Genomic DNA, 72,089 nt, shown 5'->3' with positions numbered 1-72,089 from the left:
CAATTGCTTTAAGTCTATGCCCCCTGGATGTTGATGCTTCCGGCAAGGGAAACAGGTCCATCCTATCCACTCTATCCAGGCCCCTCATAATTTTATACACCTCAATGAGGTCTCCCCTCAGCCTCCTCTTTTCATGGCTAAAGCGGTGAAAGAATAAGGATGGCATGCCGGGGTGATCGGCAGACATGAGCACCAGACTGACCACACTTACCAATACAGCACCAACCATATCTGTAGGCCTTGACGGACCTACATGGCAGTGATTGAGGACCACTGGTTGAGCCATGTCTGGGTCACAAGGGAGCCAGGTGTCGAGCTGTATTATCTTCTGCATGCACTTTGACCCCCAATTTTTGTGGCCGATTGACCTGGGCTGGGGTGCAGAGTTTCATGTATGTAGACCACGTATACTAACTGTATTGTCACATAAGGTGTCCACCAGAGGTCACTGCGGTGGGAGACCTGGGGGTCACCTGCATAGGTGTACAGGGCCCAGTATAAAAGGCTCACTGTGGAGTTACAATAAATGGGACTAAGGTCACAACAGCTCAAGTACAATACTAGACCTCGTGGAGTCATTCATAAAGGTATTAAAGACATAACACAGAGGACCAGTCTCAATGGATATTACTCCCCCTCCCCCTGTTAATTTTAATAGTTTCCCTGTCTATAGGGAGATGAAAGCACACAATTAGTCGATGGATTAAAAACCTGACAAGAAAGCAATTCTTAAAGTCTTGCTGCTTGCTTTTAAAGGGGAGGGGACTTTTTTTCATGTGGCCAAATTTGTGTTTTTACTAACAGGACATCCTACCTGCAAAGAGTGTCTGGGAGCATAGATGTGGGGATGTGTTGGAGCTGAAGGGCGCACGCCTGTTAAATTCGCACAGCAAGCTGCTTAAGTCCAGGTGGCAAACAGAGTTTATATTACGGACCTGGAAACAACTGCACAAGAAGTTCTCATATATCTGGAGGAGTGACGAGATAAATACGCTCACATCTTATAGAATCATGCGGCTGGATTTTCAATCATTGAGCCCTACCACTGGTTTTCCGGTGCTATTTTGGTGTTATTTAAAAATCGCATTTTGTTTTTACCACCGAAATACCACTTTCACTCAAGGCCGCTATTTCCATCAAATATGACCGGTGGTAGGGCTAACTATATTTCGTTCTTATTTTTGATCGTGCAACACTCAAATTAAATGGGTGGTATTTTTGCGGCTGTTAAAAATGGTGATATTGATGAACTTACCTCTGGTGGTAATTTTCGGTGGTAAATGATCAAAAAAATGATGAAAATCAAGCCCATAGAATCATAGAATGGTTACAGTATGGACGAACCCATTCAGCCCATTGAGCCCATGCCGGCTCTCTGCAAGAGCACTTCAGCCAGTCCCACTCCCCCGCCCTTTCCCTGTCGCTCTGCAATTTCTTTTTCCTCTAGGTACTTATCCAACTCCCTTTTGAAAGCCACGATTGAGTCTGCCTCCACCACCCTTTCAGGCCGTGCATTTCAGATCATAGCCACTCGCTGCGTAAAAATGTTTTTCCTCATGTTGCCTTTGGTTCTTTTGTCAATCACCTTAAACCTGTGACCTCTGGTTCTTGACCCTTCCGCCAATGGGAGCAGCTTCTCTCTATCTACTGTGTCCAGATCCCTCATGGTTTTGGACGTTGAGTGTCCCAGACACTCTTTGTAGGCAGGATGTCTTGTCAGTCGAAACAAAAAATTGGCCAAATAAAAAAAGTCCCCTTTAAAAGCAAACAGCAACACTTTAAGAATTGCTTCCTTGCCAGATTTCTTGTCCATCAGCTAATTATGTGCTTTCATCTCCCCATAGACAGGGAAACCCAACGTTCAAATCCCAATTGAATATTAGAAAGACCAAAACCATTGTTTTCGGTCCCCGCCACAAACTCCATTCCCTAGCCACTGACTCCATCCCTCTCCCCAACTTCTGCCTGAGGCTGAACCAGACTGTTTGCAACCTCGGTGTCACATTTGACCCTGAAATGAACTTTCGACCACACATCCGCAGCATAACTAAGACCGCCTATTTCCACCTCCGTAACATTGCCCGTCTCTGCCCTTACCTCAGCTCATCCGCTGCTGAAACCCTTATCCATGCCTTTGTTACCTCTAGACTTGACTATGCCAACACACTCCTGGCTGGCCTCCCACATTCTACCCTACATAAACTAGAGGTGATCCAAAACTTGGCTACTCGTGTCCTAACTCGCACCAAGTCCCGTTCACCCATCACCCCTGTGCTCACTGACCTACATTGGCTTCCGGTTAAGCAACGTCTCGATTTCAAAATTTACATCGTTATTTTAAAATCCATCCATGGCCTCGCCCCTCCCTAACTCTGTAATCTGCTTCAGTCTCTCAACCCCCAAGATGTCTGCTCCTCTAATTCTGCCCTTTTGAGCATCCCTGATTATAATCGTTCAACCATTGGTGGCCGTGCCTTCTGTTGCCTGGGCCCCAAGCTCTGGAACTCCCTCCCTAAACCCCTTCACCTCTCTACCTCTCTCCTTCTTCAAGACGCACCTTAAAACCTACCTCTTTGACCGAGCTTTTGGTCACCTGCGCTAATTTCTACTTATGTGGCTCAGTGTCACATTTTTTTATCTCATAACACTCCTGTGAAACGCCTTGGGACGGTTCACGATGTTAAAGGCGCTATATAAATACAAATTATTGTTGTTACTGTGTTGAACACCTCTATCTAATCTCCTCTGAACCTTCTCTGCTCTAAGGAGAACAAATCCAGCTTCTCCAGCCTATCCATATAACTGAAGTCACTCATCCCTGGAATCATTCTCGTAAATCTTTTCTGCACCCTCTCTAAGGCCTTCTCATGCTTCCTAAAGTGCGGTGCCCAGAATTGGACATAATACTCCAGTTGGGGCCGAGCCAGTGTTTTATACAGGTTCATTATAACTTCCTTGCTTTTGTACTCTATGCCTCTGTTTATGAAGCCCAGGATCCCGTAAGCTTTTTTAACCACTTTCTCAATCTGCCCTGCCACCTTCAACGATTTGTGCCTATATACCCCCAGGTCTCTCTGTTCATGCACCCCCTTTAGGATTGTACCCTTTAGTGTATATTGCCTCTCCTTGTTCTTCCTACCAAAATGTATCACTTCGCACTTTTCTGTGTTAAATTTCATCTGCCACATGTCCGCCCAAATCGCCAGCCTGTCTCTGTCCTCTTGAAGTCAGTCACTGTCCTCCTCACTGTGCACTATACATTCAGGTTTTGACAATTACTGCTGGTGTTATTGCATGCAGTGGCAGAAATAGAAGTTCTAACCCGTTCCCTCAGAAATGCAAGGTGCGAAGCATAGCAACACCATTTGAACTGTTCCACATCTGATTTCATGCAATCAAATCGCAGGTGCACTTTGAGGCACGCTAAGCTGTGTGGATGGAAGGGGCACTTTATAGAGAGACATCGACAGACTAAGTGAGTGGGAAAAACTGCGGCAGCTGGAGTTCAATGTGGGGAAGTGTGAGCCCAGTCACTTTGGATCCGAGAGAGACAAATCACAATATTTTCCTAATATCAATCTCCGTTTCCTGACTCCATATTTACTTTGAATTCTTTTGTTTTTTAGCTGACAGGCTGCTTGCCCCACGAGGCTGAGAACTATATGAATGAGCCTCCCTTTGTGCTGCTGGCAGTGAGTTAGTGGATGCAGTGCTTTCGAAGGACGGAAACCTTGTACCATCTGAATTAGACTACAGGCGCGTATCCCTAAGGCTTGGTGTAATTGCTCTGCTTTCTCGAAATGCACACTGGTTTCACGAGAGGTCAGGTTGGTGAGAACTTTTGCATTGATTGACAGTTCAATTGCAAAGTTGGGCACTTGTGGAGCCAGTATGGACGAGGGAGCTAAAACAGTAGCAGTTTAATATTGCTTTGCATCTCTAAGAACGGGAGCTGAGTGCAAGAGGTGAAACCTGTGAATTATTCTAATCACAAGAATCGTGGTTCAAACTCTCCTAACTTAGAGCATACTTTTAACTTTGCTGCAACTATTTTAGTTGCATCTGTAAATCAAATGCCCCCTTATTACAGGGGTAAATTAGATGGCAAACTTTAATACAAGTGCCCCCTGGCTAAAGGGGGCGGGGGAGCAATAAACCGACAAACTTAAACAAATTAAACTTTAGACATGGTTCAAATTAAAATTTGGTTGCGGGGGTGATGATGCACTCCAGTCCCTCCGGTGCCCACCTCTCGTGGAAGGCCGCGAGCGTACCGGTGGACACCACGTGCTCCATCTCCAGGGACGCCCTGGCTCAGATGTAACAGCAGAAGAGAGGCAGGCAGTCAGGCTGAACGACCCCCTCGACCGCCCGCTGCCTGGACCGGCTGATGGCACCCTTGGCCGTACCCAGGAGCAGTCCTACAAGGAGGCCTTCCGACCTGCCCGCTCCTCTCCGCACAGGGTGCCCAAAGATCAGGAGTGTGGGACTGAAGTGCAACCAGAATTTGAGGAGCAGCCCCTTCAAATATTGAAAGCAAGGTTGCATCAACTGATTTCTCGGTGACCAGCTGCAGCCCTTGCAAAGAGTGGAGAGCTAATCACCTGGGCAGAATGGCACAATTTGGTGTTGTTAAATTAATTTGCTTCGGTTAGAATACATTTGGGCTGATTATAATAAATGTGATTACTGTTACATCTTGGATAAAGAGTCAGACCAGATAATGCAAGCTCAAGGTGACTGCAGTCTTTTATTACAGATCTCAGAGTGCCTCTGCAGCCTGTGAGGCCTCCTTATGTACAGGTGCTCCCAAGGGATTGTGGGATCCCATGCGACTCCAGGGGATGAGCCCTCTGATGGTTAGAAATGGTATTTACAGGTTTACATACATAACAACACTCCCTCCCCCAAAGTCAACAGTGTAACTATTTACAATGTGAGTCGATCTGGGGCCTTCATTTCCCTGGTTGATCGTCTCGGTGCAAATGCTGGTTTTGATGAGTCGTTTGTTGGGCCCTCGCTGGGCTGCTGCGCAGCTGGCCTTGCTGGGCTGCTGGGGGTGGTGAGTCCTGCTGGGCTGTTGTGGGTGATGGGTTCTGCTTCGTGGTCAACCGCTGGGTCGGTTGCCACTGTGTGTGTGTTGGAGGGCCGAAAAAGGTAGAGTCTATTGTGGGTTGTTCTGGATAGTCCGTAAATCTGAGTTTGGTTTGGTCCAAATGTTTCCTGCAGGTGAGTCCATTTGCGAGTTTGACCACAAACACTCTACTGCCCTCTTTGGCCAAAAGAGTGCCAGGAAGCCACTTGGGACCTTGTCCATAGTTCAACACAAATACAGGATCATTTATGTCATCTATTCAACTGTCATTGTAACCCATGTATAAGCTGACCTAAGTTATATACCTTGAGAACACTGACCACAGGGGGCGAACTTGTGGGAGACATTCCTAACCTGGACTTTCCAGTATAAAAGGGGAAGCTCCACCCACCATCTGCTTCTTGAGGTCTTGGTAATAAAGGTAACTGGTCACACAGTGATCTTTTCTCAAGTATGGGCCTCTTGTGCATTTATACTGTATAGTAAGGACATATTATTGGCGACGAGAAACTGCGATTTAAACCACGCGAGCATGGCCACAAGCAGCACAGAAGAGAGCTACTGTGCTGGTGATGATTGGGATGACTTTATTGAGAGACTACAGCAAAGTTTTGTCACTAAGGAATGGTTGGGACAGGATTCGGCCGACAAACGCAGAGCTCAACTCCTGACGGTTTGTGGATCCAGAACGCATTCCCTGATGAAGGGCCTTCTAGTGCCAGAGAAGCCGGCGGACAAGACGTTCAAAGAGCTCAGTAAGTTGATGGGGAACACCTTAAACCAGTGAGCAGCATGCACATGGCGAGACACTGGTTTTACACGCACTGGCGGCGAGAAGGGAAAAGTGTTCCAGACTTCGTGGCAGATCTCAGGTGACTGGCGAGCCTATGTAAGTTCCCAGATGCATGCAGAGCGGAGATGCTGCGAGACTTTTTTATTGAGGGCATCGGGCACGCTGGGGTTTTCAGGAAACTGATTGAGACCAAAGACTGGACCTTGGAAGCGGTGGCTATGATTGCCCAGACAATTATCTCAGGGGAGGAAGAGACCAGAATGATTTATGGCAAAAGTCTTGGCTCAAATGTGGCAAACAACCAGGGAGTCAACATTATTAATGCAGCACACAGTTATCTAGGCAGACAAGGGCATGCAGTCGAACCCAAAGGGGGAATTCAACAGAGACAATGGCTAGCTGAACGGCGATTCATGCCATCGCAAGGGACACTAATGGGGCCATCAACATCTGTTAATGGTGCGCTTAAGGAAAGTTACAGAGACAGTCAGAGACGATCGACTGGTAATGGACCTTTTGTTTTCAACAATGGGGCCTCCAGCTCATTCTGGAGGTGTGGAGGCAAACACCCAGCCAGAGCTTGCAGGTATCAGCAATATACCTGCAGAAACTGCAATGTCAGCGGTCACTTGGCGCATATGTGCAGGAAGCCTGCAGCCAGGTTGATGTACGAGGAGGATGTGCCTGATGTAAGCCCTACGAGGCCAAATGAATACTGGGGGAAATCGCTGGAAGCTGAAGTTCAGCGAGTTCATGTGGAGCACATATACAGTTCATATACCAGGACACCACCAATAATGATGAAAGTGCTCCTCAATGGCATCCAAGTATCAATGCAGCTAGACACGGGGGCCAGCCAGCCCCTGATGAGTATCAAACAGTTCAAAAGGTTGTGGGTGTCCAAGGCCAGGAGGCCAAAATTATTGCCAATTGATGCACTGCTACGGACATATACAAAGAAGATCATTCCGGTGCTAGGCAGCGCCACGGTAGTCGTGACCCACAAAGATTCGGAGAACAGGTTGCCACTCTGGATTGTCCTGCGGGCGGTCCCGCATTACTGGGGAGGATTTGGCTTGCTGTCATGAACTGGAAATGGGGCGATGTCAATGCAATTTCTTCTGTGGAGCGTGTATCATGCTCACAGGTCCTGGACAAATTTGACTCATTATTTCAACCCGGCATCGGCACTTTCATGGGGACCAAGGTAGTTATTCACATAAACCCGGATGCCAGGCCAGTACACCACAAGGCCAGAACGGTGCCGTACATGATGCGGGAAAAGATAGAATGCGTATTGGACCGCCTGCTGAGGGAAGGCATCATCTCGCAAGTCGAATTCAGTGACTGGGCGAGCCCGATCGTGCCGGTGCTCAAGGCGGATGGGTCGGTCAGGATATGTGGCGATTACAAGGCCACCATCAATCGGGTGTCACTCCAAGACCAGTACCCGCTACCGAGAGCGAAGGACCTCTTTGCGACGCTATCCAGTGGCAAACTTTTTTCAAAATTGGACCTGACCTCAGCTTACATGACCCAGGAGCTGGCGAGTGAGTCGAAGAAGCTGACCACCATCATGACACACAAGGGGTTGTTTGAGGATAACAGATGTCCGTTCGGGATTCGTTCGGCCGCCGCGATCTTTCAGCGAAATATGGAAAGCCTCCTCAAGTCGATTCCAAGGATGGTGGTTTTTCAAGACGACATCCTCATCACGAGTCGCGATACTAAAGAACACCTCCACAACCTGGAGGAGGTGCTACGCAGACTGGACCGTGTAGGGCTGCGACTGAAAAAGGCGAAATGCATCTTATTAGCTCCAGAGGTAGAATTCTTGGGGATGAGGGTAGCAGCAGACAGGATCAGACCCACTGCGTCCAAAACGGAAGCAATCCAGAGAGCACCCAGACCCCGTAACACGACGGAGCTGCATTCGTTCCTGGGGCTCCTGAACTATTTTGGCAACTTTCTTCCCAAATTGAGCACGCTGTTAGAGCCGCTACACATGCTGCTACGCAAAGGTCGTGATTGGGTCTGGGAGGACAGCCAGGAAAGGGCTTTTGATAGAGTATGAAATTTGTTATGCTCCAACAAACTGTTAACGTTTTATGACCCATGTAAGAAACTAGTTTTAACGTGTGATGCGTCGTCCTACGGGGTCGGTTGTGTATTGCAGCATGTGAATACCAAAGGTCAGATACAGCCAATAGCTTATACCTCCAGAAGTCTGTCGCGGGCAGAAAGGGACTACAGGATGGTAGAAAAGGAAGCGCTAACATGTGTATATGCAGTAAAAAAATGCACCAGTACCTGTTTGGCAGGAAATTTGAGCCGGAGACAGATCACAAACCCCTAACGTCCCTTTTGACCGACAACAAGGCCATAAATGCGAATGAATCGGCCCACATACAGAGGTGGGCACTTAAGTTAGCCACCTATGACTACACAATTCGGCACAGACCGGGCACTGAAAACTGTGCCGATGCACTCAGCAGGCTACCACTAGCCACCAGTGAGGGGGCAACTGAGCATGATGCTGAGATGGTCATGGCTGTTGAAGTTTTCGAAAGCGAAGGCTCACTTGTGACAGCCCATCAGGTTAAAGTCTGGACAAATAAAGACCCGCTACTGTCTTTAGTTAAGAAATGTGTCCTGAATGTGGACTGGGTAGCCATGTACAGGGCATGCCCTGAGGAGTTTAAACCGTTTCATCGGTGCAAGGATGAACTCTCGATTCAGGCCGATTGTCTACTGTGGGGAAACCGTGTAGTCATGCCCCAGAAGGGCAGAGAGGTGTTTATTAGAGAACTTCACAATGAGCACCCGGGCATTGTCATGATGAAGGCAATTGCCAGGTCACACATTTGGTGGCCAGGGATAGATGTAGACCTGGAACTTTGTGTTCGCAGGTGCAACACGTGTGCTCAGCTGGGCAACGCACCCAGGGAAGCCTTCCCTTAGCCTCTGGTCCTGGCCCGCCAAGCCATTGTCAAGCATCCATGTGGACTACGCAGGTCCTTTCATGGGGAAAATGTTTTTGGTTGTAGTAGACGCCTACTCCAAATGGATTGAGTGTGTCATTTTAAATTCAAGCACATCTTCTGCCACGGTAGAAATTCTACGGGCAATGTGCACCGCCCATGGTCTAGCGGATGTCTTGGTCAGCGACAATGGCCCATGCTTCACAAGCACTAAATTCCAGGACTTCATGGCAGGCAATGGAATCAACCATGTCAGAACAGCACCGTTCAAGCCAGCCTCAAACGGCCAGGCAGGACGAGCAGTGCAGATAATCAAACAGGGGATGCTCAGAATCCAAGGGGGTTCCCTACAAAGCCGCTTATCACGCCACCTGTTGGCCAATAGATCCCGACCACACTCGCTCACAGGGGTTCCACCCGCAGAGCTGCTAATGAAAAGACGCTCAAAACCAGGTTATCCCTTATACACCCGACTAAGTAAGAAATTGTTGAGAGCAGGCGTCAGTCACAATGTGACTACCATGACAGGAATGCGAAGGCGCGATGTATTGATGTCAATGACCCTGTTTATGTCCTTAATTACGCTGCAGGGCCTAAATGGCTTGCAGGCACTGTGATTGCCAAAGAGGGGAATAGGATTTTGATAGTTAAACTTACCAATGGACAAATCTGCCGCAAACACGTGGATCAGACAAAAAGGAGGTTCAGCAACCCCATAGAAGAAGCAGAGGAAGAACATGACATAGCGTTTACTCCACCACAGGTGACCGAACACCGGAAGCAAGTTGAGGAGAGCCCAGTCACTGTGGGCAGTCCGGACAGGCCTGAGGCACCGCAAACAGCAGACACTCAGGCCAGCGCCCAACAACCGGAGCCCCAACTCAGAAGCTCTACAAGGGAGCGTAAACCACCAGAGAGACTTAACCTGTGATCTCAACAAGACTTTGGGGGGCGAGGTGATGTCATGTATTCAACTGTCATTGTAACCCATGTATAAGCTGACCTAAGTTGTATACCTTGAGAACACTGACCACAGGGGGCGAACTTGTGGGAGATACTCCTAACCTGGACTTTCCGGTATATAAGGAAAAGCTCCACCCACCGTCTGCCTCTTGAGGTCTTGGTAATAAAGGAACTAGTCACAGAGTGATCTTTTTTCAAGTATGGGCCTCGTGTGCATTTATACTGTATAGTGAGGACATATTAATTTATCTCAATCTCGCGTGACACATTTGCGCGATCATGATATGTATTCGTTGAAGCCGCTTGCTCTCTACCTATTCGTGTAGATCAGGGTGGACTAACAAGGGCCTTGTCTTGAGTGCCCTTTTCATGAGCAGTGCAGTGGGAGGGACCTCAGAGAGCGAGTGGGGTCTTGTGCGGTAACTAAGCAGGACTTGGGATAAGCGAGTCGGCAGTGAGCTCTGCTTGATTGTTTGAACTGCTCGTTCTGCCTGACCGTTGGATGCTGGCTTACACGGGGCAGACGTGACACATTTGATCACATTGCGGGTCATGAATTCCTGAATTCGGCACTAGTAAAGCACGGCCCATTGTCACTTACAAGAACATCAGGCAGGCCGTGCATGGCAAACATGGCCCGTAGGCTTTCAATGGTGGCAGCGGACGTGCTTGCCGACATTATCACACATTCAATCCATTTGGAGAACGCATCTAAACCACTAAAAACATTTTTCCCAAGAATAGAATTTTCCCTGCATAGTCGACATGAACCTTAGACCACGGTTTGGAGGGCCAAAACCATAAACTTAGTGGCGCCTCCCTGGGTGCATTGCTTAACTGGGAACATGTATTACATTTGTGCACACAGGACTCTAAGTCTGCATCGATACCGGGCCACCACATGTGGGATCTGGCTATCGCTTTCATCATTACAATGCCTTGGTGGGTACTGTGGCGATCACTAATGAAAGTGTCCCTGCCCTTTTTTGGCACAACTACCCGATTGCCCCATAGGAGGCAGTCTGCCTGTATAGACCTTTCATCTTTGCGCCGCTGGTATGGCTTTATTTCTTCCTACATTTCTAACGGGACACAGTTTTTTACTAAGGACAGTAAGGGGTCCTGGCTCGTCCAGGTCCTAATCTGTCGGGCAGTAACAGGTGATTGCTCACTCTCGAATGCTTCCATTACCATAACTAGATTTGCAGGCTGTGCCATCTCCACCCCGGTGGTGGGCAATGGCAGCCTACTGAGAGCATCGGCACAGTTTTCTGTGCCTGGCCTGTGGCGGATGGCGTAGTTGTATGCGCAATGTGAGCGCCCATCTCTGGATGTGGGCCGATGCATTCGTATTTATCCCCTTATTTTCAGTAAAGAGGGATATAAGCGGCTTATGGTCGGTTTCAAATTAAAATTTGAGCCCGAACAAATATTGATACATTTTCTTTACCACATAGACACATGCTAATGCTTCTTTTTCAATCATGCTCTAGGCCCTCTCGGCTTTAGTCAGACTTCTGGTTGCAATTTCCCAAATTCATTAGCTTGTTGCAATACACACCCGACCCCGTATGACGATGCATCACATGCTAGTCCCAAACGTTTACATGGATCGTACAACACAAGCAATTTGTTTGAACATAACAGCTTCCTAGCTTTCTCAAAGGCATTTTCTTGGCTTTTACCCCATACCCATTCATCTCCTTTATGCAGTAAAGAATGCAATGGTTCTAACAATGTGCTAATACCCGGTAAGAAGTTACCAAAGTACTTCAGGTGTCCGAGAAATAACCGCAGCTCCGTCACGTTCTGTGGTCTTGGTGCTTTTTTGATTGCCTCCGTCTTCGAATCGGTGGGCCTGATGCCATCAGCCGCGATTCTTCTCCCCAGGAACTCCACTTCAGGCGCCAGGAAAACGCACTTTGAGCGTTTTAGCTTGAGCCCCACACGATTAAGCCAACTAAGAACCTCCTCCAGATTCTGCAGGTGCTCGACGGTGTCCCGACCTGTAACCAAGATGTCATCCTGGAAGACCACGGTGCGCAGGACTGACTTCAGCAAGCTTTCCATGTTCCTCTGGAATATCGCCGCGGCCGATCGAATCCCAAACGGGCATCTGTTGTAAACAAAAAGACCTTTGTGCGTGTTGATGCAGGTGAGGCCTTTCGAAGATTCCTCCAGCTCCTGTGTCATGTAGGCCGAAGTCAAGTCCAGCTTCGTGAATGTTTTCCCTCCTGCCAGCGTCGCAAATAGATCGCCTGCCTTTGGTAGCTGGTATTGATCCTGCAGTGAGAAACGATTGATAGTTACTTTGTAATTACCACAGATTCTGACGGTGCCGTCTCCCTTGAGGACTGGAACAATCGGACTGGCCCACTCGTTGAACTCGATGGACGGACAAAAGTGCTTGGATGTCGTCCCAGTTCCAGCGTATCTTTCCCAGCCAGCTCCTGCCGAACAGCGTGGAGCCATCGCCCGGTACCACCCAGAGTGGTAACTCGTGCACCGCTCCATCGTAGGAGACTTTTACAGTAGCACTGCCAATTACGGGAATCAGTTCCTTTGTGTATGTTCTAAGTTTGGAACAAATGGGAGTCAGGACAGGCCTTGAAGCCTTGTTGCACCACAACTTATCAAAAGTATTTTTACTCATTATGGACTGGCTTGCGCCCGTGTCCAGCTCCATGGGCACCAGGAGTCCATTTAACTCAACGTTCAGCATTATCGGGGGACACTTTGTGATAAATGTGTGCACTCCATATACCTCTGCCTCCTCGGTCTGAGGCTCTGGTTCATCATGATCCACCGTGGATCCGTCCTCCTCTGATACATGGTGGTTTGCAGGATTAGCAGGGTTTGCAGCTCACCTGCACATGCGTTGGAGGTGTCCCATTGTTCCACAGCACTTGCAAACGTATCTTTTGAAGCAGCATGAATGGAATCGATGATCATCCCCGCAGCGCCAACAAGGTGTTAATTGCCTTGTATTCACCACCCTTGATGGCGGACTCTGAGTCATCTGCGGATGTGCAGCTACAGGCGTGTAAGTCCTGCCATGTACATTTCGATTCGAAAATAACGTTAGTTTGTTCACAGTACTTGCAGCAGCACTAGTGTGCTTAAATTTGTTTGGTATTGTCACTGGTGGAGATAAACGCCTGGGCTATCGCTATGGCTTTACTCAAGGTTGGGTCTCTACAGTCAAAAGTTTGTGAAGTATTACTTCATGGCCAATGCCAAGTACAAAGAAGTCCCTGAGCATATGCTCCAAGTGTCCTTCAAATTCGCAATGTCCTGCAAGGTGCCTTAGCTCGGTGACGTAGCTTGCCACTTCCTGGCCTTCAGACCTCTTTTACATGTAGAACCGATACCTCACCATCAGAACGCTTTCCTTCAGGTTTAGATGCTCCCGGACCAGTGTGCACAACTCATCAGATGACTTGTCTGTGGGTTTTGCTGGAGCAAGCAGGTTTTTCATGAGGCCATACGTTGGTGCCCCACAAACGGTGAGGAGGATCGCCCTCTTTTTGGTAGCGTTCCCTTCTCCTTCCAGCTCGTTGGCCACGAAGTATTGGTCAAGTTGCTCCACGAAGGTTTCCCAATCATCTCCCTCCGAAAACTTCTCCAGGATGCCCACAGTTCTCTGTATTGTTGCGGTGGGGTTCGTCATTTGTATCTCGTCGCCAGTTGTTATGTCTTGAATAAAGAGTCGGACTAGATACTGCAAGCTCAAAGTAAGGTGTGTCTATAGTCCTTTATTACAGATCTCAGAGTGCCTATCCAGCCTGTGAGGCCTCCTTATATATAGGTGCTCCCAAGGGATTGTGGGATCCCTTGGGACTCCAGGGGTTAAGCCCTCTGGTGGTTAGACATGGTAATTACAGGTTTATATACATACAGACACGATGGGCCGAAATGGCCTCCTTCTGTGCTGTAAATTTTTATGATTCTAGAACAGTAACTGAAATGTGAAAGAGTTACAGGAAGTGCATATTCTGGATTAGAAAAGCGGACATAAATTATGCCAATATATGCAGGCACTTACCTTTAAGTAGCTGCATCGTTTAAATCTTTGCAGCAAGTAGCCTCTGAGGGCTACTTACCCCGCCGCTCCTGCTTATAAGGATAAAGTAGGCCGTGAGTGTAAATGGCCAGAGCTTGTCATACAGAGCGAGGCTGAGTTTGTTAGGCGTGGAATGCAATATGTTCACAGCACTGAATCCAATGCATTAATTCACCTTTCTCCAAACTCTTCTTCTCTCCTTCCGAATGGAAGTAATTATTAGTAATCCCTCCAGGCTAATACCTTCACATTACAATAACCTGACTAGCGTGTAGTACAAGATTCACCTTTCTCCCCTGCCTTACATAGAATCCAAACAGTTCTCCTGATTAGCATAGCGTGGCATACCTATTATTGCTGTGAAGGAGAGAACCTCAGGCACAGTGTAGGCCCTTTTAAGAAAGTTCTCAGAACTCTAAAACATATGATGTTAAATAAGTGCTTTGTACTTGATCAGAAGAGGAATGTGTGTGTGGAACAAATGTTGTTACATCCCTGGTGCTCTGTAGCCATGCTCAGTGATGAACAGTACCACTGAACCATCACATTGGAGAGCCAGTATTGCAAGTGAGCAACACAGCATAACAGGGATTGCAACTGTGTTCTATGTTCAAGCAAGTCAGCTGTGTCAGAACTAACCTTTTAACTGTCTGTGAAGCAGAAATTACAAGCTGCAGGAACTTTAGATGGAGACAGATGATCTCTCAATTGCTGGTTCCACACACACACACACGCACACACACAGGCAGACTGAGAGACAGAGTCTGGGGAGGGAGGGGATGAATTAATCAGCGGGCATTGTACAGGTGAGGAGCTCCTACAGGTCTGTCCAACCTCCTGACTCACCCACTGTTCAGGATTTTAAAAATTATCGTTTGTGAATTATTTCAATCCTTTCCCACTGCTGTTGAGATGTCTTCAGATTCCGCAAAACAATGAAAGCAAATGTCACCAAGAAAGAAAGACTTGCATTTATATAGCGCCTTTCACAACCACCAGATGTCTCAAAGCGCTTTACAGCCAATGAAGAGCTTTAGGAATGTGGTCACTGTTATAATGTGGGAAACGCAACAGCCATCTTGCGCACAGCAAGCTCCCACAAACAACATTGTGATAATGACCAGATAATCTGGTTTTTTGTTATGTTGATTGAGGGATAAATATTGGCCAGGGCACTGGGGATAACTCCCCTGCTCTTCTTCAAAATAGTGCCGTGGGATCTTTTACGTCCACCTGAGAGAGCAGACAGGGCCTCAGTTTAATGTCTCATCCAAAAGACAGCACCGCCGACAGTGCAGCGCTCACTCAGCACTGCACTGGGAGTGTCAGCCTAAATTTATGTGGTCAACTTCCTGGAGTAGGACTTGAACCCACAACCTTCTGATTTCAAGGTGAGTGTGCTGCCCACTGAGCCACGGCTGACACTGGCTCCAAAGATAGGTTCAATTCCTGAAACAACATGCAGCATCCCATTTTTTGCAGAATTTTCCATTTTTTAATGAGGCCGTAACAGCTCATTCCCCAATTAATTTTTGAACTCCTCTTGCTTGTTACCAGAATATCTCCCAGTCTCCCTTCCATATGTTTTACACCTCTTTGAACCCATGGTAGGATTGGGCTGCATTGAGCTGTTTGACGAATGCATCATTGTGCTGTGACGCAATTATTTTGATTCTTGAAAAGGTTAGGGAGATTAGCAGAGGCAGATTTAGGATTAGTACTTGAAGCGTGAAGAGAAGGTTAGAAAAAAATCTTTTCATCTAAAGCCTTATTAGGATCTAGACTGCATTGCTATGTGCGGCTATTGAAGCTCAGTCAATCACAACGTGTCACAGGAATTAGATCGATACCAGGAGAAAAATAGTAAAGGTTGCCTGGGAGAAACAGGCGAATAGGATGAGAGTGGATGGATCTCATGTGGAGATAGCTCTAGCACAGGCACCAGGGGCCAAATGGCCTCCTCTTGTTGTGACATTTCTGTGATTTAAACTTCTTCTACTTCAATGTAGGGGGCATGATTAAGAAGTACGCAGATGTTATAAAAACTGGCCATATGTTTGATAGTGAGGAAGAAAGCTGTAGACTGCAGGGAGATATCAATCAACTGGTCAGGTGGGCAGAACAGTGGCAAATGGAATTCAATCCAGAGAAGTGTGAGATAATGCATTTAGGAAGGGACAACAAGGTAACGGAATACACATTAAATGATAGGACACTGAAAAGAGTAGAGGAACAGAGGGACCTTGGAGTGCAGGTCCACAGATCCCTGAAGGTAGCAGGCCAGGTGGATAAGGTGGTTAAGAAGGCACTCAGGATACTTGCCTTTATTAGCTGAGGCATAGAATATGAGCAGAGAGGTTATGCTTGAACTGTATAAAACACTAGATAGGCCACAGCTGGAGTACTGCGTGTAGTTCTGATCACCACATTGCAGAAAAGATGTGATTGCAGGGGAGAGGGAACAGAGGAGATTTACAAGGATGTTGCCAGGATTCGAGAATTTTAGCTATGAGGAAAGATTGGATAGGCTGGGATGGTTTTCTTTGGAACAGAGGAAGCTGAGGGGAGACATGATTGAGGTGTATAAAATGATGACTGGCCTAGATAGAGTAGATAGGACGGACCTCTTTCCTCTAGCAAAGAAGTCAATAACAAGGGGCATAGATTTAAAGTAAGTGGTAGAAGGTTGAGAGGGGATTTGAGGGGATACTTCTTCACCCAGAGGGTGGTGGGGGTCTGGAACTCACAGCCTGAAAGGATGGTACAGAAAGAAATGCTCATCGCATTTAAAAAGTACTTTAATGTGCACTTGAGATGCTGCAACCTACAAGACTATGGACCAAGAGCTTGAAAGTGGTTTAGGCTGGATAGCTGCTTTTAACATTAGCTGTTTGTGGGAGCTTGCTGTGGCTGCTGCATTTCCTACATTACATCAGTAACTATACTTAAAAGATAAAGTTACTTCATTGGCTGTAAAGCTCTTTGAGACATCCAGTAGTCGTGAAGGGCACTATATGAATGCAAGTCTTTCTTTTACTGCACTGAGGTATCAGCCTAGATTGTGTGCTCATGTCCCTGGAGTGGGGCTTGAACTTACAACATTCTGACTCAGCAACAAGAATGCTACTGAGCCAACTGACTGAAAAAGCCCCTAGATGTGTGGAGCATTGTTGTGTGCATTACAATCACTCCAGTTGGATGGCGGAACTATTGGAGTGCTGTGTTCTTGCGTTCTTGTGCTCGCGTACCATAGGGCGGGAAGTGACAGTATAAGAACATAAGAAATAGGAACAGGAGTAGACCATACGGCCCCTCGAGCCTGCTCCGCCATTCAATAAGATCATGGCTGATCTGATCATGGACTCAGCTCCACTTCCCTGCCCGCTCCCCATAACCCCTTATCCCCTTATCGTTTAAGAAATTTTGTCTATTTCTGTCTTAAATGTATTCAATGACCCAGCTTCCACAGTTCTCTGAGGCAGCGAATTCCACAGATGTACAACCCTCTGAGAGAAGAAATTCCTCCTCATCTCTGTTTTAAATGGGCGGCCCCTTAATCTAAGATTGTGCCCTCTAGTTCTAGTCTCCCCCATCAGTGGAAACATCCTCTCTGCATCCACCTTGTCAAGCCCCCTCATAATCTTATACATTTTGATAAGATCGCTTCTCATTCTTCTGAATTCCAATGAGTAGAGGCCCAACCTACTCAACCTTTCCTGTGATTTAAACTTCTTCTACTTCAATGTAGGGGGCATGATTAAGAAGTACGCAGATGTTATAAAAACTGACCGTATGTTTGATAGTGAGGAAGAAAGCTGTAGACTGCAGGGAGATATCAATGTACTGGTCAGGTGGGCAGAACAGTGGCAAATGGAATTCAATCCGGAGAAGTGTGAGATAATGCATTTAGGGAGGGACAACAAGGTAACGGAATACACATTAAATGATAGGACACTGAAAAGAGTAGAGGAACAGAGGGACCTTGGAGTGCAACCCCCTCATCACCGGAACCAACCTAGTGAACCTTCTCTGAACTGCCTCCAAAGCAAGTATATCCTTTCGGAAATATGGAAACCAAAACTGCACGCAGTACTCCAGGTGTGGCCTCACCAATACCTTATATAGCTGTAGCAAGACCTCCCTGCTTTTATACTCCATCCCCTTTGCAATAAAGGTCAAGATACCATTGGCCTTCCTGATCACTTGCTGTACCTGCATACTATCCTTTTGTGTTTCATGCACAAGTACCCCCAGGTCCAGCTGTACTGCAGCACTTTGCAATCTTTCTCCATTTAAATAATAACTTGCTCTTTGATTTTTCTGCCAAAGTGCATCACCTCACACTTTCCAACATTATACTCCATCTGCCAAATTTTTGCCCACTCATTTAGCCTATGTCCTTTTACAATTTTTTTGTGTCCTCCTCACACATTGCTTTTCCTCCCATATTTGTACCGTAAGCAAACTTGGCTACGTTACACTCAGTCCCTTCTTCCAAGTTGTTAATATAGATTGTTAAATAGTTGGGGTCCCAGCAATGATTCCTGTGCTGTGGCAGAATTAACTCAGTGGGCCAATCCCAATCAGCTGGAATGCCCAGACATGATGGAATTACTCGACCGGCTCCAGCGGACTGGAGCAGCACACTGTTGCTGCCACCGTGGAACCTCCCATGATACACAACTTTTGATCATTTAATGCCAATCAAAGGGCGCACAGTGAGCAGCACTACGCACATACCATAGTTGTAAAGAGAAAAGAGAAAACAACTCTGTCTGTTTGCTTTTACTGTGACTGACGGGTAAACTTTAAATCAATCCCAGTAGCTTTATGTGTGACTAAAACAACCCTCTTGAGCTACGAATCAAGTTGATGTACCTGTAGCTGTTCTGAATGGGAGAGCGAGCGCAGCATAGCATGGCAATTGAGAACTTGTTGCAATCCAGAAGGAAAGCTGAAAGAGCCCATAACAGCTGCTCCTGCTATCCCAAATGTAGAAACCAGCTGTCGTCAACTAAACTCTATCAGCTCGGGCAAGGGAGCAATTAGGGATCTTAAAACACTCTTTTGTGGTGTGTTTCACCTCATTCTTTCCTGCGGCTTCTGACTGGTGCTGGGTTGTACTTCTGTAATGTATACACCTGCGAGTATGCTCACAAGTTTGTAGAGCTGTTGACCTGGCCAAGGGGGCCATTAACCGGTCCAGGCAGCGGGCGGTCGAGGGGGTCATTCAGCCTGACTGCCTGCTTCTCTTCCACGGTTACATCCGAGCCAGGGTGTCCCTGGAGATGGAGCACGCGGTGTCCACCGGTACGCTCGCGGCCTTCCGTGAGAGGTGGGCGCCGGAGGGACTGGAGTGCATCATCACCCCCGGGAGCAGAATTTTATTTTATCTAAGTTTTCGTTAAAGTTTTATTTGGAAATTTGTGGGTTCTAGTGCCCTTGCCAAAAGGGGGCATTTGTTTTAAAGTTCTACTTAAAATAGTTGTCGAGCTGTTGAATTGGAGTGGATTTGCCAGTCACATGATGTTCACAAGACTCAATAAAACCCTAGCCAGTTGGGTTCAGGGGATCCACGATGTGGCAGGTGATTGTGAGCCTGGTGGATGAACTGGTAATGTGTAGTGTGATTGTTAAACCTTTGCTAATAAACCAACTAGTTCTTAATAGCAATGTGTTGCTATGAATTCTTAAACAAAGAACCCTTGAAACGGATACATTACAACTTCCATCAAGTGCACAAATACCTCACCCATGTGATTGTTCTTTGTATCTAATCTTGCACAGTGGGTGAGAGAAGCTGTTTCACCAGGAGGTGCATCACAGCTATCTTTGATCCCCTGTTTGTCTGATGCCCACCCGTAAACAGTACAGCAAGGGCCATTGAATAATAATCATGATCAGGTACAGCAAGGAGGGTATTGGAAACATTGGCCCAGAAATGCCAGCCTCCCCGGGTCCGTATGAAGTTTCTACGGACCTGGGAAGGCATCGGAAAAGTCGGTTGTCAGCACACAACACGCATGCACTGAAAACCGGCTTTTCCAATCTGTCAAGTTTCTGGCTTGACAGATCCTCCGCATCTCGGGAGAGAGGACATTTGCCAGGGTAAGATTGCGGGATTTACCCATATCTTGCCCAGCAAATGTCCTGAAAACTCTTGTGCCTGATAAAAGCAGCCGCATAGCCTACTGTTATAGGCGTAAGGGTTTTTAAAACATAGAAAAATATAATTAAATTAAATTAAAAAAACACATATTATTTTTAAAAACCCTGCCCACTTCGTTACAATTATTTGTAACCATAATTAAAACTTTTTTTAAAAATCGGCAAATATTTTTTCTTTAAAAATCATTTCTATCAACTTAATTTCTATAGTGTATTTATGTGAGGTGTTTTTTTTAATGTTTTATGTAGTGTTTGTGTGTTTGGGTGTTTGGGGGTGTTTCTCATTCATAGTAATAGGAGTTTCGGATTTACGAAACTCCTATTACTATGAATGAGAAAATACTTTACCGTGACTGGGTGTCCAGACCCACGTGACTCCTACGGACGTCCCAACGTGAACGCGCTCCGCTGTGCAAGAAGAGAAGGCCTCGAGTCCGGGATCTTTGGCGGGCATTCGACCAAAAGGTAAGTGCCATCTTTTCTCTTACTTTTAGTCGAACGCCCGCGGGAAGAAGAAAAATGGATTTCTGGGCCATTGAGTCCGGAGATAACAAAAGTGTGGATAAGGGTCTCAGCTGTGATGGGGTCATGTAAGGGTGGAGGCAGTTGTATTTGCAGAGATGGAGCTAAGCTGTTTTCATGGTGGATGAAACATGCAGGTTTGAAGCTCAACTCAGGATTGAGCAGGACAGCAAGCTTGTGTGTTAATTAATATTGCCAGAGAGACCAGCTTGGAGTTGTTGTCTGAGCCAAGAACTAAGGTTGTAAATGCAGAATGTTCGTTGAGTGATTTTATTTGAGGGAATGATAGAAAACACACAATGATGCAAAGGCTGTGGAAGACCTTACATTACAGTTGCTGAAATCAGTCACAGCATGATTAGTGTTGTGCCTTGAATAAAGAGTCAGACTGGATACTGCAAGCTCAAAGTAAGGTGTGACCGCAGTCTTTTATTACAGATCTCAGAGTGCCTCTCCAGCCTGTGAGATCTCCTTATATACAGGTGCTCCCAAGGGATTGTGGAATCTCTTGGAACTCCAGGGGATGAGCCTTCTGGTGGTTAGACATGGTATTTAAAAGTTTACATACATAACAACACTCCCCCCCCCCAAAAGTCAATGGTGTAACTATTTACAATGTGAGTCGATCTGGGGCCTTCCTTTCCCTGGTTGATCGTCTTGGTACAAATGCTGGTGTCGGTGAGTCGTTTGTTGGGCCTTCGCTGGTCAGCTGGCCTTGCTGGGCTGCTGGGGGTGGTGAGTCCTGCTGGGCTGCTGCGGGTGATGGGTTCTGCTTCATGGTAAACCGCTGGGTCGGTTGCCACTTGTGTGTGTGTTGGAGGGTCGAAAAAGGTGGAGTCTATTGTGGGTTGTTCTGGATAGTCTGTATACCGGAGTTTGGCTTGGTCCAAGTGTTTCCTGCAGGTGAGTCCATTTGCGAGTTTGACCACAAACACCCTACTCCCCTCTTTGGCCAAAACAGTATCAGGAAGCCACTTGGGACCTTGTCCATAGTTCAACACAAATACAGGATCATTTATCTCAATTTCGCATGATACATTTGCGCCATCATGATATGTATTCTGTTGAAGCCGCCTGCTCTCTACCTGTTTGTGTAGATCAGGGTGGACTAACGAAAGCCTTGTCTTAAGTGCCCTTTTCATGAGCAGTTCAGTGGAAAAGATCCCAGTGCAGTGAGCGAGTGGGGTCTTGTGCAGTAACTGAGCAGGACTCGGGATAAGCGAGTCTGCAGTGAGCCTTCAGTTACCCTTTTCAAGCTCTGCTTGATTGTTTGAACTGCTCGTTCTGCCTGACCGTTGGACGCTGCTTTAAACGGGGCATATGTGATACGTTTGATCCCATTACGGGTCATGAACACCTTGAACTCGGCACTGGTAAAGCACGGCCCATTGTCACTTACAAGGACATCAGGCAGGCCGTGCATGGCAAACATGGCCCGTAGGCTTTCAATGGTGGCAGCGGATGTGCTTAACGCCATTATCATACATTCAATCCATTTGGAGTACGCATTTACAAACACTAAGAACATTTTTCCCAAGAATGGGCCTGCATAGTCGACATGGACCCTGGACCACGGTTTGGAGCCAGGACCATAAACTTAGTGGCGCCTCCCTAGGTGCATTGCTTAACTGGGAACATGTATTACATTTGTGCATGCAGGACTCTAAGTCTGCAACGATACCGGGCCACCACACGTGGGATCTGGCTATCGCTTTCATCATTACAATGCCTGGGTGGGTACTGTGGAGATCACCAATGAAAGTGTCCCTGCCTTTTTTTGGCACCACTACCCGATTACCTCATAGGAGGCAGTCTGCCTGTATAGACATTTCATCCTTGCGCCGCTGGTACGGTTTTAATTCTTCCTGCAACGGGACACGAGACTAACTCCTGTGGAGCACACAGTTTTTTTACTAAGGACAGTAAGGGGTCCTAGCTCGTCCAGGTTCTAATCTGTCAGGTGGTATCAGGTGATTGCTCACTCTCGAATGCTTCCATTACCATGACTAAATCTGCGGGCTGTGCCATCTCCACCGCTGTGGTGGGCAATCGCAGCCTGCTGAGAGCATCGGCACAGTTTTCTGTGCCTGGCCTATGGCGTAGTTGTATGTGGACAACGTGAGCGCCCACCTCTGGATGTGAGCCAATGCATTCGTATTTATCCTCTTGCTTTCATAAAAGAGGGATATAAGTGGCTTATGGTCGGTTTCCAATTCAAATTTGAGACCGGACAGATATTGATGCATTTTCTTTACCCTGTAAACACACGCTAACGCTTCTTTTTTGATCCCTCTCGGCCTTAGACAGACTTCTGGATGCATAAGCAACCGGTTGCAATTTCCCAAATTCATTAGCTTGCTGCAATACACAACCGACCCCGTACGATGACGCATCGCATGCTAGTACCAAATGCTTACATGGATCGTACAACACAAGCAATTTGTTTGAACATAACAGCTTCCTAGCTTTCTTAAAGGCATTTTCTTGGCTTTTACCCCATACTCATTCATCTCCTTTATGCAGTAAAGAGTGCAGGGGTTCTAACAATGTGCTAAGACTCAGTAAGAAGTTACCAAAATAGTTCAGGAGACCGCAGCTCCATCACATTCTGTGATCTCGGGGTGTTCTTGATTGCCTCCGTCTTCGAATCGGTGGGCCTGATGCCGTCCGCTGTGATTCTTCTCCCCAGGAACTCCACTTCGGCGCCAAGAAAACGCATTTCGAGCGTTTTAGCCTGAGCCCCACACGATTAAGCCGACTAAGAACCTCCTCCAGGTTCTGCAGGTGCTCGACAGTGTCCCGACCTGCAACCAAGATGTCGTCCTGGAAGACCACGGTGCACGGGACCGACTTCAGCAAGCTTGCCACATTCCTCTGGAATATCGCCGCGGCCAATCGAATCCCAAACGGGCATCTGTTGTAAATGAAGAGACCTTTGTGCATGTTGATGCAGGTGAGGTCTTTCAATGATTCCTCCAGCTCCTGCGTCATGTAGGCTGAGGTCAAGTCCAGCTTCGTGAACATTTTCCCTCCTGCCAGCATTGCAACTAGGTCGTCTGCCTTTGGTAGTGGGTATTGATCTTGCAGTGAGAAACTTTGTAATCACCACATATTCTGACGGTGCCGTCTCCCTTGAGGACTGGAACAATCGGACAGGCTCATTCATTGGATTCGATTGGCGAAATGATGCCCTCTCATTGCAGCCTGTCCAGCTCGATCTCCACCCTCTCTCTCATTATGTAAGCTATCGCTCTCGCCTTGTGATGGATGGGTCGCGCCTCCAGAATCAAATGGATCTGCACTTTTGCTCCTTGGAACTTCCCAATGTCTGGTTTGAACAGCGCAGGGAACTTGTTTAAGACCTGGGCACATGAGGTATCATCGACGGACGAAAGCGCTCGAACGTCGTCCCAGTTACCACTTTCCCAGCCAGCTCCTGCCGAACAGCGTGGGGCCATCGCCCGGTACCACGCAGAGTGGTAACTCGTGCACCGCTCCATCGTAGGAGACCTTTACGGTAGCACTGCCAATTACGGGAATCAGTTTCTTTGTGTATGTTCTCAGTTTAATACGAATGGGAGTCAGGACTGGCCTTGAGGCCTTGCTGCACCATAATTTACCGAAAGTCTTTTTGCTCATTATGGACTGGCTTGCGCCCGTGTTCAGTTCCATGGACACTGGGCGTACATTTAATTCGACCTTCAGCATTTTCGGGGGACACTTTGTGGTAAATGTGTGCACCCCATATACCTCTGCCTCCTCGGTCTGAGGCTTTGGTTCATCGTGATCCACCGTGGATCTGTCTTCCTCTGCAACATGGTGGTTTGCAGGATTAGCAGGGTTTGCAGCTCGCCTGCACATACATTGGAGATGTCCCATTGTTCCACAGCCCTTGCAAACGTATCCTTTGAAGCGGCATGAATGGAAATGATGATCATCCCCGCAATGCCAACAAGTTGTTAATTGCCTTGTATTCACCACCCTTGATGGTGGACTCTGAATCATTTGCGGACATGCAGCTACAGGGAGTGTAAGTTCTGCCCTGTACATTTCAATTCGAAAACAACGTTACTTTGTTCACAGTACTTGCAGCAGCACTCGTGTGCTGATAAATTTGTTTGGTATTGTCACTGGTGGCGATAAACGTCTGGGCTATCGCTATGGCTTTACTCAAGGTTGCGGTCTCTACAGTCAAAGTTTGCGAAGTATTACTTCATGGCCAATGCCAAGTACAAAGAAGTCCTGAGCATGTGCTCCAAGTGTCCTTCAAATTTGCAATGTCCTGCAAGGCGCCTTAGCTCAGCGATGTAACTCGCCACTTCCTGGCCTTCAGACCTCTTGTACGTGTGGAACTGTTACCTCGCCATCAGAATGCTTTCCTTCGGGTTTAGATGCTCCCGGACCAATGTGCACAACTCATTGTACATGGGTTTCGCTGGAGCGAACAGATTTTTCACGAGGCCATAAGTTGGTGCCCCGCAAACGGTGAGGAGGATCGCTCTTCGTTTGGCAGCGTTCGCTTCCTCTTCCAGCTTGTTGGCCACGAAGTATTGGTCGATTTGCTCCACGAAGGTTTCCCAATCATCTCCCTCAGAAAATTTCTCCAGGATGCCCACGGTTCTCTGCATTGTTGCAGTGGGGTTCATCATTTGTATCTCGTCGCCAGTTGTTGTGTCTTGAATAAAGATTCAGACTGGATACTGCAAGCTCAAAGTAAAGGTAGTCCTTTATTACAGATCTCAGAGTGCCTCTCCAGCCTGTGAGGCCTCCTTATATACAGGTGCTCCCAAGGGATTGTGGGATCCCTTGGGTCTCCAGGGGATAAGCCCTCTGGTGATTTGACATGGTATTTACAGGTTTACTTACATAACAATTAGCCTCCACCCTAGTTCTTACCTAACTTCAGTGATAATGGTCTCATTTATTTCCTCAGCTAAAAGGCCATCATATCATATCTCCTTCCTCACCTTTGCTCTTGGGTTACACTAACTTATACAAACATCAGCTCAGCATTCCAGAGAGTGGGTCTCACAACAAAAGCTATCAGCATATGTTCAGAAAAGGTCATCATAGAAGATTGAAACCACACAGGACTATCTGAATTGGTGGCAGTTGCTAAAGCCTTGGCGAGTTCAGCTGTCTTGGGACATTTGCCAGAGATCACCTGTTTCAACAGATTCTGCAAAAACTGTCTTTTAACATCAAAATAGAGTCCTGGACGTAAAGTGGCTTCTTTGATACAACCTTCCCTGCTAGCATTCCTAACATTGTACACCATCTGCTTCAGTCTGACTGAGCAGCTGAAGAGAGGGATGGAGTTGGGGGCAAGGGTATTTGGAGGCTGCTAACTAGGACAGATTTTGTCTTCCCATTATTCAATGGGACGGAATTTTTGACATTTCTACAACTTGACCATGAATTTGAATGTGATGGCGGAGTGGTAAAATTGGGTGTCGTTTGCATGCATGTGGAAATTGACCCAATGCTTGAAGATAACATCACCAAGGGGTAGCATGTAAACAAGGAATAGGTGGGTGCCAAGGATAGAGGCAAAGTAACCATGCGGGGATAGGAAGAGAAGCCATTGCTGGAGACGTGGTTGGTATGTTGGGACAAGTAAGAGGGAAATCATGCAAGAGTAGTTCCATCGAGGTGAACAATGGACGAGAGACATTGGAGGAGGATGGTGTGGTTGACCTTGTCAAGCATTGTGGAGAGATAAAGCAGGGATAATGGGCCGAGATCCATTTATTCTGCACCGACAAAGTGCTATCATTCTGCCTGAACAGTTTGAAACCCTCCATGTGCACAGCAAACCCGGCATTCTGAGGAGTGCAGTAAACCAAGTAACACTGCTATACAGCCCCATAAGGAATATCCTCGGGAACTTACTGCAAGTTTTCTAATGATGTTAATTTTGTGTTCCCCGACGTGAGGGACTTTCCTGTTGGAGAATGGACCACTTCCCCTTTCTGCAGCCCAATGGGTAAACTTTCCCAATGTGCGTGCCCGTGTGAAGCCTGCCCACGATATGTTGTCCACAATGGATGGAGAATTATGGAATTTCCCAATATGCATCTGGAATGCACATTTGTTAAAAAAAAATAAAAAAAAAATAAAGGTCTCACAGGGCAGGCATAGCACTCTTTAAATGCAAAGTAATACATTCTCTACTCCACTCTGCTAAACCATTACCTCAGCCCCAACTTCAATTTTTTTTTGAATTGTTTTTTCGATGTGGTGATTCTGGCAAAACCTGCATTTATTGTCAATTCCTAGTTGCCCTTGAGAACGTAGTGGTGGGCCTTCTTCTTGAACATCTGCTGTCCATGTACTCCCACAATGCTTGTAGGTAGGTGTGATATCTTCACAGAGCACAGCACACACAGCTTCCTAACATGGCAGGCAGCTCTCTCGGAAGTCTCCGGAAATCTGCCCAGTTCTGTTTATTATTAACCCTGCACTTGCAGTACACAATATGTCCACATCCACAGCTACAAACATTACAAGCTTATAGACATTACACTTCTCCCTCCTTAATGAAGAAGCTATCATAACAAACATCATACATAACTTTCATGTTTATACACAACACAGGATATAAACTTATTTTTTTTCCATATTTACAAATTTAACTTTACCACTTGTTTTCTGTTTCGAAGAGGATACCTTTGCTCTCGAACAGAACCTTCCAAATATGGTGTTGATTTCACACTCATTCGAGGCTCATCCTGAGGAAGGTTTTCCTCCACAGAATTTCCTTGATTTTCATTTGAGCTCACTCTAACTTCAGGCTCTTTGTTTTCCTGACTCGGACTCAGATTTTCACTCTGATTCTCTCCTGGATTTGTTTCCAGTACATTGGATTTAGGATTTGCTACTGGTGTATCAAAACTATCTGAAGAGTCAGAAATAATTGAATCATTCCCACCTTCAACTCCTTCCATGTCTGTAGGTAAAATGTGATCAATGTGAACAAACCTAACCTGTCCATTATCAAACATCTTTACCAAATATGTGCGAGGACCACATATCTTCACCACTCTTCCTGGTAACCACTTTAACCATTTATGGTGATGGTTCTTCACTCTCACCTTCTGGTTTAATTTCACACTTATCTCTTTTACTTTACCTTTATCATGATTCTCTTTCTATCTAATTGTGTCTCTTCTATGGACTGTGCCAAATTTGGCTTTAACAACGAGAATCTGGTTCGAGGCTGTCATTTGAGAAACAACTTTGCTGGTGTTCTACCAATAGTTGTATGAGGAGTATTTCAATATGTAATCAAAAAATTGGCCAATTTGTGATCCAATGACAACTGTCGTTTCTTTGGATTTGGATCTAACATTTGATTTCTGAGGGCAATTTGTACAGTTCGCTCTGCTGCACCATTCGAAGCAGGATGGTATGGTGGAACCTTGGTATGTTTCACACCATTTTTGCTCGTGAATTGTGCAAATTCTGCTGAACGAAATTGTGGTCCATTATCCAAAACAATTTCTTCAGGGAGGCCAAATGAAGAAAATAATTTTCGTAAAATGTCCAATGTTTTACTTGTTGTTCTTTTCCACATTAGAAACACCTCAACCCAATTCGAATGGTTATCAATCACAATGAACAATTGTTGTCCTTCTAGCTCAGCAAAATCAATATGTAGCCTTTGCCACACCCTGGGAGGCCATTTCCATGGCTGTAATGGTACTGATGGCGGTTACTTGCTTACCGATTGACATGTCGTACACTGACTCACGATGTACTCTATATCTTTATCAAGACCTGGCCACCATAAATAACTGCGTGCAAAACTCTTGGTCAAGCACATTCCCAGGTGCTGGTCATGGAGATCTCCTAATGATTTGGACCTGAATTTATTTGTTATAACCACTCTTGCACCCCACATGATACAATCTTTATCGACTGATAAGTCATTCCTACGAATGAAGAATGGATGAATATCTTTGTCTGTTACCTGGTTTGGCCATCCATTTGCAATATAATCATACACCTTTGACATCACTGGGTCACATTTGGTTGCTATATGAATCTCTTCAGCTGTGACTGGCAGTTCATCAATGTATGAAAAATAAAACACTTCTTCCCTATCGGGTGTAACTTGTGATGGGGAAGGCAATCTCGACATTGCATCAGCATAACTGTGATCAGCTGATCATCTGTATTCAATACCATATGTATATGCTGACAAAATCAAAGCCCAACTCTGCATTCGGGCTGCAGCTAATGTTGGAACTGGGGACTTTGGATGCAGGATTGCTGTTAGGGGCTTATGGTCTGTAACGATGGTAAACTTATGACCATACAAGTATTTGTGAAACTTCTTGACCCCAAAAATGAATGCCAAAGCTTTCCTTTCAATTTGCGCATAATTACTCGCTCTGGCACTGAGTGCGTGAAGCAAAAGCAAATGGTCTCTCCTCCCCACTACTTAATACATGAGAGATTACTGCCCCAACTCCATAAGGAGAGGCATCACATGCTAGCTTAATCTCCTTAGATATGTCATAGCGAACTAACATGGTGCTCTCTACCAATTTGCTTTTACACTCCTTGAATGCTGTATCGCATTCTTTTGACCATTTCCAATGGACCTGTTTTTTCAAAAGTTAATTCAGTGGATGTAATACTGTAGCCAAATTTGGTAGGAACTTCCCATAACAGTTCAAAAGACCCAAGAATGAACTAAGTTCAGTGACATTCCTGGGAGTGGGTGCATTTCTAATTGCATCCAATTGCATCCAATGGTTGGATATAAACCATCTTTGTCTACTCTGTAACCTAAGTACTCCACTGAGTTTTTAAATAACTCACACTTACGAGCAGACACTCATACTCTGTGCTTCTCTAGCCATTTAAGGACTTTATTCAATATCTTATTATGAATTTGCCTATTTGGTGCTGAAATTAGTATGTCATCCAAATAACATACTACCCCTTCAATACCTTGCAAAATCTGGTTCATCACCCCTTGGAATATGGCAGGGGCGGAAGACACTCCAAACGGTAACCTATTAAATTGATATAGGCCGAGATGAGTATTTATAGTCAAACATGACTTGGACTCCTCATCTAGTTCAAGCTGTAAGTAGGCATTCGTAAGATCCAGTTTGAGAAGATCTGACCACCCATCAGTGTTGTGAACAAATCTTCTATATTCGGCAATGTATTTGGAGCATTACCCTCTGGAACCTGGTTTACGGTTACTTTATAATCACCACACAATATTACCTTACCATGAGACTTAGGTACAACAACAATGGGTGTAGCCCAATCACATCGATCTATCTTACAAATAATGTTCTCAGTCTCGTCTTTTGAGTTCTTGATCAACTTTCTCCTTGAATGCATATGGTACGGAACGTGGCTTGTAGATCTAGCGTCCTTCTGTACCCTGACACTCGCCTTGAAGCCTTGGATCGGACTGCCCGTTTCGCAGAACACCTTCGGATACTTCTTAATAACATCATCCGTTGATGAAAATCTCGTTTCCACACAGAAAGTCTTACCCCAATCCAGCTTCAGTGAGCTCAACCAATTTCTTCCTAGTAAGGCAGACTTGTCTCCTTTCACTACTATTAGAGGCAAGTTCTGAAATTGATCTTTATATTTCACCGGTACGGTGATACGACCTACCACAGGAATTTTCTTTCCCGAGTAGCCTCGCAGCTCTATCTTGGATTTCTCCAGTTGGAAATCACGCAATTTGTCGAGGTACAGTGACTCCGGTATTACACTCATGGATGCACCCGTGTCAATTTCCATTGGTATCTTGAATCCCGCAACATTTAAGTGGATTTTGATGCTTTCCGAATCGCTGTCCGTTAACCTCGTGCTCCTGATGACGTGTAACTCTAACATTTCCTCATCCTGTTGTTGTTCTTCCATGCAATGTAGTCTCTTGGGATTTCTACTCATAGCTTTGAACGCTGGACTCATAGCTTTAAAAGCTGGTTTACCCTTCAGTTGGCATGCCTTCACAAGATGCCCAGTCTTCCTGCAGAAGAAACACTCTGCCTTCACGTATGGACAACTTTGAGCAATGTGTTGTCCCAGGCACCTATAGCATGACTTCGATGCTCTGGTAGAATTTCCAGTTTCTGAGACTTTCGGCCATGCCCGTCTTTTACTTTGAACCTGCAGGTGGTTTACCTCAGTTGACTGATGACCATAATCATTACTTAATTCTCGGGAATATTTTTTGGCCATGCTCATCGACCATGCTCGTTTGACAAGCAATCTCAAAAGTCAAGTCATCCGTCATCAATAACTTCCTTCTGATCGCATAATTTTTCACCCCACAAACAAAACGATCCCGTAATGCTCGGTTTTGAAAGTTTCCAAAATTATAGTGCATCGATAACGTTTTTAATGCTACGATGTAATCATTGATACTTTCATCAGCCTTTTGATTCCAAATCCCGAAACGATAGCTTTCAGCAATTTCTAACGGTTTGGGGTTATAGTGCTGCTCCAGCTTCATTAAAACCTCTTTAAGCATTGTGTCCTTTGGCTCGTCAGGCACAAGTAGATTTACAAGGGTCTCGTATAATGCTGGACCTGCCTCCGATAAGAAGATTGCTTTCTTATTTTCCAACACAGCCCAGTTCTGGACTGCATTGCTGGAACTTCGATTATGTTATTTGCAATGAAATACATTTCTAGCCGATCCACATACACTTTAAAACGTGTCTATATTCTCCCAAATATCCCAATACACCTGCTATTTTAATCTCTAGCTATTCACACCGTGTGCTGTATTTTATCTCGGATTTTGTAGCTTTTTTCCAAAGACAGAAACTTCCAAAGTCTCTCTGTCGGCTGGCTGAATCCTTCACCAACAAAATTTAAGCTTTAAATCATCTGAAAAATGCCATCTTCCGTCGCCAAATGTGATATCTTCACTGAGCACAGCACACACAGCTTCCTAACATGGCAGGCAGCTCTCTCAGAAGTCTCCGGAAATCTGCCTAGTTCTGTTTATTATTAACCCTGCACTTGCAGTACACAATATGTCCGCATCCACAGTGTGGAGCTACAAACATTACAAACTTACAGACATTACAGTAGGGTCTTCCAGGATATTGACCCAGCGATGATGAAGGAACGGCATTATATGTCCAGGTCAGGATGGAGTGTGACTTGCAGGGGAACTTGCAAGCGATGGTGTTCCTATGACATTACTGTTCTTGTCCTTCATGCTGGTTGAGGTCACTGGGGAATGCTGAATATTTAACAAAACTCTTGACTTGAGTTCTGTTGATGGAGGAGAGATGTTGAGGTGGCCAGGAAGTGAGCCATGTGATATATTCTTTACGACATCACAAACACACACACTACAAGATAGCTCGACAGGAACTTGTCATCATGTGACTTGTCACATGATGTCTTTATTGTATTTTCATCAACAGTTGCATTATGACAGTAGTCCACTAGGTGGAGCAGTAGTCAACTAGGTGGAGCTATATTACACTTCTCCCTCCTTAATGAGGAAGTAATCATAACAAATAATCAGCATACATAACTTGCATGGTATACACAACAAAGGATATGGACTTATTTTGCCATATTTACAAATCAAACTTAACCACTTGTTTTCTGTTTTGAAGAAGATACCTTCGCTCTTGAACAGAACCTTCCAAATGGTGTCGAACTTGGTCTCCTTCTAGGCTGATCCTGAGAAGAGTTTTTCTCCAAGGGTAACCCTTGATCTACATTTTGACTCTTTACAACTTCAGACTATTTGTTTGCCTGACTCAGACTCAGACTCAAGTTCTGAGTTTCTCTTGGACTTGTTTCTAGTACATTTGATGTAGGTACTGTACTTGAAACAAGACTATCTGACTCGTCAGAAATAATCGAATCATTCCAACTTTCAACTCCTTCCACAGTAGTCCACTAGGTGGATCTCTATATTACAAGCCACGTTACAAAGTCTCTGCTCTGCTCTTGTAGCACTGCTGTTGATATGGTTGGTGAATGAAGACCCCTCCCCTCACCTCCCAAGATGCTGATGGTGGGGAACTTGGCAATGATGGTGCTGTTGACGGTTGCGGGTGGTGGTTGGGCTTTCTCTTGGTGGAGATGGTCATTACCTGACAGTTTTTCAGGGCAAATCTTACCTGCCACTTGTCAGCCCAAGCCTGGGGGTTAACCAAGTCCTGCTATTGGCTGGTCTGGGCAGCTTCATTATTAGACCGTTGTGTTCTAACAGGATTCTGTCGCTCAAGGTGAGGCAGCTCTTTTTGAAGCTATCAGCCCCACTCCAGCCTGCAAGCCTTCCAACACCCTTGTGTACTTATCCACAGGTTCTCAAGGCAAAAGGACAAAAAGACACTTAGCAGAAGCCGTTGCCATGGCTTCCATTTTAACAAATCCCAGTGTCGGGACCTCACCACAATCAAAGGATATATAATAGAAAGATTTGAAACAGAGTGGATCCCACTTCTCTCACACCAAATAACACAAATCCGAAAGGCTTGGGAGACTGGAACACATCACACAGCTCCCAGCTGTCTCTTTCTTGTAAAAGAAAGCTTGCTTGCATTGTCTGAGGATTTTTTTTCAATTTGTTCTTTGGATGTGCGCGTTGCTGGCAAGGCCGGCATTTATTGCCCATCCCTGGTTGGCCTGAGAGCTGGTGGTGGGCCTTTTCTTTGAACTGTTGTAGTCCGTGTGCTGAAGGTGCTCCCACAAAGGTGCTAGGTAGGGAATCCCAGGATAGTGATCCAGTGACGCTGAAGGAACGGCGATAAATATTCCAGTTAGGATGGTTTGTGACTTGAGGGGAACCTGGAGATGATGGAGTTTTCACGATATTGTAACTCTTGTTCTTCAGTAGTAGCTGCCACAGGAGAGGGAGATGTTGTTGAGGTAACCTTGGTGAGTTTCTGAAAGCACCCTGAAAGATCATACATACGACAACCACTGTGCGCTGGAGGAGGAGGGGTGGATATTGAGTCCAGTGGAATACTTTGCCCTGGGCGGTGTCGAACTTCTCAAGTGTTATTGTAGTCATGCAGGTGAGTGGTGAGAATTTGTTCACTCTCCTAACCTCAGCCTTGCAGCTGGTGGTGATGGGGCCAGGAGGTGAGCCACTTGGAGTGTCCAGCCTCTATCCTGCATATGTAGCCACAATGTTAACGTGACTAGTTTAATTCAGTGGCTGGTCAATGGTGACCCCCAAAACGTTGATGCTGGGGGGATTTGGTGATAGTGGTCAAGGGGACCTGTCTGGCTTTCTCTTGTTGGCGATGGTCACTGCCTGGCATTTGCGTGGGGTGAATCTTGCCTGGCCCAAGCCTGACCAACATCACTCAGACACCATTGTGATGGCTGGTGTGCGAAAGTTCACGTGGGTAAACTTGGGCTACAGTTAGGAAATGGATATTGAGGTACGTTGCTGGGGCAAAAGTTGAAGTGCTTGGTACGCAAAATGGAATTTGTTTGGTTGAGAACAAAAATTCACTTAAAAATGGAAAATACGAACCTAAAGGAGAACCGACACCGGGAACTTTGGGTTCACCTTCTCAGTAATAGTGCATTGGCAAAGCTCAGTGCCTGATCCAGATTGGTCGACACATCCTCCTGTGTCAGTGGCAACAAATAATACCATAGAATCATAAAAATTTACAGCATGGAAGGAGGCTATTCGGCCCATAGTGTCCACGCCAGCCGACTAGTGACTGTCCAGATTAATCCCACTTTCCAGCTCTTGGTCCGTAGCCTTGTAGGTTACGACACTTCAAGTGCAAATCCAAATACTTTTGAAATGTGGTGAGGATTTCAGGCAGTGAGTTCCAGACCCCCACCATCCTCTGGGTGAATAAATTTCTGCTCAAATCCCCTCTAAACCTCCTACCAATTACTTTAAATCTATGCCCCCTGGTTGTTGACCACTCTGCTAAGGGAAATAGGTCCTTCCTATCCACTCTATCTAGGCCCCTCATAATTTTATACACCTCAATAAAGTCTCCCCTCAGCCTCCTCTGTTCCAAAGAAAACAACCCCAGCCTAGCCAATCTTTCCTCATAGCTAAAATTCTCCACTCCCAGCAACATCCTTGTAAATCTCCTCTGTACCCACTCTAGTGCAATCACATCTTTTCAGTAATGTGGCAACCAGAACTGCATGCAGTATTCCAGCTGTGGTCTAACTAGTGTTTTATACAGTTCAAGCATAACCTCCCTGCTCTTGTATTCTATGCCTCGGCTAATAAAGGCAAGTATTTCGTATGCCTTCTGAACCATTCTTCACCACCTGCTACTTTGTTGACATGCACTCCAAGGTCCCTTTGTTCCTCTACACTTCTCAGTGTCCTACCATTTAATGTGTATTCCTTTGCCTTGTTAGCCCTCCCCAAATGCGTTATCTCACACGTCTCCAGATTGAATTCCATTTGCCACTGTCCTGCCCACCTGACCAGTTGATCGATATCTTCCTGCAGATTGCAGCTTTCTTCTTCATTATCAAACACACAGCCAATTTTTGCATCGTCTGCAAACTTCTTAATTACACCCCCTACATTCAAGTCAAAATCATTGATATATACCACAAAAAACAAGGGACCTAGTACTGAGCCCTGCGGAACCCCACTGGAAACATCCTTCCTGTCACAAAAACACCCATCGACCATTACCCTTTGCTTCCTGCCTCTGAGACAATCTTGGATCCAACTTGCCACTTTGCCCTGGATCCCATGGGCTTTTACTTTTATGACCAGTCTGATATGTGGGACCTTATCAAAAGCCTTGCTGAAATCCATATACACGACATCAAACCTCCTTGTTACCTCCTCAAAAAATGCAATCAAGTTAGTCAAACTCGAGCCTCCCTTAACAAATCCATGCTGACTGTCCTTGATTATTCTGGGTCTTTCTAAATGAAGATTTATCCTGTCCCTCAGAATTTTATCCAATAATTTTCCCACCACGAGGTTAGGCTGACTGGCCTGTAATTACTCGGTCTATCGCTTCCTCCCTTTTTAAACAAAGGTACCACGTTAGCAGTCTTCCAGTCCTCCGGTACCACACCTGTAGCCAGAGAGGATTGGACCCCTCCTTTTTTATCCCCCTCTCTATCCCATCTGAAAACCCTGTAACCAGGAATGTTTGATTGCCACTGTGGTGTATGAAATCCTACAATGAACTCTGTACTGTGAGCCAGTGACCAAGTGTAATCTGGTCAGTCTTTAATGGCTTCCAGAAGTGAAGATACAAAGGTGAAGTTCAGTTTATATACCGGGCCCAGCACGAATGTACCTATGAACCTAGGACCTCTGACAGTAGTTCCCCCTGTTGGTGGGCAGACCTTATGTACATACATTACATCATTCCCTCCCCCCCCACCAGTTCTTGGCACAAGTCCATATCACATTCAGACGGTCTGGAGCCCTTCGCTCCCTGGTTGACCGTCTCAGTACAATCCCAGTGCTTTCCGAGTCTCTCACGACTTGGGGCTGGGTGTTGACCACAGTTGGTTCTTCTGATGGCTGGACGTGAGTTGGTTGGTCGTCTAAGCTCGCAGTGTCTTTTTCCAACTGTTCCGGTTTGTCACTGCGTCTTAGCTTGATTTGATCAATGTGTTTCCTGCACGTCTTCCCATTCTTGAGCTTAACCATATACACCCGGTTACCTTCCTTATCCGTAACTTTGCCTGGGAGCCACTTGGGCCCTTAACCATGGTTAAGTACATACACTGGGTCATTTACAGATATGTCGTGTGACACTGCGGCGCGATCGTGAAACCACTGCTGGCGTTGACGTCGGGTTTCGACATGATCGTTAAGGTCAGGATGGACTAGAGAGAACTTGGTTTTGAGGCCTCTCTTCATCAATAGTTCCGCAGGTGGCATCTCGGTGAGCGTGTGTGGCCTTCTCCTGTAACAGAGCAGTATGCATGACAGGTGTGTTATGTATGGAGAAAGAGTCAGACTGAACACTGAGCTCAAAGTAAAGTGTGACCTTAGTCTTTTATTGCAGGTCTCCAGAGTGCCTCTCCAACCTGTGAAGCCTCCTTAAATACCTGTGCTCCCAAGGAATTATGGGATCCCTTGAGTCTCCAGGGGATGAGCCCTCTGGTGGCTGTACAGAGTAAATACAAGTCCACATACATAACAACACTCCCCGCAAAGTCAATAGTGTAACTATTTACAGTGTGAGTCAATCGGGGGCCTTCTTGTCCTGGTTGATCGTCTCGGTGTGAAAGCTGGTGTTGTTGAATCATTTGTTGGGCCCTCGCTGAGCTGCTGTGCAGCTGGCCTTGCTGGGCTGCCTGGTGCGTTGGGCCCTGAAGGGCTGCTGTGGATGATGGGTTCTGCTTCGTGGTTAACCATGGTGTCGGTTGCCACTGGTGTGTATGTTGGGGGATCAAAAAAGGTAGGGTCCAAGGTGGGTTGCTCAGGATAGTCCGTGAATCTGAGTTTGATTTGGTCCAAGTGTTTCCGGTGAATGAGTCCATTTGAAAGTTTGACCCGAAACACTCTGCTCCCCTCTTTGGCCACGACAGTGCCGGGAAGCCACTTGGGACCTTGTCCATAATTTAAAACAAATACAGGATAATTGATTTCAATCTCGCGTGACACATTTGCGCTATCATGGTATGCACTTTGTTGAAGCCGCCTGCTCTCTACCTGTTCATATAGATCAGGGTGAACTAACAAGAGCCTTATCTTAAGTGCTCTTTTCATGAGCAGTTCAGCAGGTGTCATCCCAGTGAGTGAGTGGGGTCTCGTGCAGTAGCTAAGCAGGACTCGGGATAGGTGAGTCTGCAGTGAGCCTTCAGTTACCCTCTTCAAGCCTTGTTTGATGGTTTGCACTGCTCTCCCTGCCTGACCATTGGGAGCTGGTTTAAACGGGGCAGATGTGACATGTTTGATCCCGTTACGGGTCATCAATTCTTTGAAATCAAAACTGGTAAAACATGGCCCGTTATCGCTCACCAAGACAGCGGGTAAGCCGTGTGTGGCAAACACGGCCTGCAGGTTTTCAGTAGTGGCAGCGGACGCGCTAGCCGACATTATCTCACATTCAATCCACTTGGAGTACACGTCTACAACCAGAAGGAATATTTTACCCAAGAACAGTCCTGCATAGTTGACGTGTACCCTAGACCACGGTTTGGAGGGCCAAGACCTTAAACTTAGCGGCGCCTCCCTGAGTACATTGCTTAACTGCGAGCATGCATTACATCTGTGAATGCAGGACCCTAAGTCCGCATCGATACCGGGACACCACACGTGGGATCTGGCTATCGCTTTCATCATTACAATGCCTGGGTGGGTACTGTGGAGGTCATTGATGAAGGCGTCTCTGCCCTTCTTGGGGACCACTACTCGATTGCCCCACAGAAGGCAGTCTGCCTGTATAGACATTTCATCTTTGCACCGCTGGAACGGCTTTATCTCTTCCTGCATTTCCACTGGGACACTGGACCAGCTCCCGTGAAGCACACAGCTTTTGACTAGAGATAATGAGGGGTCCTGGCTTGTCCAGGTTTTGATCTGCCGGGCAGTGACGGGTGATTGCTCACTCTCAAATGCTTCCATAACCATGGCTAAATCTGCGGGCTGTGCCATTTCCACCCCCGTGGTGGGCAATGGCAGCCTACTGAGAGCATCGGCGCAGTTTTCTGTACCTGGCTTGTGGCGGATGGTGTAGTTGTATGCGGACAACGTGAGTGCCCATCTCTGGATGCGGGCCGATGCGTTGGTATTTATCCCTTTACTCTCGGAAAACAGGAATATAAGTGGCTTATGGTCAGTTTCCAATTCGAATTTTAACCCAACAGGTATTGATGTATTTTCTTTACCCCATAGACACACGTTAACGCTTCTTTTTCAATCATGCTGTAGGCTCCTGGATGCATAAGCAACCGGTTGCAGTTTCCCGAAATCATCAGTTTGTTGCAATAGATACACGATGCCATATGACGATGCATCACATGCTAGTACCAAACACTTACATGGATCATACAACACAAACAATTTGTTTGAGCATAACAATTTTATCGCTTTTACAAAGGCATTTTCTTGGCTTTTGCCCCAAACCCATTCGCCTCCTTTTCGTAGTAAGACATGTAGTGGTCCTAGCAGTGTGCTGAGACCCGGTAAGAAGTTACCAAAGTAGTTCAAGAGTCCCAGAAACGACCGCAATTCTGTCACGTTCTGTGGCCTCGGTGTGTTCTCAATTGCCTCCGTCTTCACATTGGTGGGCCTGATGCCGTCCGCCGCAATACTCCTTCGCAAGAACTCCACTTCAGGCGCCAGGAAAACGCACTTCAAGCATTTTAACCTGAGCCCCACGCGGTTGAGTTGACTAAGAACCTCCTCCAGGTTCTGCAGGTACTCGACTGTGTTCCAACCTGTGACCAAGGCCAAGATGAAGACCACGGTATGTGGGACCAACTTCAGTAAACTTTCTATGTTTCTCTGGAATATTGCCGCCACTGATCGGATTCCAAACGGGCATCTGTTGTAAACAAAAAGCCCCTTATACGTGTTGATGCAGATGAGGGCCTTCGATGATTCCTCCAGTTCCTGCGTCATGTAGGCTGAAGTCAGATCCAGCTTCGTGAATGTTTTTCCTCCCGCCAGCGTTACAAAAAGGTCATTGGTCTTTGGTAGTGGGTATTGGTCCTGCAGGGAGAAACGATTGACAGTTACTTTGTAATTGCCACAGATTCTGATGGTGCCGTCTCCTTTGAGGACTGGAACAATTGGACTGGCCCACTCGCTGAACTCGATCGGTGAAATTATGCCCTCTCGTTGCAGCTGGTCTAGCTCGATCTCTACCCTTTCTCTCATCATGTACGGTACTGCTCTCGCCTTGTGATCGATGGGTCGTGCCCTCGGAATTAGGTGGATCTGCACTTTTGCTCCTTGGAATTTCCCGATGCCTGGTTCGAAAAGGGAAGGAAATTTGTTTAGGATCTGAGCACACGAAGTGTCGTCAGCAGGCGATAGCGCTCGGACATCGTCCCAGTTCCAGCGTATCTTTCCCAGCCAGCTCCTGCCGAGCAGCATGGGACCATCACCCGGTACCACCCAGAGTGGTAGCTTATGCACCGCTCCATCGTAGGAGACCTTTATGGTGGCACTGCCGATTACAGGATTCAGTTCTTTCATGTAAGTTCTTAGTTTCATGCGAACTGGAGTTAAGACTGGCTTTGAGGCCTTGTTACACCACAACCTTTCGAAAGTCTTTTTGCCCAGGATGGACTGGCTCGCACCCGTGTCCAGCTCCATTAGTTCAACATTCAGCATTATCGGAGGACAATTCGTGGTGAATGTGTGCACCCTATGCATCTCTGCCTCCTCTATCTGAGGCTCTGGTTCGTCGTGATCCTCCATGGATCTGTCCTCCTCTGCAACATGGTGGTTTGCAGATTCAACAGGCTTAGCAGCTCACCTGCACACTCGTTGGAGATGCCCCATTGTACCACAGCCCTTGCAAACGTACTCTTTGAATTGGCATGAATGGAAACGATGATCACCCCCGCAGCACCAACAATGTGTTAATGGCCTTGCATTCATCACCCTTGATGGTGGACTCTGAATCATCTGCGGACATGCAGCTGCAGGTATGTGTGACCTGCCCTGTATGTTACGATTCGAAAACAACATCACTTTGTTCACAGTACTTGTACCAGCACTTGTGTGCTGAGAGATTTGCTTCGTATTGTCACTGGTGGCAATGAATGCCTGGGCTATCGCTATGGCCTTACTCCAGGTTGGGGTCTCTACAGTCAAAGGTTTGCGAAGTATGGTTTTGTGGCCAATGTCAAGTACGGAAAAGTCTCTGAGCATGTGCTCCAAATGTCCTTCAAATTCACAATGTCCTGCAAGGCGTCTTAGCTCGGCGACATAACTCGCCACTTCCTGGCCTTCAGACCTTTTATAGGTGTAGAACCGGTACCTTGCCATCAGAACGCTTTCCTTTGGGTTCAAATGCTCTCGGACCAGTGTGCACAAATTGTCGTACAATTTCTCCGTGGGTTTCGCTGGAGTGAGCAGATTCTTCATGAGGCCATACCTTGGTGCCCCACAGACGGTGAGGAGGATCGCTCTACGTTTGGCAGCGCTCTATTCCCCATTTAGCTCGTTGGCCACGAAGTATTACATAGAAACATAGAAACATAGAAAATAGGTGCAGGAGTAGGCCATTCGGCCCTTCTAGCCTGCACCGCCATTCAATGAGTTCATGGCTGAACATTCAACTTCAGTACCCCATTCCTGCTTTCTCGCCATACGCCTTGATCCCCCTAGTAGTAAGGACCTCATCTAACTCCTTTTTGAATATATTTAGTGAATTGGCCTCAACAACTTTCTGTGGTAGAGAATTCCACAGGTTCACCACTCTCTGGGTGAAGAAGTTCCTCCGCATCTTGGTCCTAAATGGCTTACCCCTTATCCTTAGACTGTGACCTCTGGTTCTGGACTTCCCCAACATTGGGAACATTCTTCCTGCATCTAACCTGTCTAACCCTGTCAGAATTTTAAATGTTTCTATGAGGTCCCCTCTCATTCTTCTGAACTCCAGTGAATACAAGCCCAGTTGATCCAGTCTTTCTTGATAGGTCAGTCCCGCCATCCCGGGAATCAGTCTGGTGAACCTTCGCTGCACTCCCTCAATAGCAAGAATGTCCTTCCTCAGGTTAGGAGACCAAAACTGTACACAATACTCCAGGTGTGGCCTCACCAATGCCCTGTACAACTGTAGCAACACCTCCCTGCCCCTGTACTCAAATCCCCTTGCTATGAAGGCCAACATGCCATTTGCTTTCTTAACCGCCTGCTGCACCTGCATGCCAACCTTCAATGACTGATGTACCATGACACCCAGGTCTCTTTGCACCTCCCCTTTTCCTAATCTGTCACCATTCAGATAATAGTCTGTCTCTCTGTTTTTACCACCAAAGTGGATAACTTCACATTTATCCACATTATACTTCATCTGCCATGCATTTGCCCACTCACCTAACCTATCCAAGTCGCTCTGCAGCCTCACAGCATCCTCCTCGCAGCTCACACTGCCACCCAACTTAGTGTCATCCGCAAATTTGGAGATACTACATTTAATCCCCTCATCTAAATCATTAATGTACAGTGTAAACAGCTGGGGCCCCAGCACAGAACCTTGCGGTACCCCACTAGTCACTGCCTGCCATTCTGAAAAGTACCCATTTACTCCTACTCTTTGCTTCCTGTCTGACAACCAGTTCTCAATCCATGTCAGTACACTACCCCCAATCCCATGTGCTCTAACTTTGCACATCAATCTCTTGTGTGGGACCTTGTCGAACGCCTTCTCAAAGTCCAAATATACCACATCAACTAGTTCTCCCTTATCCACTCTACTGGAAACATCCTCAAAAAATTCCAGAAGATTTGTCAAGCATGATTTCCCTTTCACAAATCCATGCTGACTTGGACCTATCATGTCACCTCTTTCCAAATGCACTGCTATGACATCCTTAATAATTGATTCCATCATTTTACCCACTACCGATGTCAGGCTGACCGGTCTATAATTCCCTGTTTTCCCTCTCCCTCCTTTTTTAAAAAGTGGGGTTACATTGGCTACCCTCCACTCCATAGGAACTGATCCAGAGTCAATGGAATGTTGGAAAATGACTGTCAACGCATCCACTATTTCCAAGGCCACCTCCTTAAGTACTCTGGGATGCAGTCCATCAGGCCCTGGGGATTTATCGGCCTTCAATCCCATCAATTTCCCCAACACAATTTCCCGACTAATAAGGATTTCCCTCAGTTCCTCCTCCTTACTAGACCCCCCGACCCCTTTTATAACCGGAAGGTTGTTCGTGTCCTCCTTCGTGAATACCGAACCAAAGTACTTGTTCAATTGGTCCGCCATTTCTTTGTTCCCCGTTATGACTTCCCCTGATTCTGACTGCAGGGGACCTACGTTTGTCTTTACTAACCTTTTTCTCTTTACATATCTATAGAGACTTTTGCAATCCGTCTTAATGTTCCCTGCAAGCTTCTTCTCATACTCCATTTTCCCTGCCCTAATCAAACCCTTTGTCCTCCTCTGCTGAGTTCTAAATTTCTCCCAGTCCCCAGGTTCGCTGCTATTTCTGGCCAATTTGTATGCCACTTCCTTGGCTTTAATACTATCCCTGATTTCCCTTGATAGCCACGGTTGAGCCACCTTCCCTTTTTTATTTTTATGCCAGACAGGAATGTACAATTGTTGTAGTTCATCCATGCGGTCTCTAAATGTCTGTCATTGCCCATCCACAGTCAACCCCTTAAGTATTATTCGCCAATCCATCCCAGCCAATTCACGCCTCATACCTTCAAAGTTAGCCTTCTTTAAGTTCTGGACCATGGTCTCTGAATTAACTGTTTCATTCTCCATCCCAATGCAGAATTCCACCATATTATGGTCACTCTTCCCCAAGGGGCCTCGCACAACGAGATTGCTAATTAATCCTCTCTCATTACATAACACCCAGTCTAAGATGGCCTCCCCCCTAGTTGGTTCCTCGACATATTGGTCTAAAAAACCATCCCTTATGCACTCCAGAAAATCCTCCTCCACCGTATTGCTTCCAGTTTGGTTAGCCCAACCTATGTGCATATTAAAGTCACCCATTATAACTGCTGCACCTTTATTGCACGCACCTCTAATTTCATGTTTGATGCCCTCCCCAACATCACTACTACTGTTTGGAGGTCTGTACACAACTCCCACTAACGTTTTTTGCCCTTTGGTGTTCTGCAGCTCTACCCATATAGATTCCACATCATCCAAGCTAATGTACTTCCTAACTATTGCCTTAATCTCCTCCTTAACCAGCAATGCTACCCCACCTCCTTTTCCTTTTATTCTATCCTTCCTGAATGTTGAATACCCCTGGATGTTGAGTTCCCAGCCCTGATCATCCTGGAGTCACGTCTCCGTAATCCCAATCACATCATATTTGTTAACATCTATTTGCACAGTTAATTCATCCACCTTATTGCGGATACTCCTTGCATTAAGACACAAAGCCTTTAGGCTTGTTTTTTTAACACCCTCTGTCCTTTTAGAATTTTGCTGTACAATGGCCCTTTTTGTTCTTTGCCTTGGGTTTCTCTGCCCTCCACTTTTCCTCATCTCCTTTCTGTCTTTTGTTTTTGCCTCCTTTTTGTTTCCCTCTATCTCCCTGCGTTGGTTCCCATCCCCCTGCCATATTAGTTTAACTCCTCCCCAACAGCACTAGCAAACACTCCCCCGAGGACATTGGTTCCGATTCTGCCCAGGTGCAGACCGTCCGGATTGTACTGGTCCCACCTCCCCCAGAACCGGTTCCAATGCCCCAGGAATTTGAATCCCTCCCTGCTGCACCATTGCTCAAGCCACGTATTCATCTGAGCTATCCTGCGATTCCTACTCTGACTAGCACGTGGCACTGGTAGCAATCCCGAGATTACTACTTTTGAGGTCCTACTTTTTAATTTAGCTCCTAGCTCCTTAAATTCATTTCGTAGGAACTCATCCCTTTTTTTACCTATGTCATTGGTACCAACGTGCACCACGACAACTGGCTGTTCTCCCTCCCTTTTTAGAATGTCCTGCACCCGCTCCGAGACATCCTTGACCCTTGCACCAGGGAGGCAACATACCATCCTGGAGTCTCGGTTGCGGCCGCAGAAACGCCTATCTATTCCCCTTACAATTGAATCCCCTATCACTATCGCTCGCCCACTCTTTTTCCTGCCCTCCTGTGCAACAGAGCCAGCCACGGTGCCATGAACTTGGCTGCTGCTGCCCTCCCCTGATGAGTCATCCCCCTCAACAGTACTCAAAGCATTGTATCTGTTTTGCAGTGGGATGACCACAGGGGACCTCTGCACTACCTTCCTTGCACAACTCTTCCTGCTGGTCTTCCATTCCCTCGCTGGCTGTGAACCCTTCTCCTGCGGTAAGACCAACTCGCTACACGTGATACTCACGTCATTCTCAGCATCGTGGATGCTCCAGAGTGAATCCACCTTCAGCTCCAACTCCGCAACGCGGACCGTCAGTAGCCGGAGGTGGACACACTTCCCGCACATGTAGTCGTCAGAGACACTGGTGTTGTCCCCGTGTTCCCACATGGTACAGGAGGAGCATATCACGTGACCGAGCTTTCCTGCCATGACTAAACCCTTAGATACACTTAAATTGGCGACAACAATGTTAAAAGTTACTGACTAATAAAGAAAAAGAAAAACTACTCACCAATCAGCAGCCAATCACTTACCATGTTGGCTGTGACGTCACCTTTTGATTTCTTTCTACTTCTTTTTTGACTTCTCCCAGCTGGAGCTGCACCGGTACGCCTCTCTCGACGCTCCCCGGACTGCTGAGCCTTTTATAGGCCGCTGCCTCTCTCGACTCCCGCCTCTCTCGACGCTCCCCGGACTGCTGAGCCTTTTATAGGCCGCTGCCTCTCTCGACTCCCGCCTCTCTCGACGCTCCCCGGACTGCTGAGCCTTTTATAGGCCGCTGCCTCTCTCGACTCCCGCCTCTCTCGACGCTCCCCGGACTGCTGAGCCTTTTATAGGCCGCTGCCTCTCTCGACTCCCGCCTCTCTCGACGCTCCCCGGACTGCTGAGCCTTTTATAGGCCGCTGCCTCTCTCGACTCCCGCCTCTCTCGACGCTCCCCGGACTGCTGAGCCTTTTATAGGCCGCTGCTTCTCTCGACTCCCGCCTCTCTCGACGCTCCCCGGACTGCTGAGCCTTTTATAGGCCGCTGCCTCTCTCGACTCCCACCTCTCTCGACTCTCCCCGGACTGCTGAGCCTTTTGGTCGAGTCGCTCCACAAAAGTTTCTCAATCATCTCCCTCCGAGAATTTCTCCAGGATGCCCACTGTTCTCTGCATCTTTGGGTTCGCTATCTGTATCTCGTCGCCAGTTGTTGTGTATGGAGAAAGAGCCAGACTGAACACTGTGAGCTCAAAGCAAGGTGTGACCGTAGTCTTTTATTGCAGGTCTACAGAGTACCTCTCCAACCTGTGAAGCCTCCTTAAATACCTGTGCTCCCAAGAGATTATGGGATACCTTGGGACTCCAGGGGATGAGCCCTCTGGCTGTACAGAATAAATACAAGTCCACATATATAACAAGGTGTGTCTGCAAGGAACCATGTGTTACGCGTTTCAGGCTCTGCTTGATGGTTTGAACTGCCCGCTCCGCTTGACCATTGGATGCAGGTTTGAACGGGGCTGACCTCACGTGTTTTATGCCGTTGCATTTCATTAACTCTTGAAACTCCAGGTTCGTGAAACACAGTCTGTTGTTGCTGATATCAATGTCTGGCAGACCGTGTGTGGCAAACATGGCTCTCAGGTTCTCAATGGTGGCAGTGGAAATGCTGGATGACATGATCACACATTCTGTCCATTTGGAGTATGCATCCACCACCACAAAAAACATTTTACCGAGAAAGGGGCCCGCAAAGTCGATGTGGATTCTAGACCACGGTTTGGATGGCCATGACTACAGACTGAGCGGGGCTTCCTTTGGGGCATTGCTTAACTGCATGCAAGTGCTGCACTGATGCACACAATGTCAGGTCACCAAACATGGGACCTGGCGATGGCCTTCATCATGACACTACCGGGATGCGTACTATGAAACTCCCGTACAAATCTCACCCTGCCTTTCTTGGGCATTACAACACGATTGCCCCACAGTAAACAGTCGAACTGGATGGAACGCTTATCTTTGCGACAGCTGTATGGTTTGGTTTCATCACCCATTTCCTTGGGGATGGTCGACCAGTCCCTGTTAAGAACACAACGTTTTACAATCGATAAGATCGGATCCTGGCTGGTCCAGGTCTTAACTTGTTGAGCAGTGACAGGCGACCCTTCACTCTCAAAGGCGTCCATGACCATGAGTAGCTCTGCGGGCATTGGCGTTTCCACCGCCGGTGTGGGCAACGGTAACCGGCTCAATGTATCAGCACAGTTGTCGGTGCCTGGTTTATGGCGAATGACATAATCATAGGCAGATAATATCAGCGCCCACCTCTGGATGCGGGACGACGCATTGATATTGATACTTTTGTGTTCTGTGAACAATGATATAAGCGGCTTGTGATCGGTTTCCAGCTCGAAGCGAAGCCCAAACAGATACCGGTGCATTTTTTTTACTCCATAAACACGTGCTAAAGCTTCTTTCTCTACCATGCCGTAGGCTCTTTCCGCCTTGGACAGGCTTCGAGACGTGCATGCAACTGGTTGTAGTTTGCTTGACTCATTGGCTTGCTGGAGTAAGCAACCGACCCCATAGGACAATGCATCACAGGTCAAAACTAGACACTTGCATGGGTCATACAGTACCAGTAGGAACACTACAGATTTCTAGTCTTCTCAAAGGCTCTGTCTTGAAGTTCATCCCATACCCAGTCGTCTCCTTTCCTGAGCAGCTTGTACAAAGGCTCTAATACTGTGCTCAATTTGGGTAAAAAGTTACCGAAGTAGTTAAGAAGACCCAGGAACGAACGCAGCTCCGTCACATTCTGGGGCCTGGGCGCATTTTTGATGGCCTCTGTTTTCACGTCTGTAGGCCTGATTCTGTCTGCAGCAATCTTTTGTCCAAGGAATTCGACCTCTGGTGCCATGAAAATGCACTTTCAACGTTTCAGCCTGAGTCCCACTTTGTCCGGACGCAGAACCTCTTCCAGATTATGCAGGTGCTCGGCGGTGTCACGACCTGTGACTAGGATGTCATCTTGGAATACCACGGTCCTGGGGACGGATTTCAATAGGCTCTCCATGTTTCTCTGAAATATGGCTGTCGCTGAACGAATGCCAAAAGGGCACCTGTTGTAAATAAACAGTCCTTTGTGCGTGTTGATGCACATAAGTTTCTTTGATGATTCAACCAGTTTCTGTGTCATGTTGGCTGACGTTAGATCCAATTTGGTGAACGATTTTCCCCCGGCTAGCGTTGCAAACAGGTCATCAGCTTACGGTAGCAGGTACTGATCTTGTTTCGAAACTCGGTTGATCGTGACCTTGTAGTGTCCACAAATCCTGACCGTGCCATCGCTCTTTAACATTGGAACAATGGGACTGGCCCATTCAGTAAATTCGACCGGTGAGATGACCCCCTCGCATTGTAGCCTGTCCAATTCGAACTCGGCCTTTTCTCTCATCATGTGTGGGACCACCCTGGCTTTGTGATGGATGGGCCTTGCGTCTAGGCCTCGGTGAATCTGCACCTTGGCTCCCTTGTAGCTGCAAATTCCCAGTTCAAACAGTGAGGGAAATTTGCTCAGCACTTGAGCACACAAATCATCAGCCGCTGATGACAAAGCTTTGATATCGTACCATTTCCATTTTATTTACTCGCGCCAACTCCTGCCGAATAATGATGGGCCGTTGCCTGGAATAATCCATAATGGTAGATCATGAACCACTCCTTCATACGACACGCTTACTGCTGCACTACCGATCACTGGTACACAACTTCGCATTTATCGGACTCAGCTTGGGTCTCTCTGCCTTGGTGTCCCACAGCTTTTCGAAAGTCCTCTGGCTCATTATCGATTGACTAATTCCATGGATACCGGCACGCCGTTTAATTTTACCTCCATCATTATCGGTTGGCTCTTTGTTAGGAACGCACATACCTATACACTTCCTCCTCGGAGCTCTCAAATGCCTCGGGCTGCATCGAAAGATCGACGCTGGATTGATCATCATCCACGTGGTGTGTCGCAGCTCGCTTGCTCTGCTGTGGACACGTCCGCTGAAGATGCCCCGTCTTCACAGACCCTCTGTGTACATACTGCCTGAAGCGGCACTGATGGGGTCGGTGATTGTCCCCACAACTCCAACACGTTGAGCACGGATTGGCATCCGATGGCAGGCTTTGAGCGGCTCCCGTTCTCACATACACAGTTGAGTAGGCCCTCGATGGCGAACTTTGAGCAGCTCCCGTTATCGTATATGCAGTCGAGTAGGCCCTCGATGGCGAACTTTGAGCGGCTTCCGGTCTTGCAGACGCAGTCGAGTAGGCCCTGTCATGTGCAGCTCTGCCCGCCGTCAATACAATTTTGTACACAGTAATTGCCGTGGAGTTCCTGTTTTGTTACGACATCTGCTTCGTGCTTTTCTGCATGGACAGGCAAGCCTGGGTGATGGTGATGACCTTGCTGAGGTCCGGCGTCTCTGCAGCCAGCAGCTTACCTAAGATCGCCTCGTGGTTGATCCCGGTCACGAAAAAGTCACGCAGCATGTCTTCCAACGCAGGCCCAAATTTGCAAAGCCCTGCAAGATGTCTCAGGCCGGCAACAAATGCCGCTACTTTCTGGCCTTCTGGACGAACGTGCGTATAGAAGCGATATCTGGATATGAGGATTCCTTCCGTGTCTTTAAGGTGTTCCCGAACTAGAGCACACAGTTCTTTGTAATCCTTTTCTGTAGTTAGAGTGGGTGAGAGCAGATTCTTGATGAGTGCATAGATCGTGCGGTCACAGACGGTGAGAAGAACTGCCCTGCGCTTCTCTGCATCCTTGTCTTTCTTTAGGTCATTTACCACGAAGTACTGGTCAAGATGATCCGTGAAATCTCCCCAATCCTCTCCCTCATTGAATCTCTCGAGAATTCCAACAGTACTCGATCGTGCTGTGTTCGCCATACTTTTGCGAGGGTTCATGTTTGCCTCGTCGCCAGTTGTGGTGTATGAAATGATATGATGAACTCCGTACAGTGAGCCAGTGACCAGGTGTACCCTGGTTAGTCTTTAATGGCTTCAGAAGTGAAGATACAAAGATGAAGTTCAGATTATATACCGGGCCCAGCACGAATGTACCTATGACCCTAGGACTTCCGACGGTAGTGCGCCCTGTTGGTGGGTGTCATGTATTCAACTGCCATTGTAATCCATGTATAAATTGACCTAAGTTGTACACTGTGAGACACTGACCACTAGGTGGTGAACTTCTGGGAGACACTCCTAACCTGGACTTTCAGGAATAAAAGGGGAAGCTCCACCCTCCGTCTGCACTTCAGTGCTGGCTAATAAAGGTTTCTGGTCACAGTGTGACCTTCTCTCTAGTATGGGCCTCGTGTGCATTTGTACTGCATAGTAAGGACATATTAATGGTGATGAAAAACTGGGATTTTAACCACGCGAGCATGACCACTAGCAGCACAGACGAGAGGTACTGTGTTGGTGATGATTGGGACGACTTTATTGCGAGACTACAGCAAAGGTTCGTCGCTAAGGAATGGTTGGGACAGGATTCGGCCGACAAACGCAGGACTCATCTCCTGACAGTTTGTGGATCCAGGGCGTACTCCCTGATGAAGGACCTTCTAGCACCAGAGAAGCCGGCGGACAAGACTTTTGAAGAGCTCAGTAAGTTGATTGAGGAACACTTTAAACCGGCGAGCAGCATGCACATGGCGAGACACTGGTTTTATATGCACCGGCGGCGAGAAGGGCAAAGCATTCCAGACTTCGTGACAGACCTCCGGCGACTGGCGAGCCTATGTAAGTTCCCAGATGCATACAGAACGGAGATGCTGCGAGACTTTTTTATTGAGGTCATCGGGCACGCTGGGGCTTTCAGGAAACTGATTGAGACCAAAGACTTGACCCTGGAAATGGTGGCTTTGATGGCCCAGACATTTATCTCAGGGGAGGAAGAGACCAGAATGATGTTTGACAAAAATTTTGGTTTAAATGCAGCAAATCGACAGGGAGTCAACATTGTTAACGTGGCACACAGTTCTCCCGGCAGACAGGGGCAATCGGATGTGCCCAAGCATGTCGTCGAACCCAAAGGGAGAATTCAACAGAGACAATGGCTAGCTGAACGGCGATTCATGCCATCGCAAGGGACAATGCGGCCAGTAATGGGGCCATCAACACCTATTAATGGTGCATTTAAGGACAGTTACAGAGACAGTCAGAGACGATCGACTGGTAATGGACCTTTTGTTTCCAACAACGGCTCATGTTGGAGGTATGGAGGCAAACACACAGCCAGAGCTTTAGGTATCAGCAATATACCTGCAGAAACTGCAACGTCAGCGGTCACTTGGTGCGTATGTGCAGGAAGCCTGCAGCCAGGTTGATGTACGAGGAGGACGGGCCCGATGTAAGCCCTTCGAGGCCAAATGAATACTGGGGGAAATCGCTGGAAGCTGAAGTTCAGCGAGTTTATGTGGAGCACATATACAGTTCATACACCAGGACGCCACCGATAATGACGAAAGTGCTCCTCAATGGCATCCCAGTATCAATGGAGCTAGACACAGGAGCCAGCCAGTCCCTGATGAGTGTCAAACAGTTCGACCAGTTGTGGGCGTCCAAGGCCAGGAGGCCAAAATTATTGCCGATTGACGCACAGCTACAGACAGATACAAAGTTGATCATTCCGGTGCTAGGCAGCACCACGGTAGTCGTGACTCACAAAGACTCGGAGAACAGGTTGCCACTTAGGATTGTCCCGGGGGACGGTCCCGCACTACTGGGGAGGAGTTGGCTTGCTGTCATGAACTGAAAATGGGTCGATGTCAATGAAATTTCTTCTGTGGAGCGAATATCATGCTCACAGGTACTGGACAAATTTGACTCACTATTTCAACCCGGCATTGACACTTTCATGGGGACCAAGGTAGTGATTCACATAAACCCGGACGCCAGGCCAGTACACCACAAGGCCAGAGCGGTGCCGTACTTGATGCGGGAAAAGATAGAAGGTGAATTGGACCGCCTGCTGAGGGAAGGCATCATCTCGCAAGTCGAATTCAGTGACTGGGCGAGCCCGATTGTACCGGTGCTCAAGGCGGATGGGTCGGTCAGGATATGTGGTGATTACAAGGCCACCATCAATCGGGTGTCACTCCAAGACCAGTACCCGCTATCGAGAGCGGAGGACCTCTTTGCGACACTATCCGGTGGCAAACTTTTTTCAAAATTGGACCTGACTTCAGTGAGTGAGTCGAAGAAGCTGACCACCATCACGACACACAAGGGGTTGTTTGAGTACAACAGATGTCCGTTTGGGATTCGCTCGGCCGCCGCGATCTTCCAATGAAATATGGAAAGCCTCCTCAAGTCGATTCCAAGGACGGTGGATTTTCAAGACGACATCCTCATCACGGGTTGTGATACTGAAGAACACCTCCGCAACCTGGAGGGGGTGCTATGCAGGCTGGACCGGGTAGGTCTGCGACTGAAAAAGGCGAAGTGCGTCGTCCTAGCTCAAGAGGTAGAATTCCTGGGGATGAGGGTAGCAGCAGACGGGATCAGACCTACTGCATCCAAAACAGAAGCGATCCAGAGAGCACCCAGACCCCGCAATACGATGGAGCTGCGTTCGTACCCTGGGGCTCCTGAACTATTTTGGTAACTTTCTTCCCAGAGTGCGCACGCTGTTAGAGCCACTACACATGCTCCTACGCAAAGGTCGTGAATGGGTCTGGGGGGACAGCCAGGAAAGGGCTTTTGATAGAGCTCGAAATTTGTTATGCTCCAACAATCTGTTAACGCTATATGACCCATGTCAGAAACTTGTTTTAACGTGCGATGTGTCGTCCTACGGGGTCGGGTGTGTGTTGCAACATGTTAATAGCAAGGGTCGATTACAGCCGGTAGCTTATGCCTCCAGAAGTCTGTCCCAGGCAGAACAGGGCTACGGGATGGTAGAAAGGAAGCGCTTGCATGTGTATATGCAGTAAAAAAAATGCACCAGTACCTGATTGGCAGGAAATTTGAGCTGGAGACAGATCACAAACCCCTAACGTCCCTTTTGGCTGACAACAAGGCCATAAATCCAAATGCGTCGGCCCGCATACAGAGGTGGGCACTCACGTTAGCTGCCTATGACTACACAATTCGGCACAGACCGGGCACCGAAAACTGCGCCGATGCACTCAGCAGGCTCCCACTAGCCACCACCGAGGGGGCAACTAAGCATGCTGCTGAGATGGTCAGGGCTGTTGAAGCTTTCGAAAGTGAAGGCTCACCCATGACAGCCCGTCAGATCAAAGTCTGGACAAATAGAGACCCGCTACAGTCTTTAGTCTTGCTGTACTATGTGGGAACTCAGGAACACTTCCGGTGTCCCTGACGACTACGTGTGCGGGAAGTGTGTCCACCTCCCTCCTGACAGACCACGTTGCGGAGCTGGAGCTGCGGTTGGGTTCACTCTGGAGCATGCACGATGCTGAGAATGACGTGATTAGCACATTTAGGAGTTGGTCTTACCGCAGGTAAAGGGTACACAGCCAGATAGGGAATGGAAGACCAACAGGAAGAGCAGTGCAGGGAAGGTAGTGCAGGGGTCCCCTGCGGTCATCCCCCTGCAAAGCAGATACACCGCTTTGGGTACTGTTGAGAGGGATGACTCATCAGGGGAGAGTAACAGCAGCCAAGTTCATGGCACCATGGCTGGCTCTGCTGCACAGGAGGGCAGGAAAAAGAGTGGGAGAGCGATAGTGATAGGGGATTCAATTGTAAGGGGAACAGATAGGCATTTCTGCGGCCACAACCGAGACTCCAGAATGGTATGTTGCCTCCCTGGTGCAAGGGTCAAGGATGTCTCGGAGTGGGTGCAGGATATTCTGAAAAGGAAGGGTGAACAGCCAGTTGTCGTGATGCATATAGGTACCAACGATAAAGGTAAAAAACGGGATGAGGTCTTACGAGGCGAATTTAGGGAGCTAGGAGTTAAATTAAAAAGTAGGACCTCAAAAGTAGTAATCTCAGGATTGCTACCAGTGCCACATGCTCGTCAGAGTAGGAATCGCAGGATAGCTCAGATGAATACGTGGCTTGAGAAATGGTGCAGCAGGGAGGGATTCAAATTCCTGGGACACTGGAACCGGTTCTGGGGGAGGTGGGACCAGTACAAACCGGACGGTCTGCACCTGGGCAGGATCGGAACCAATGTCCTAGGGGGAGTGTTTGCTAGTGCTGTTGGGGAGGAGTTAAACTAATATGGCAGGGGGATGGGAACCTATGCAGGGATACAGAGGGAAATAGAAGGGGGGCAGAAGCAAAAGATAGAAAGGCAAATAGTAAAAGTGGAGGGCAGAGAAACCGAAGGCAAAAAGCAAAAAGGGCAACATTACAGCAAGATTCAAAAGGGGCAAAGTGTGTTAAAAAGACAAGCCTGAAGGCTCTGTGCCTCAATGCGAGGAGTATTCGGAATAAGGTGGATGAATTAACTGCGCAGATAGCAGTTAATGGATACGATGTGATTGGCATCATAGAGACATGGCTCCAGGGTGACCAAGGCTGGGAACTCAACATCCAGGGGTATTCAACGTTTAGGAAGGATAGACAGAAAGGAAAAGGTGGCGGGGTGGCGTTGCTGGTTAAAGAGGAAATCAATGCAATTGTAAGGAAGGACATTAGCCTGGATGATGTGGAATCGGTATGGGTGGAGCTGCGGAATTCCAAAGGGCAGAAAACGCTAGCGGGAGTTGTGTATAGACCACCAAATAGTAGTAGTGAGGTTGGGGACAGCATCAAACAAGAAATAAGGGATGTGTGCAATAAAGCTACAGCAGTAATCATGGGCGATTTTAATCTACATATAGATTGTGCTAACCTAACTGGTAGCAATGCAGTGGAGGAGGATTTCCTGGAGTGTATTAGGGATGGTTTTCTAGACCAATATGTCGAGGAACCAACTAGAGAGCTGGCCATCCTCAACTGGGTGATGTGTAATCAGAAGGGACTAATTAGCAATCTTGTTGTGCGAGGCCCTTTGGGGAAAAGTGACCATAATATGGTAGAATTCCTTATTAAGATGGAGAGTGACAAAGTTAATTCGGAAACTAGGGTCCTGAACTTAAGGAAAGGTAACTTTGATGGTATGAGGTGTGAATTGGCTAGAATAGACTGACAAATGATACTTAAAGGTTTGACGGTGGATAACCAATGGCAAACATTTAAAGATCACATGGATGAACTTCAGCAATTGTACATCCCTGTCTGGAGTAAAAGTAAAACTGGGAAGGTGGCTCAACCATGGCTAACAAGGGAAATTAAGGATAGTGTTAAAACCAAAGAAGAGGCATATAAATTGGCTCGAAAAAGCAACAAACCTGAGGACTGGGAGAAATTTAGAATTCAACAGAGGAGGACTAAGGGTTTAATTAAGAACGGGAAAATAGAGTACGAAAGGAAGCTTGCAGGGAACATAAAAACTGACTGCAAAAGCTTCTATAAATATGTGAAGAGAAAAAGATTAGTAAAGACAAACGTAGGTCCCTTGCAGTCGGATTCAGGTGAATTTATAATGGGGAACAAAGAAATGGCAGACCAATTGAACCAATACTTCGGTTCTGTCTTCACAAAGGAAGATACAAATAACCTTCCGAATGTACTCGGGGATAGTGGGTCCAGTGAGAATGAGGAACTGAAAGGTATCCTTATTAGGCGGGATGTGTTGGGGAAATTGATAGGATTAAAGGCCAATAAATCCCCGGGTCCTGATAGTCTGCATCCCAGAGTACTTAAGGAAGCGGCCCTAGAAATAGTGGATGCATTGATGATCATTTTCCAACAATCTATCGATTCTGGATCAATTCCTATGGACTGGAGAGTAGCTAATGTAACGCCACTTTTTAAAAAAGGAGGGAGAGAGAAAGCGGGTAATTATAGTCCAGTTAGCCTGACATCAGTAGTGGGGAAAATGTTGGAATCAATCATTAAGGATGAAATAACAGCCCATTGGGAAAGCAGTGATGGGATCGGACCAAGTCAGCATGGATTTATGAAAAGGAAATCATGCTTGACGAATCTTCTGGAATTTTTTGAGGATGTAACTAGTAGAGTGGACAAAGGAGAACCAGTGGATGTGGTGTATTTGGACTTTCAAAAGGCTTTTGACAAGGTCCCGCACAAGAGATTGGTGTACAAAATCAAAGCACATGGTATTGGGGGTAAAGTACTGACATGGATAGAGAATTGGTTGGCAGACAGGAAGCAGAGAGTCGGGATAAATGGGTCCTTTTCAGAATGGCAGGCAGTTACTAGTGGAGTGCCACAGGGCTCAGTGCTGGGACCCCAGCTCTTTACAATATACATTAACGATTTGGATGAAGGTATAGAGTGTAATATCTCCAAGTTTGCGACTGACACTAAACTGGGTGGCGGTGTGAGCTGTGAGGAGGACGCTAAGAGGCTGCAGAGTGACTTGGACAGATTAAGTGAGTGGGCAAATACATGGCAAATGCAGTATAATATGGATAAATGTGAGGTTATCCATTTTGGAGGCAAAAACACAAAGGCAGAATATTATCTGAATGGCAGCAGACTAGAAAAAGGGGAGGTGCAACGAGACCTGGGTGTCATGGTTCATCAGTCACTAAAAGTGGGCACGCAGGTACAGCAGGTGGTAAGAAGGCAAATGGTATGTTGGCCTTCATAGCTAGGGGATTTGAATATAGGAGCAGGGAGGTCTTACTGCAGTTGTACAGGGCCTTAGTGAGGCCTCACCTGGAATATTGTGTTCAGTTTTGGTCTCGTAATCTGAGGAAGTACGTTCTTGCTATTGAGGGAGTGCAGCGAAGGTTCACCAGATTGATTCCAGGGATGGCTGGGCTGTCATATGAGGCGAGACTGGATCAACTGGGCCTTTATTCACTGGAGTTTAGAAAGATGAGAGGGGATTGCCTAGAAACATATAAGATTCTGATGGGACTGGACAGGTTAGATGCGGGAAGAATGTTCTCGATGTTGGGGAAGTCCAGAACCAGGGGACATAGTCTTAGGATAAGGGGTAGACCATTTAGGACTGAGATGAGGAGAAACTTCTTCACTCAGAGAGTTGTTAACCTGTGGAATTCCCTGCTGCAGAGAGTTGTTGATGCCAGTTCATTGGATATATTCAAGAGGGAGTTAGATATGGCCCTTACAGTTAATGGGATTAAGGGGTATGGAGAGAGAGCAGGAAAGGGCTACTGAAGGGATGATCAGTCATGATCTTATTGAATGGCGGTGCAGGCTCGAAGAGCCGAATGGCCTACTCCTGCATCTATTTTCTATGTTTCTATGTTTCTATGTTTAATCAAGAAATGTGTCCTGAATGGGGACTGGGCAGCCACGTACGGGGCATGCTCTGAGGAATTCAAACCATTTCACAGGCGCAAGGATGAACTCTCGATTCAGGCCGATTGCCTACTATGGGGAAACCGAGTAGTCATGCCCCAGATGTGCAGAGAGATGTTCATCAGAGAACTCCACAATGAGCACCCAGGCATTGTCATGATGAAGGCAATTGCCAGGTCACACATTTGGTGGCCAGGGATAGATGCAGACCTGGAACTTTGTGTTCGCAGGTGCAACACTGTGCCCAGCTGGGCAATGCGCCCAGGGAAGCCCCCCTTAGCCCCTGGTCCTTGCCCGCCAAGCCATGGTCACGCATCCATGTGGACTATGCAGATCCTTTCATGGGAAAGATGTTTTTGGTTGTAGTAGACGCCTACTCTAAATGGATTGAGTGTGACATTCTCAATTCAAGCACATCCTCTGCCACGGTAGAAAGTCTACGGGCAATGTTCGCCGCCCATGGTCTACCGCACGTCTTGGTCAGCGACAATGGCCCGTGCTTTACAAGCATTGAATTCCAGGACTTCATGGCAGGAAATGGTATCAACCATGTCAGAACGGCACCGTTCAAGCCGGCCTGAAACGGCCCCGCGGAATGAGCAGTGCAGATACTCAAACAGGGGATGCTCAGAATCCAAGGAGGTTCCCTACAAAGCCGCTTATTACGCCTCCTGTTGGCCAATAGATCCCGACCACACTCGCTCACAGGGGTCCCACCCGCAGAGCTACGAATGAAAAGGACGCTCAAAACCAGGTTATTCCTTATACACCCCACCATGAAATAAATTGTTGAGAGCAGGCGCTGGTCACAATGTGATTACCATGACGGGAATGCGAGGGCGCGATGTATTGATGTCAATAACCCTGTCTTTGTCCTCAACTACGCTGCAGGGCCTAAATGGCTCGCAGGCACTGTGATTGCCAAAGAGAGGAATAGGATTCTGGTAGTTAAACTTACCAATGGACAAATCTGCCGCAAACACATGGATCAAACTAAAAGGAGATTCAGCAACCCCATAGAAGAAGCAGAGGAAGAACACAATGTAGAGTTCACTCCTCCACAGGTGACTGAACACCAGAACCAAGTGGAGGAGAACCCAGTCACTGTGGGCAGTCCGGACAGGGCTGAGGCACCGCAAACAGGCCAGCGCCCAACAACCAGAGCCCCAACTCAGGCGCTCTACAAAGGCGCGTAAACCACCAGAGAGACTTAACCTGTGATCCCAATAAGACTTTGGGGGGGGAGGTGGTGTCATGTATTCAACTATCATTGTAATCCATGTATAAACTGGCCTAAGCTGTACACCGTGAGAACATTGACCACTAGGTGGTGAACTTGCGGGAGACACTCCTAACCTGGACTTTCAGGTATAAAAGGGGAAGCTCCACCCACCTTCAGCGCTTCAGTGCTGGCTAATAAAGATTACTGGTCACAGAGTGATATTCTCTCTCATATGGGCCTCGTGCATTTGTTCTGTACGGTAAGGACATATTAGTGGGCAGACACTATGTACATACATTACAGCCATGCCTTTCCTTTCAGCCATGTCTCAGTCGTAGCTATAATATCATACTCCGACATGTCTAACTGTGCTCTCAGTTCATCTGCCTTATTCCCTAGACTCTCTCCTTCCCCAACATTTGCAGGACTATGGGGAAAGAGTAGGTGAGTGAGTCTAATTTGATAACTCTATGAAAGAGCTGAAACAGGCACGATGTGCCGACTGGCCTCCTTCTGAACTGTATTATTCTATGATGCTATAATTCCTTCCCTCTTCTCACCTTCCCCATTATGTTCCCCTTCTTCTCCTCTTCCCCACTCTCCTCTTCCCCTCTTCCCCTCTTCCCCTCTTCCCACCTTCCCCATTATATTCCCCTCCTCTCCTCTTCCCCTTCCTCTCCTCTTCCCCTCCTCCCCTCATCCCCTCATCCCCTCATCCCCTCTTCTCCCTCTTCTCCCTCTTCTCCTCTTCTTCTCCTCCTTCCTTTTTCCCCTCCTCTCTACTTCCCCTCCTCCCCTCTTAGAAACATAGAAATTTACAGCGCAGAAGGATTCCATTTCGGCCCATCGTGTCCGCGCCGGCCGACAAAGAGCCACACGGCCCTCAGTCAGCAGCCCTGAAGGTTACATATAAACCTATGAACAATGACGGAAAGGCAAAGAGCACCCAGCCCAACCAGTCCGCCTCACACAACTGCGACAGACCTTACACTGAAACATTCTACACTCCACCCCAACCGGAGTCATGTGATCTCCTGGAAGCGGCAAATAACAGAAAAAAACCCGCCCCCTCTTCCTCTCGTACCCTCCTCTCCTCTTCTCTTCCGCTCATCCTCTCTTCCCGTTCTCCACGCTACCAGATCACCATGAATTAAACACATTGCCTGCCAAACATCACCAGTTCTTTGTCCTACTAAAATCGAGTGCTGTCTTTCTGGGGTGGTTACTGGTGATCTGACAAATCTCTCCCCACTTTGGTGTGACATTCGAACTTCCCATCGTCAAGCATTCTAATGGTGTGCAGGTCTATAACAACGTCGCCTCCAGTGCGCCAGTGAAGCCTTCGGCCGCCTGAGGAATAGAGTGTTTGAAGACCAGGCCCTCAAATCTACCACCAAGTTCATGGTCTACAGGGCTGTAGTAATACCCATCCTCCTGTATGGATTAGAGGCATGAACCAATACAGCAGACACCTCAAGTCGCTGGAGATATATCACCAACGATGTCTCCGCAAGATCCTGCAAATCCCCTGGAAGGACAGGTGCACCAACATCAGTGCCCTCGCCCAGGCTAACATCCCCAGTATTGAAACACTGACCACACTTGATCAGCTCCGCTGGGCAGGCCACATATTATGCATGCCAGACATAAGACTCCCTAAGCAATTGCTCTATGCGGAGCTCCTTTACGGCAAATGAGCCAAAGGAGTACAGCGGAAACGCTACAAGGACACCCTCAAAGCCTCCCTGGTAAAGTGCAACATCCCCACTGACACCTGGGTGTCCCTGGCCAAAGACCGCCCTAAGTGGAGAAAGTGCAACCGGGAGAGCGTTGAGCATTGAGCTCTTCGAATTCAACGCTGCGAGGTCAGGCGCAGGCAGCGGAAGGAGCATGCGGCAAACCAGTTCCACACACCCCTTCCCTCGGCGAATGTCTGTCCCACCTGTGACAGGGTCTGTGGCTCTCATATTGGACTGTTCAGCCACCAAAGAACTCACTTTAGGAGTGGAAGCAAGGCTTCCTCGATTCCGAGGGACTGCCTATGATGATGATAGACAATGTTACACTGCGGGCTTACCTCCACTTAGAAGTGGGTTCAGACTGGCCTCAAACTTAATCATCTGGGACTTTTGTAGATATGAAAGAATGGAGACATGAGTCTTCTTCAGATTGCAGTTATAGTGCCACTCTTTCATCACGGTTTCCTCTTCAAAGCAATGCAAAGGTTTGACCCTGAAATGGTTTCTGACTAGACTCCAGAGGTGGGGGTAGTGAGAAGCCTCTCCCACAGGGGGCTGTTGGACACCTCATCAACTGGAGCAGAGCCTAATTAAATACTCAAAGTGTGGAGTCCTGATCGTGCTCTCAAAACATAATATTTACTGGCCAGAGATATAGCCGAACCACAGCCTTAATCAGAGCTGGCTTCAAGCCCAGATTCCTAAAGTCTGCTGACCCAATACATCTTCCAATCCCCCTTGGAAGGAACAGTTGAACAAAATTGTCTTTGACACATTCAAGTAGCTCAATTAAGCAGGAAAAGCATTAGATTTCATTCGTAGCCTCCCATTTTATTTGTCTCTACAACAATGTGTTGGGAGAAGATAATGTTGTTGGTGCTGTAGACTGATCAAGGTGTGCTGTAACATTGAAATGGGAATGACGCGAATGAAAGTATTGGGCTCCATTTTCCCCAGTGATTTGCACCGTTTTTTTGGAGCAGGCCACTTGTTTTGGCCTAAGTTAAAAAAAAACAGTTTCCCCGATCAATTTGTACCAGCGTAACGCAGTTAGTTACGATTTTGTTTCAGCCAAAGGGGGCGTAACCTGCCACCCGCACCAATTCTGGCCATTTAGGGAAGTTTAGCCAGTTACTTGAGTTTTGCTCAGGCCGGTGTATGTGGCCTCTGCAGAAAAACCTTCCCGAGAGTTCAGGAAATCGGCACAGGTAAGGAAATCGGCACAGGTAAGGAAATCGGCACAGGTAAGGAAATCGGCGCAGGTAAGGAAATCGGCGCAGGTAGGGAAATCGGCACAGGTAAGGAAATCGGCGCAGGTAGGGAAATCGGCACAGGTAAGGAAATCGGCGCAGGTAAGGAAATCGGCGCAGGTAAGGAAATCGGCGCAGGTAAGGACTCTAATATGCCCTACCCTTTCTTTAGTTATCCTCTTGCTCTTAATATATTTATAGAACATATTTGGGTTTTACTTGATTTTACTTGCCAAGAATTTTTCATGCTCTCTCTTAGCATTCCTTATATCCTTTTTAATTTCACCTCTGGACTTTCTATATTGCTCCAGAGATTCTGCAGTATTTAGCTGTTGGTATATGACATAAGCTTCCCTTTTTTTCTTTATCCTCCCCTGTAAGTCCCTAGACATCCAGGGGGCCCTAGAATTGTTATTCCCACCCTTTTTCTTTAAGGGCACATGTTTGGCCTGAGCCCTTCAGATCTCCTTGTCGGCCTCCCACTGTTCTGACACTGATTTACCTTCAAGTAGCTGTTTCCAGTCCACTGCGGCCAAATCACTCCTCAACTTAACAAAGTTAGTTTTTCCCCAATTTGAGACTTTTATTCCTGGTCGACCCTTGTCCATATTCATAACTACCTTGAATCTGACTGAATTATGGTCACTGGCACCCAAGTGCTCTCCCACTGATACCCCTCCCACCTGTCCAGCTTCATTCCCCAAAACTAAATCCAGAACCACCCCATCCCATGTTGGGCTTGTTACATACTGACTAAAAAAGTTCTCTTGAATGCATTTTAGGAATTCTGCACCCTTCACACTATATTTGTCCCAATCAATATTAGGATATTTGAAATTCCCTACTATTACTGCCCTATGGTTTTTGGACCACAGACATTTTGCCTACATATTTGTTCTTCTATCTCCCTCCCACTGTTTGGGGGTCTATAATACATGCCCAGCAGTGTGATTTCCCCTTTTTTATTCTTCAGTTCGACTCATATGGCCTTATTTGATGATCCCTCTAACATATCATCCCTCCTCATAGCTGTAATAGTTTCATTAATCAATACTGCAACCCCCGCCCTTTTTTTACCCCCCTCTCTGCCCTGTCTAAAAATCCTGTAACCGAGAATATTGAGCTGCCATACCTGCCCCTCTTTCGGCCATGTCTCTGTAATGGTTATAATGTCACACTCCCAAATGTCTACCTGTGCTCTCAGCTCATCTGCCTTATTCACTATATTCCTTGCATTGAAGTATATACCATCTTGCACAGGGAGACCTCCATGACTACTACTTACTAACCCTTGTTTCCTCTGTCATATAAATTCACTTTCTACATTCTTGCAATTTCAGCTTTACTTCCTTCCCTATTGAATTTGTTCTCAGGTTCCCATCCCCCTGCCAAGCTAGTTTAAACTCCCCCCAACAGCACTAGCAAAGCTCCCCGCGAGGATATTGGTCCCGGCGCTGTTGAGGTGCAACCCGTCCGGTTTGTACAGGTCTTATCTCCCCCAGAAGCGGTCCCAATGCCTCAGGAATTTAAAGCCTTCCCTCCTGCACCAACTGTTCATCCACACATTCTTCCTCTCTATCCTTCTACTCTTGTACTCATTAGCACGTGGCACCCGTCGTAACCCGGAGATTATTACCTTTGAGATCCTACCCTTTAATTTTTCTCCTAGCTCCCTAAATTCTGCCTGCAGGACTTCATCCCTCTTTCTACCGAGGTCATTTGTCGTGATATGGGCCACGACCTCTAGCAGTTCACCCTCTCCCCCCAGAATGCCCTGCATCTGCTCTGTGACATCCTTGACCCTGGCACCAGGGAGGCACCATACCATCCTGAAGACACATCTACAGCCGCAGAAACGCCTCTCTATTCCCCTAACTATTGAATCCCCTACCACTATAGCTCTTTTATTCTTTGTCCCTCCCCGCTGTGCAGCTGAGCCACCCGTGGTCGTGGTGCCTTGGATTTGGCTCTGGCTACACTCCCCAGAGGCACCATCGCCCTCACCGTTGCTCAAAAGAGAATATCGGTTGGAAAGCGAGACGGACTCAGGGGGGACTCCTGCACTACCTGCCTAGCATTCTTCCTCCGCCTAGTGTTCACCCACTTCCCCTCTGCCTGCGCACTTTTAAGCTGAGGGGTGACCACCTCCTAAAACATGCTATCCACATAGCTCTCAGCCTCGCGGATGCACCATAGTGACTCCAGCCACTGCTCCAGCTCCGAAACGCTCGAGTAGTTGAAGCTGGAGACACCTCCTGCACACATGGTTGTCTAGGCTGCGCGAAGCATCCAGGACTTCCCACATGCTGCAGGACATGCACTGCCACCCCTCTAATTAAACTTATCTGATTATAAAAGAGAAAGAGAGATACTTACCAATCAAACAGCCAATCACTTACCTGCCCGGATGAGGCCTGTGAGAGGGCAGAGGTCGGAAACGCAGTTTGGAGCCGAATTCGAAATCAGCGGGGCGCAAGGGAGTAACGCACTCGGCCGCTAACAACTGCAGAAGAGGATGTGCTGGAGATCAGTGGCGTTTTGGCGTCCATGGCTGTCAGAGATGGGGAGAGGGGGACCTGGTGACAGAATTAAATATCAGCGACCCACTTTTCAAACAACTATTTTGAGTTGTACCTGTAAAACGATAAATCAAGTACCCACTGGTTAAAGGGGGGCACTAAAACTGACACAATTAAACAAATTAAACTTTGGACAGTCAACTGGTTCAAATTAAAATTTGGTTGCCGGGGTGATGATGCACTCCAGTCAATCCGGTGCCCACCCCTCGCGGAAGGCCGCGAGCGTACCGGTGGACACCGCGTGCTCCATCTCCAGGGATACCCTGGCTCGGATGTAACCGCGGAAGAGAGGCAGGCAGTCGGGCCGAACCCCACATGTCACACAACACTCGGTCATGTTGACTTGATTTCAGCATCGAGTGAAATGTGATCATCTTCTTAATGATAAGTTGCAATATTCTTACCTTGCCAATAGTAACTCATATCTTTTCTCTCCGCCAGGGCAGCAACAGTTGGTGACTCTGACGGATGATGATCCTCAGAGGAGCTGATTCCTTCTGAGGGTGCACCATCTACGGACTGATGCTTACGTGCACCAGCTCAGATACTCGACTTCGATGGGTCCAGGCACACAGATAGTTAGGTTTTCACCTGATGACTCCCACTTCACTTGTGAGCAAGAGGTGGTGCCAGGGAATGTTGAGGAGAGCCTGCAGCCCCCTCCAAGCGCTGCTCAACTGGACACATGCTGTACCCCGGGGGCCATTGAGGAAACAATGACCATTGAGGGGCAGCAGATAATCTGTGATGTGCTAAAAGGCTTTCCACGCACACTGACCATGATTGCAGAGAGAATGGAAGAGTCCAGCTCAAGTATGAGTGAGCTGATACTGCAGGGCATTGTGGGACGTCAGAACTTGGAGCGGTTCCAGGGGTTTGGATTTTGCACATGGTGTGTAACTAATATAACGCAAAGGTTCAAAAATTATCCTGGGAACTTTTTAAAACACTTGACTTTGCATGAAAGGATTTCTGATTTCACAGAGTCCATATGGCAGAAACTCACAATGGTAGTTACACAGGTTTTGTTTCCTATAAATCGGGATGCAAAATTGCCCCATGGTCCAATTTGGGGCGGTAGCTTTCTGGGGACGGGACCCTTATCGCAGGGTCCCGATGTCTCGCCCCCGATGTGTAATTGGGCCTTCCGCCCCTCAAAGGAAGCGGAGCGCCTTCTCTGGTTCCTTTGAGGGGCGTTCCCGGGCTGATAGCACGTGCTGAGGCCAGCGCTGATGCGCTACAACGCCCCTCCCATTCAATTAAAGGGGAGGGCCGTTGCGCACTCTGCAGGGCCCTTTGGTGGCCGCCACTGGGCCACCAGGGTAACGTGGGAGCGGACCGGCGGCCCTGCACCCAAGACGGACGCGGGGTTGCACGATGGGTCCCGGTCCACGCTAGGGCCGCCATGGTCGGGCCGACCCATGAGTCGGCTGACCAACAAAGGTGGTGGCCCGGGGTGCTGTAGGCCTCCCCTTTAAACAGCGCCCCGGGAGCGGATGTCCGCCAGCTTTACGACCCGTGAAGTGCCGTCGACATCAGGCCACGCCAGCCTTGCGGCCCACGGAGAAATTTCCCCCGCGGGTGGTTAATGTGTCAGCGCGCGGCGATGAGAGTTCGGCGCGCACGGCGATGATGTCATTGCTGGCTGCGTGCTGACCCGGGGCTCTGCCGGGACAGCGCCTCCCAAACCTCAGGGATAATATCCGGGGAGGTGGTCGTGCCCCCCTCCCCCGGGCGAAAACGTCTTTGCACCGCGTTAGCGCCCCCAGAGGCGCTGCCGTGGCTATAAAAAGTGCCAATTTTGCCCCTGGATCTGTTTATAGAAACCGTCAACCATCCACCAACACAAGGCAAAAGGGGGAATGTTTCAAATATGCAGCAGAGCAAGTAATCCCACCGGCCACCATCCCTTATGGAAAAGGGATGGGCATGGTTGCATTCCAGGCACCAGTGTGCACTGAGGGAATTTCCCCCTTAGTGATGGCTGTAATCCTGAACTGTAACAATCAGGGCCCTTGTCCAGGAGGGGAGATAAAGAAGAAATGAAGCTTGGTGCAAATTGATTTAATCATGAGAAGGCATTTGTCCAAAGCTAATTAACAAAGAAAATTAGTTCTTAATCGTTCGCCAGGGTTTTTTAACAAAGTGATTTCTAATGAGAATGTTGAAACAATTAAAAGTAGCACTACCCTGGTTAAACTTAAATCTGTTTTTTTTATATATATACATTAATTTGCAACTTTAATCACCAATTCAATTTCTGGTTTTTGCTTCACCAAACTTTAAAAGAACAAGCTGTCATTACGTGCCTGGTTTTTGGTTTAGTGAGCCTGAGAGTATTCATACAATCATAGAATCATAGAGGTTTACAGCACAGACATTGGCCATTCGGCCCATCATGTCCATGCCAGCTGAGAAAGATCCTAATCCCACTTTCCGGTTCTTGGTCCGTAGCCCTGGAGGTTACGGTACTTCCAAGTCCTTTTTAAATGTGCTGAGGGTTTCTGCCTCTACCACCCTTTCAGGCAGTGAGTTCCAGACCCCCACCACCCTCTGGGTGAAATAATCTCTCCTGAACTCCACTCGAATCCTTGTACCAATTACTTTAAATGTATGCCTCTGGTTGTTGACCTCTCTGCTAAGGGAAATAGATTCTTCCATTCCACTCTATTACATAAAAACTTAAGAACATAAGAATTAGAGTCAGGCCATACAGCCCCTCGAGCCTGCTCTGCCATTCAATACGATCATGGTTGATCATCGACCTCAACTCCACTTTCCCACCGATCTCCTTATCCCTTGATTCCCCTAGACTCCAAAAATCTATCTATATCAGCCTTGAATATATTCAGAGCCTCAGCATCCACAGCTCTCTGGGGTAGAGAATTCTAAATACTCCAAGTGTAGAAATTCCTCCTCAACACTGTTTTGAAAGGCCAACCCCTTATCCTGAGACTGTGCCCCCTAATTCTAGACACTCCAGCCAGGGGAAACAACCTCTCAGCTTCTATTGTGTCAATCCAGCTCAGAATCTTATGTTTCAATGAGATCACCTCATTCTTCTAAAATCCAGAGTATCGGCCCTGTCTACTCAATCTATCCTCATAGGACAACTCTCTCGTCCCAGGAATCATCTGGTGAACCTTTGTTGCACCGCCTTTAAGGCAAGTATATTCTTCCTTAGATACGGAGACCAAAACTATGCACAGTACTCCAGGTGTGGTCTCCCCAAGGCCCTGTACAATTGAAGCAAGACTTCCTTATTGTTGTATTCCAACCCCCTTGCAATTAAGGATAATGTGCAATTTTTCTTCCCAATTGCTTGCTGTACCTGCATGCTAACGCTCTGTGTTTCCTGCTCTCGACCCCTCAATTTTATACACCTCAATTAAATCTCCCCTCAGCCTCCTCTGTTCCATTGAAAACAACACCAGCCTATCCAATCTTTCCACATGGCTAAAATGCTCCAGTCCTGGCAAAAACAAATTGTTCCTGGGATGTGGGCATTGCTGGCAAGGCTAGCATTTATTGCCCATCCTTAACTTCCCTTGAGAAGATGATGGTAAGCCACCTTCTTGAACTGCTGCAGTCCGTGTGGTGAAGGCATTCCCATAGTACTGTTAGGGAGGGAGTTCCAGGAATTTGACCCAGCAATGATGAAGAAACGACCAATATATTTCCAAGTCAGGATGACTTGGAGGGGAACGTGGAGGTGGTGGTGTTCCCATGCGTCTGCTGCCCTTGTCCTTCTAGGTGGCAGAGGTCTGGGTTTGGGAGGTGCTGTCGAAGAAGCCTTGGTGAGTTGCTGCAGTGCATCTTGTAGATGGTACACACTGCAGTCGCGGTGTGCCGGTGGTGGAGGGAGTGAATGTTGAAGATGCTGGATGGGGAGCCAATCAAGTGGATTGCTTTGTCCTGGATGATGTTGAGCTTCTTGAGTGTTTATGAAGCTGCACTCATCCAGGCAAGTGGAGAGTATTCCATCACACTCCTGACTTGTGCCTTGTAGATGGTGGAAAGGCTTTGGGGAGTCAGGAGGTGAAACACTCACCGCAGAATACCCAGCCTCTGACCTGCTCTTGTAGCCACAGTGGTGCAGTTCGGTTTCTGGTCAATGGTGACCCCCAGGATGTTGATTTTGGGGGATTCGGCGATGGTGATGCCGTTGAATATCAAGGGGCGGTGGTTAGATTCTCTCTTGTTGGAGATAGTCATTGCTGGCACTTGTGTGGCACACATGCTACTTGCCACATATCAGCCCAAGCCTGAATGTTGTCCAGCTCTTGCTGAATATGGGCATGGACTGTTTCATTATGTGAGGAGTGAGACCACATGCGTTGCTAATTCTGTTTCACACTTCAATGATACATAGAAATAGTTACTCAGAATTGCTGAGACTTTCTTAAGTCGCAGTGAAAAATAGGGAAATGTTTTTTTAAGTCATTTTTCCAATTCCCTCCTCCCGTGAAGGTCCCGGCTCTTGCAGGAGTTTGATTCCACAGGATCTGGCAGTCATCTAGGCTTCACTGCTGGGACCCCAGTAATTTCCAATATATAGTAATGATTTAGACGAAGGAATTGAATGTAATTTCTCCAAGTTTGCAGATGACACTAAGCTGGGTGGCAGTGCGAGCTGCAAGGAGGATGCTAGGAGGCTCCAGGGGGACTTGGACGGGTTAGGTGAGTGGGCAAATGCATGGCAGATGAACTATAATGTAGATAAGTGTGTGGTTATCCACTTTGGTGGTAAAAACAGGAAGGCAGATTATTATCTGAATGGTGACAGATTAGTAAAAGGGGAGGTGCAACGAGACCTGGGTGTCATGATACATCAGTCATTGAAGGTAGGCATGCAGGTACAGCAGGCGGTGAAGAAAGCAAATGGCATGCTGGCCTTCATAGCGAGGGGATTTGAATATAGGAGCAGGGAGGTCTTGCTGCAGTTGTACAGGGCCTTGGTGAGACCACACCTTGAGTATTGTATGCAGTTTTGGTCTCCTAATCTGAGGAAGGACATTTTTGCTATTGAGGGAGTGCAGCGAAGGTTCACCAGACTGATTCCCGAGATGGCAGCACTGACACATGAAGAAGGACTGGATCGACGAGGTTATATTCACTGGAATTTAGAAGAATGAAAGGGGATCTCATAGAAACATATAAAATTATAATGGGATTGGACAGGTTAGATGCAGGAAGAATGTTCCCAATGTTGGGGAAGTCCAGAACCAGGGGTCACAGTCTAAGGATAAGGGGTAAGCCATCTAGGACCGAGATGAGGAGAAACTTCTTCACTCAGAGAATTGTGAACCTGTGGAATTCTCTACCACTGAAAGTTGTTGATGCCAGTTCGTTAGATATATTTTAAAGGGAGTTAGATGTGGCCCTTACAGCTAAAGGGATCAAGGGTTATGGAGAGAAAGCAGGAAAGGGGTACTGAAGTTGCATGATCAGCCATGATCATATTGAATGGTGGCGCAGGCTCGAAGGGGCGAATGGCCTACTCCTGCACCTATTTTCTATGTTTCTATGTTTCTATGTTTCTAGTACATAGCCCAAATGCTCATTCTCCATGTAGGGGCCTTGGCAGTGAATGCTGGCTGTTCGATCGGATCGCAGCCAGACCTGACTCTATCCTCACACGCTGAAGTGGCTGGATACGTATGGGCAGTTGGAATGAAGGCTGCTTATATATAAGAACATAAGAAATAGGAGCAGGAATTGGCCATACGTTCCCTCGAGCCTGCTCCGCCATTTAATACAATCATGGCTGATCCGTCCATTTCCCGCCCGCTTCCCATAACCCCTTATCTCCTTATCGGTTAAGAAACTGTCAATCTCTGTCTTAATTTATTCAATGTCCCGGTTTCCACAGCTCTCTGAGGCAGCGAATTCCACAGATTTACAACCCTCTGAGAGAAGAAATTTCTCCTCATCTCAGTTTTAAATGGGTGGCCCCTTATTCTAAGATCACGCCCTCTAGTTCTAGTCTCCCCCATCAGTGGAAACATCCTCTCTGCATCCACCTTGTCAAGCCCCCTCATAATCTTTTCCATTTCGATAAGATCCTCTCTCATTCTTCTGAATTCCAATGAGTTGCGGCCCAACCTACTCAACCTTTCCTTATAGGTCAACCCCCTCATCTCCGGAATCAACCGAGTGAACCTTCTCTGAACTGCCTCCAAAGCAAATATATCCTTTTGGAAATATGGAAACCAAAACTGCACGCAGTATTCCAGGTGTGGCCTTACCAATACCTTATATAGCTGTAGCAGGACTTCCCTGCTTTAATACTCCACCCCCTTTGCAATAAAAGCCAAGATTGCATTGGCTTGCTTTTGTTCCTTCTCTCTCCCTAACCCAGGAACTGCACAATTTGCTGTAATTTCCAAACTAGCACAGACCAGAGGATCGAACAGGAATCTTTCTAGTCTCGATCGCTCAATTACTCACTGACTTAACCAGCTAAATGAATCCCATTCTTGGGTTTTATGCAGTATTGCCACATCTCCTGATGCATGCCTCTGAAAACAAAATACGTCACAGCTTTAGAGTAATGGAGGTCATACAATCTGCACTAAATGTCACCTAGACTAAACATGCATATCCTTAAGTTACATTTCAACCCACAACTTTCCAAGCTAGAGGCAAGAGTGCTATCAACTGAGCCAAAATCACGTGAGAAAAAAATAGACTTGCATTTCTATAATGCCTTTCACAACCTCAGGACATCCTGAAGCGCTTTAAATCCAATGAAGTTATAATTTAGGAAAAATGCAGCCAATCTGCGCACAGCAAGCTCCCACAATAGCAATGTGATAATGACCAGATAATCTGTTTTTAGTGAAGTTGGTTGAGGGATAAATATTGGCCAGGACACTAGGGATAACTCCCCTGCTCTTCTTCAAAAAGTGCAGTGGGATCTTTTACATCTTTTGAGAAGGTAAATGGGGTCTCGGTTTAATGTCTCATCCGAAAGACAGCATTTCCATTAGTGCAGGACTCCCTTAGTACTGCACCAGCGTGTCAGCCTAGACTTTGTGCTAAAGCATATATTAGATGCCTCAACGCTACCCCAATAAATGAGCGGCGGTCATGGGCAGCGTGGTGGCATGCCACTGCAAGGTACAGCGCGAGCTGGTGCAGGAGGGCAACAGCAGCGAAGAGGGATGTCATCAAGGTCCAGTTTGGTGATTGGAGTGTGGACAGGTACAGCAGGAGCAAAGTCGGTGTGAAGGAGCGGCGAGAAATTGTAGAGGGAGGTGATTGTGGCCCAGGAGAGGTGTGAGTTTGGGGCCAGAAGAGGCGAGGGCCCAGGGGCAGCATGGGCCAGCCCACACTGCGATATGTGTGCGCACTAGGTCTGTGCAGCAGAGCTGGTCTCCAGTCATCTTAGGTAACCCTTGCCACTGGACCAAGACCTAGCTCTGTCAAGCCTGTGTGATGGCTGGTGTGCAACGGCCACCACACGTTAAAAAAATCCACGCACAGGCATCTTCCATCCTTCAGGGTGTAGTTTGGGATCCGGAATATTAGATCCTTCATTGAAACACCTGTGAACTCATCCTATTTTGGCATGGAAGCAAGTCATCCTCGTTTCAAGGGACTGCCTATGATGATTACCCCAATAAATGTATCTGCATCATAACATCGTACCACCCTTCTGCACCAGTATGAATTTCTCTTTTCCACTCCAGTTTCTCTGAGTGAGATTACATTTAGTTACAAATTATGGGTTGTTGTATGTATTCACCACTAGCCACCGAGGCTATCCTGCATACAGTAAGTGATATATTATCTTTATTGCCTTTGGATTAAGCTTAATGTGTTCACATGCCCTTTGGAGAATGGGAACCATTGGCCTTGGAGTTATTGATAAGGCAGCTCCCGAGAGCATGGATAATTTGAAGCTGATGGTTCTAATGCTTGCTGCTGATAACTATTTTCCTGCTGATGCCATTCTCTGCTTTCCAGGGGTCCCTGGCTGCAGTGAGATGAGGTGGGATCCGAGACTCTAGAGAGGCAAGAGGTCTTCCGCTATGGATATGCAGTTATCTAGGCCAGGAACAGGATAGCGAGAGTGTGAGTTGAATGTAGTTGGCTCATGGCTTGAGTTCTCAGGCTTTCTTTGCAGGTGTTAACAATCCATCAGAAGTCTCATTGACCCAAGTCAGGTGGGAAAAAAATCAGCTTTTACCAGAATTATGTTCAGCTTGTGAATCTCTCTCGTGTTGAATAGCCTACCAATGCTTCCACATACCCAAACAGCCCACATGGGGGACGTATTGCAGAGCAGCTGGTGTCTGTATTGCTGTGCTCCAGAACAAGCCCATGTCTTCAGGAAAGGCATGGAGGGAGTTGTTGGGGAGAGGGGAGTGAGGGGCAGAAGAAAAGCAAGACTTCTCCTAAGGTCCATTTCAAACGCAGTTTTATTCCATCATCTGGATATAACAACAACACTCGCTGCATTTATAATAATGGCCCTCATATAAAAGGACAACTTAAAGCCTTCACAGGTGAAACGTGGGCAGGAAGTAAAGTTATTTGTGAGGGAGAGGAGGGAAAGGTTTGAGATGGATTCTTCACCGTCATAGGCAGTCCCTCGAAACGAGGAACACTTG

The sequence above is a fragment of the Pristiophorus japonicus genome, chromosome 15, assembly GCF_044704955.1.
Source record: "Pristiophorus japonicus isolate sPriJap1 chromosome 15, sPriJap1.hap1, whole genome shotgun sequence".
NCBI lineage: Eukaryota > Metazoa > Chordata > Chondrichthyes > Pristiophoridae > Pristiophorus > Pristiophorus japonicus.
Note: the sequence above shows the minus strand (reverse complement) of the source record.